This window comes from Carlito syrichta, unplaced genomic scaffold, assembly GCF_000164805.1.
Source record: "Carlito syrichta isolate Samal-C Ts95f unplaced genomic scaffold, Tarsius_syrichta-2.0.1 Scaffold289046, whole genome shotgun sequence".
Lineage (NCBI taxonomy): Eukaryota > Metazoa > Chordata > Mammalia > Primates > Tarsiidae > Carlito > Carlito syrichta.
In genome coordinates, this window is record NW_007233142.1 from 1 (window position 1) to 50,566 (window position 50,566).

At 37.9% G+C, this 50,566-nt stretch overlaps 1 protein-coding gene across 1 annotated transcript; it reads left to right on the forward strand.

The window, feature by feature from the left end:
• The first annotated feature begins 5,548 nt into the window (after window positions 1-5,548).
• LOC103256201 (ribonuclease 3-like) lies at window positions 5,549-48,276 on the forward strand. The gene is made up of 10 exons (XM_021710455.1): window positions 5,549-5,631; window positions 8,129-8,215; window positions 13,634-13,705; window positions 15,256-15,337; window positions 17,040-17,114; window positions 28,791-28,960; window positions 33,390-33,514; window positions 35,152-35,251; window positions 37,090-37,197; window positions 48,119-48,276. Exons 1-10 carry the CDS (start codon window positions 5,566-5,568, stop codon window positions 48,122-48,124), a joined length of 891 nt encoding a protein of 296 aa, XP_021566130.1. The 5' UTR covers window positions 5,549-5,565; the 3' UTR covers window positions 48,125-48,276.
• Window positions 48,277-50,566: the final 2,290 nt, after the last annotated feature.

The following is a 50,566-nucleotide window of genomic DNA, read 5'->3' on the forward strand; positions in this document are numbered from 1 at the left end:
TGATGATTCAGATACGTGTCTAACACTCCTTGAACTGTCTGGGTATTTTCCCAGTGTCTTTTTGCCAGGTAAATGGTCATAGGCCCCGTTGGGGAAGGACAGGGTTGTCAAGACTGTTTTTGCTTGTTATTTTGTTACAGGATCCTTCCTTCTGGGATCTGGCCATCTCTTCAGTCAGTGGATTTCAGTCCATAAAACTTGATCAGTTCTGGAACTGGGCAAGGGATAGTGTGACTATTGAAGTGACCTGCCTTTAGCCTTTTGGTTATCCATTCTTGATTTCTTATGTTTGCACAAACTAAGTAGTACTCTTGTTGGTTACTCATTTATTTTGTACCCAAGACACCATGTTCTATTACCTATTTCCATAACTCTTTGTGGGCCGTACCCCCTTGGCTACCACTTTGATTCTCCTGGTCATAATTATAATAATTTTGTGACTTGGCTTCTAGCACTTAAGCCCCATCACCTGTCTTCTCTTCTTTGGGGATTCTGTCATCCTTGTTGCCATTGGCAAGCTCTGCTATCTGACCACTTCTCCTGCAGTCAGCCCTGGTCTGCAGAGGAAGCCACTGCTGATTTTCCTTTTGATGCTGGTGCTCCTTTCACCAGCACTTTCCTTCTGGTGTGTCTTCTGGGCCTTCCTGTGGGACATGATTATTTGGTGTAGCTTCTAGCCATAGATACTATATCAGTTTTAATGAGTCCATTTCCTTTAGTCTTTGAATTCCTTCCTCCACTGTCTGCCATGGCAATTCCGGTATTTCAACTTCGCTTAGCTTGGGCCATTGCTTTTCCATGCTTTTAGGAGCCATGCTTGTAGGGGGTTCTCAGTACACCCTGGTACCCTGGTGTCTTTGGATCCTGAGTGCTCCCAAATCAACACACTCTTCCCCAGACAATTTTACGTTCTCATCCCGTTGATCAAGCACTCTCAGCATCTGGTCCTCAGCAGACTTCTCTTGACTACTGGCACATGCTGGTTAGTTCTTGCAACTCCTTTAGGGTATAATCTCTTTTCATCCAGTACCTCTCTAGTTGGGTCATGCTGTGAAATGACCCTAATTATAGGTATTGGCTAGGAGGGGAGATTAGTTGAGGGACGTGTGTGTGGCAGGGGGCACTGCTGCCTTGCAGGATCTTCCGTTGTCTTCTGGCAAAAGTGAGTGATTGCTTTTTCAGGGAAGCCTGTGCCGCCTTTGCAGAGTCAGAAGGTTTAGAGGATTCTGGGGCGTTAAAACCATTTTGGGTTTCCAGGGCCCTGACCTTGATATAACAGTATTACCTTAGTTGGCTGTTGTTTGAATTTCAGCTACTCTCACAGGTAAGCCCTGGGGTTGGTCCTGGCTTGCTCTGAACTCTCACTAAAGGTGATGAGAGTTTCTTTGTATTCCTACAAGAAGCCCTCTGGCTTTCACATCTGACTTCCAATTGCCTTTCCTCCTCTGCTGTTACTTTCCCACAGAGCAGTGGCTCTCTTCAGAGTAGTATCAGCTTCACCTGTGAACCTGTTATAAATGCAGATTCTCAACCCACCTCAGTTACTGAATCAGAAACTGGGAGTAGGGAACAAGCATTCTGAGATTAGCAAGCCCTCCAGGTGATTTCTGGGCAGACAGGTTTAGGAACTATGGTAGAGCATCAGTGGTGCTTAGCAATAGCCATCCATCCTAAGGATGATAGCCAGTATCTTTATAGCTATTGTTTTCTTCATAGTCTTAAATACCTGGGACATTCTACCTGTTTGTCCTGCTGCAGCCTCCTACTTCATCATCTTTGAAAGTTTAGTTGACTTACCATCTGGTGTCAAGGGCTGCCTGTCCTCCATCTACCATCAGTGATGGGGTCATCATTGCTATCTGGGTGGTAAGTGATTCATCTCCAAAGCACCATCTTATTTCATCAATTGCCACATATTAGGTTCTCTAGAAGCAGATACTAAGATGGATTTTGGTGAGCTGCATGATGTTTATTAGCAATCAACACCTGTGAAAGGAAGAGGGTGTAAGCAGGATTGGCTAGAGGGACTCACTGAACTACGAGTGAGGTCCAGCAAAGCCCCAGTAAACCTGGGGGTGATGTATGGAATGAGTACCGCCCATTGGAGTTGGGCTGAAATGACTGACCCTTAGTACCTCTGCTTCTCTCAAAACCTGATCATCAGGGGAGGGAGCTCTGCAGTGGAGGGATCCTGAAGGAGCCAGCAGCTGGACGCTCTCTGCTGTCTGTGCTCTGCACATCCCTATGCCTGTCACAGTATACCCAGTGATACCACTGATGCTTTTTTTTACTTGCTTTTTCTTTTCCCGTCTTAAGCTCCATGCATATTCTTTTCTTTTCTCCTACCTCTCATGCTTCCTTCATTTCTAACCCCTTCATCTATTTTTACTCAGCATATTTAGTTCATTTTTACTTCTATTTTATTCAATCTATTTTATTCAGCATATTTACTCCTTTCACTGTTTTTATTTCCTATTAAAACACATGCTGGCCGGGTTCGGTGGCTCAGTCTGTAGTCCCGTGCCTTTGGGAGGCTGAGGTAGTCCCGTGCCTTTGGATTGCCTCAGCCCGTGGGTTCGAGACCCACCTGGGCAGCGAGACCTCATCTCTACAATAAATCAAAAAATCAGCCGGGCGTGGTAGCGCATGCCTGTAATTCCGGCTACTCGGAAGGCTGAGGCGGAAGGATCACCGGAGCCCAGCGGTCGAGGCTGCGGTGGCCGGTAGCGGCCACTGCACTCCAGGGCGACAGTGAGACTCCAACTCAAAAACAAACAAACAAACAAACAAAACACATGCTGTTAATTTTGAGATTAGCTTTTCCACTTTTTTTTAGTTAATTCATAAGTTTAGCCAAAGATCAATTATTTTGCAAGTAAAAGGAAGATGGTCATAGGCATTTAGATCTAGAAAGATCCTTAGATCCTGTGGTCTGAACCTCTTCTGTAGTATGCTATAAGAGACACATCATGGCTACAAGCTTAAGGGGAACCATAGGTTCACTCAAGTGTCTCTCAGGGCCACTGTCAGCAGTATATGAAAACCAAGCCTGGGGATTTCTAGGAGACAAGGCCACCTACGCACAGATACAGCTTATATAACAAACCTTAAAGAAAAGCTTACCCTTACAGTATTTCCTTTATGAAAAAGCACTGGTAACTGACCTGGACTAAATACAGGTATAAGAAAGGGAGCAGATCCCCCAAACTCTGATAATGGTCTCTGGTTGAAGAACTTCCTGGTAAGTTGGTCATCTGACCTCCTCCTGTGTCAGGCCTGCTCCTGCTATCTGTCTTGTAAGAGAATAAGCAAGATAAACTTGTAAGCAGAATAAACTGCTTGAGCATCCTGTGGTGACTAAGACTCATCAGACAGAAGAGAAGTCGCCCCTGGGGAGCTGGTTGATTAGGCATACTGGAAACAACCCTCCTTCCCAATACACAATTGGTGATTAGGATGGGATTTGCATAAGCAAGTTGGTAATAACACCCATTTCTATGGGAGAGTCAGGAGAGTGAATGGGGACTAGCTTTGACCCAGCAATTGGGTAAGCTCTGTGGGACACTCCAGAGGTTCACTCTAGTGGCCTAGAGGTTTTTTATTCTGCTTTCTGGCCAGTTGCTGCCTTCTACAAGCAATTTGTGCCTCTGTTGTGGAAATTGTCAGCAGGCAAAACCTGCCAAAATTATTCTTAAGATTACTCTAGCTCCCTAGTAGGTGGGTAGGCTCTTGGGAGAAGGATAGTCCAAATTAGAATATCCTGATAGATCCCTGGACTCCTGCTGCTAGCAAGTCCACACAATCACTGGAGGGTGCATCACTGCCATTTCGTCTCTCTGTGCACTCCTAATGAGACAGTGCAGCTTCATCTGTGATGTGCTCCGCCCTCAGATACCTGCTGGGTACTGCTGGCAGCAGCCCTTGAGCAACACACTGCAGTCACACAGGCTTATTTCAGAGTCACATCACTCGTGCTGGCCAGTCTGGAGTCCTGAGAGCTGTGGAATGATGATCCTGAGTGCCCGGGTCACAGTGTAGGCATTACCAGTCACCACCCATCACATGGTTAAGACAGCAGTTGCTGCCTTCACAACTGGCTGGGATGAGGAATGTGCCCAGACACCATGGAAATCCTCAATGAGTTTACCCCTTGACATGATCTGAGATTCCAACCCTACTCAAAGACCTGAAGCAGAGACCAAGTGAGAAAGGTGCTGCTGGTATACTGTATGCAACTGCTAGGAAGTGGTATGCAACTTAAGGCCAAAAACTGTAATAGCTGGCAGCTGTCACCAAAGACAGTAAGATTGTTTCATTTGTTCAAGACCCTGTCACATTTATCTGGGAAGCACAACTAGATGGGGCCATGGCTGCAAAGCAGAGACATAAGCTGTCCCTGCACTCTGCTGCAATGGCTGTTTTCAGGAAGGAAGATTGGTACCGCGGCATTTCAGTGTGTTCCAGTGGGTTTATGCAGCTGCCACCCCCATGGAATAGGCCACCTTCCACCCAGATGCCTTTACAGTCATTTGTGTTTTTTGGGTTTTGGTTTTTTTGAGTTGGGGTCTGTCACCCGGGCTGGAGTGCAGGGACACAATGATTATGAATCACTGCATCCTTAATCTCCTGAGCTCAGGTGGACCTTCTGCCTCAGCCTCCTGAATAGCTTCGGCTATAGGCATGCAGCACAACGCTTGGCTAATTTTTTTTTTAGAGACAGGGTCTTACTGTGTTGCCTAGGCTGATCTTGAACTCTTGGACTCAAGTGCTAGGATTACAGGCTTGAGCCACCATATAGGCTTGAACCTGCTTTATACTTGTTTTTAAGGGGAGCCCCACCACAGACCAACCCAACACTTCTGACTCTGATGGACACAGCCCCCGAGCTTAATCCAGCTCTTCAGGCCCTTCCTACCCTGGAGAATGTCAAGGCACAACCATCCAACAAAATGTTCTTAGCAGCAGCCGCGCCTCCGCATCTCCCCCACTTGGTGCTTTGTAGCCAGAGGTCTACACTGGCAGTGCTCTCCTGGGCCCTCTGCAATAAGAGCAGAACAGCCTCTACAGCAGCAATGCCAAAGTGGCTTTATCTCTGGCAAGCTTCCTGAATTTCTGCAGATCCCTCTTGAAGCTGATATGGTCTGCTCTCCCACCGACCCAGGTGGAAGAGCACAGACCTTCAATGGCAAGCGCCCCATGTGTGATGGGATTCAGTGAACATACTCTAGGGACCCCCATGGATGGTAATTGCCCATCCCAAGCTCATGGTATTTTGGGGACTCCAAAACCCACAGACATTTATGGTCTTATTGGACATCCCTGCATCCTCAGCACATGAGGAAATGGCTAAGAACTGGTGACCGGCCAGCCCTTTTTTATTAACTTAGTTAATGGTAAAATGAATATTGTTCTTTCCTACCAGTCTGTGAAGGAACACACATAAAGCCTCTTTTGTTAGAAGTGAATCTAGAAAACACAGTCTGTTTTTGAATAAAAATATTCTGCTGCTTACTTGGAAACTCATTTTTATTTTTTCCCTCTCAGGCCATCAAGCCCTGCCGTCCTATGACCAACAATGCTGGCAGACTTTTCCACTACCGGATTACAGTCTCCCCCCCTACAAACTTTTTGGTAAGTTTTAAACAAGATTAGATTTCCTATAATTTAAAATGTAAATGAATCGAAATGTGACTAGGCTAACTTACTGTGTCACTTCTTAGATGTTCTTTTAAAAATATTTTTATTTGTTAAAATTGGGCTTTACCAGGATGATGTTTATTTCAGCTTCCTCTCACTATACTACTGTATTTTTTTTTTGGTTTATATTATTTGTGCCACATAATAGCCGCATTCATAATAGCCAGTGAATTACAGAGCTATTCATTGGAGCTAAGGAATGGAAGGAATGTTTTTATTTATATATTTATTTATATACTTATTGTCTAGGAACCCAAACAAGAAAATCTGTTGTGTGTTTATGACAGTAAAAATGATACCTAATATTTGTTGAGCAGGTAGTATGTTCTAGGCTCTATTCTGAGTGTTTGAAATATATTAACTTATGTAATTCTCACAACAAACCTATGAAGAAGTTTTTTTTGTTTTTTGGTTTTTTTTATAGTTGGAGTCTCCCTCTGTCGCCCAGGCTGGAGTGTAGTGACACACTCACGGCCACTGCAACCTCAGTCTGCTGGGTCAGGCGATCCTTCTGTCTCAGCCTTCCAAGTAGTTGGAACTATAGGCACATGCCACCATGCCCGGCTAATTTTTGATTTATTGTAGAGATGAGGGCTCAACAAGTTGCCTAGGCTGGTCTCGAACCAGCCGACTCAGGCAGTCCTCTCACCTCAGCCTCTCAAAGTGCTGGGATTATAGGCTTGAGCCACTGGGCCTGGCCTTGAAAGAAGTTATTAACCCCTCTATCAGGTGGGGCAGTAGTCCATGTTTTACAGATAAGCTTAAGTAACTTGCTCAAGATTACTCAGGTAGTAAATGACAGGACATTTATTTGAATCCAGGGAGTCAGTACCAGTGTATCAGCCTATATGCTATTCTACTATACTGTATTACTTTTCACCGAACTAAACTGATTAACTGTGGTGACTTGTATTGTCAAGAGATTTCAATTTCAAAGTTAGATTATTCATACTTATGTATTTTAACAATTTTATTGAGACATTATTTATATACCTCACAGTTTACCCATTTAAAGTGTATAGTTTATGATTTTTAGTCCATTTGCAACTTGTGATATCTCCATATTCTAACTTGGAAACATTTTCCTCATCTCAAAAGACACCCTGTACCCATTAGCAGTCAATTTTTTTCCATCCTCCCAACCTTATGCAGCTACTAAGATGCTGTTTCTACAGAGCTGCCTATTGAGATACTTCATAGGGATGGGCTCGTACAATATATGGTCTTTTGTGTCTGGCTTCTTTCATCTAGCATGATTTTTTTCAAGATTTGTCCATGCTGTAGCATGCATCAGCACTTCATTTATTTTTATGGCCAAATAATATTGCACTATGTGAATACTATATTTTATCCGTTCATAAGATGATGAACATTTGGGTTGTTACTTTCTGGCTATTTTCAATCATGCTACTGTGAACATATGTGTACAGTTATTTGTGTGGATATATGTTTTCATTTTCCTTGGGTATATACCTAGGACTGGAAGTGCTGGATCATGTGTTAACTCTGGTGAATCCTCAAAATATTACGCATTATTTATCAGAAGTCATTTTTATGTTTAAGTTGGACCAATTTTGTTGTTTCTCAAATAGGAAGTAATAATAACATTGGTAAAACAAATAATTTATATTTAGATATTCTTTAGTTCCCCCCTGCCCAAGGTGTTCTTATATATGTGATATTTAAAAGAATGATATTTAATAACTATGTAAGAAATGTGTCTTCTGGATTATCAGTCTTGATAATTACCTCCATATTTAGCCTTTAAGATTAAAAATGGTGGACTGTAAGAATGGTGTAAGGAAGATTGTCCCTCATGCTTAAATTGACATCTGTATTATCTAATTACAGATTTAATTTTCAGGTGATTAAGATCTTTGACCTTGTAAAGGAATTGATTTGTTGCAGTGTTTGGTTGGTTGACTTCTCCTCAGAGATTCTGGGAATGGAATTATAAAGGACTGAGCTTCTGGTATCTGGGGGCCTTTCAGAGCCTTCCAGGCTGTTGCTAGTCTTGACCATATTGATGCTGAGTCTATTTTCACTTTGTATTTGAGTCAACTGTGTTATTACCTTGTTCCTGTCAGGACTTTTGTTAGTTCAGAAATAGAGTTTAGTAGGAACAGAACTGGTAGTATTGTGTGATTAAATAAAAGAAGTTGCTAGAAAATGAAGCTACATATATATACCAGGTTTTTTCTTTATAGCACCTATAATAAACTTCACTGATTGTCTCAGTACATAAATACCATATTCAATATGTGAAACCAAAATATTCCACCTAAAATTAAACTTTGTATTAAGTTCTCTCTGGTGTCTGGAAGGATGTCCCTGCATTTCTCCTATTGGTTATTTTCTGTCCTGTTGGATTTCTGCAAATGCAAATTGTGTCATTTATTTAATTTGGGCTTGTGTTTCTGTTTGCTTTTAGACTGATAGACCAACTGTTATAGAATATGATGATCATGAGTATATCTTTGAAGGATTTTCTATGTTTGCACACGCCCCCCTGACCAATGTAAGTATGTACCAGTTGGCTGCCTTTCTCTTTCCTTGTACCTCTTTCCTCCCCTGCCTTCCCTTCATCATTTCTTTCCAAAAATCAAAATAGAATTCCATCATCTGACTCCTAAGTAACATTTACTCTGTGTCCCTCTGTACTAGCTGCAGGAAGTCTGTGGCAGTGTGCATCAGGTGGCATCTGTGCTAATGAGTCACAGGCTTGGTCCACATTAAATTGTGTAAGTAAACATGTCAGAATAACATTTTGAGCGTGTGAAAGATGGAAAAAAGGAGGATAAACTGTGGAGTAATGTGTTAAAGCTATTTTGGGCTGGTTGTACTTTAGAAGAAAGTTGGAAAGTTTTAAGGAAAAGCCACCATTTAGTCTCTGAGTGATAGAGAAGTGGAGCTTGTTCAGAACATTTGGACCTTGAATTCACTACATAGTTTTCTGCTTTAGAATTTCAGAAATATATCTTCTTTAAGAAATTTTGAGATGGATTCATGATATTTTCATATAGGTATTAGGGCTACTTAGTTGGTAAGCTGTTCAAATGGAAGTGCTGTTATCTGTGAGTCAAAATCTTTCCATATTCAAGCTAGCAGCCCTGGGAATTGTCTTATTCTATATTCCAGATGGACATAGAATGAATTGACCAGCAGCAGTGCAGAGAAAGATATAGCTGGTTTCTTGACCCAGTCTAGGCACTGTTGTAGGACTTACTGAATTTTAGCTATGGTGTATCCATAGCAAAATAGAATGTGTTTTAATCTTTTCTGGTTTGATTATATGAAATTATATCTGCAATTTGAAAATTATTTTGTACTGTTTGTTTAACACATTAAATTCTGTTTCAGTGGAGAGTAAGATGCAAATCTTTGCCTTATGTTGGCTCTTTCTGTCACTTTAAGTAAATGTGATTCCATCATAGTAATGCTAATTTAAAGCAAATTGTTTTCCTAATTAGATTTTTTTCATTCTACAGTATATTTTATCCTAGAACATATTCTTTGAGAAGATGATTACAATGTAAATGTAAAAATAAACTCATTTGATAATACATACTATATTTATCTCCAGGGCGGACCATCTGTTCACTAATATAAAAAAGGCAGTAATATTGGACCATTCTTAAATAATCTTTATTAAAAGATACTAGGAAGTCTTTGAATTTTGGTGATTTCTTTGCTGTTTTTTTAAGTGTCTTGGACACTTAAACCCTTTTATACACCAAATCTCATAGTCTTAGAGTTGACACTGCCCCCCACCTAATGGCTTTTTCTCTTTTTTCTCTGGAGAGTTTGCAAATACACATGATTTAGTTAGCATGAAATACTTAAAATTATTTATCATATTATCTTTTGATTCCTCAGAAGTAATATAGATCTTATTTTGACTTTTAGGATCTCCTTAATGAAAGAAGGAAAGCAGTGTGGCTTCATAAAGCCCCGGGTTTAAATATTAGTGACTTACTAGCTGTGTGATTTGACATTGTAATCTTTATAAGCCTTGGTTTTGTCATCTGTAAGATAGGGGTATTAGTTGTAGCAATCTCCTCAGCTTTTGTGAAAAATAATTGAGATGACACATGAAAAGTTTATCATGGTGTTTGGCCCATAATAAATACTGTCACTTGTTTTAGAAAAGATGTCAAACAGAGCTGGCTTTGAATCTTTCTTCGAATTCTTTGTTCTCCCCTCCCCCATTGGACAAGTGATTCTTTTAGCTTCATTGATGGTAGTAGTTTATGAGATTTTAGTGAGAAATCAGGTGTAATTTTTTAAAAATAGGCTTTGCATTTTAGAGCGGTCTGGGGTTCACAATAAAAGCAAGTGGAATACATAATTTTTAAAAACTCCCTCAGCACATGGTTTGACATTTAGAGGTCACTAGTACTAAGTTAATCACAGTTGTTACTGTCATTATAAAATAAAAGATAGCACAGAAAAGTTCCTGACTTTATCACATATTTTATGTAAGTATTCAAATTCTCAAACTTGAGAAATTTACTCTGCATTTAAAAGCTCCATCATATATCTTAGACATGTTGATAAAATAAATTGAGTTTTAAACTGAGTGTTGTACAGTTCATAGGAATTAGATCTATCAAAGGCCTCTTAAATTTGAAATAGCCTTAGAAAAATAATTTTTAAATCACTTTACTGATCTGATTCATTTTCTTGCTAGAGAGAGAACATCAGCAAAAAGAGCATGCAAATGATGGTAATGATAGAATCTCCACCAAATCTAGGCCGACAAGTTCTCTTAAGGTCTTCTTGAGTTGAAGTAGATTAAAAGTCTTGGTGGCTAAATATAGAGCATTCCAGGAGAATTTTATCCCTTTATATAGTATGTTTGTTATTACCTATTAATACCTGGTGTTAAGGACTTCGGCAACTGTAGTTATAAGGATAGATGTATTAGTTATACAATATCTTATTACATTCTCAAAAGCACAGGAAAACCTCTTGATCATTTCCCTCCCACATTAGTTGGCTTTCATTTCCAGTGGCTTTGCTGACCTCTGGGTTTGATTATTCAGTGTGTGGAAGTAATAGAATTAGAATGTAAAGGTTTGGGGAAGATTTTTGGGGTTTTTTGGTGTGTTTTTTTGCTAGGATGAGATAGGCGTTTGTGTCAGTCAGCATATAATTCTTTACTTTTAAGTATTTAAATATGTTTTAAGAAGTGATAGTAGACATTATTTGAAGGCATTGATTGCAAGTTGTTTTGGTAATCTTTGCAGCTACACAGTTTCTTGGTTGACCACTGTGTAGTAAAATGACAAAGAGATCAGGTTTTGAACAGATAAGGAGAACCTGCCTTTCCAAATTTGTGTGTCTGAGAAGGACTTTGGTGGTATAGATGGACATCTAGAAGAAAATAAACTGTATATAAGGAGAAGAGGTTAGAGAAGGAATTCCACTAAGTGATTTTAGTTAAAATAAGTTGGGAAAGGACTGTACTTGCATACATCATCCAGCAGTGCTTTTTCACATGAAAGCAAAGTTTACACCTTTGCTTTTTCTTTGCTTGCCTCTTGAGTATTCCCTAGGACTCTGGTCCTTTTCTCCCCTCTGCCTTCTCTCTCCAAGTAATTCAGTTCTACCCATGGTTTCTCTTCCCATGCATATTCTGATCTCCACCAGCTTGATATTTATAGCTCCACGCTTCACATTTCATATTGCCTTTGAAATGCCCTGCTTGATGTTCCGTCGGGCAGGTACCTTACCTTCAACCTGTATGAAACTAGACTCATTCGTCATCTTCCCCGCGCATTGAGTTTGAGGTACTGGGGGGCATCTTCATGAATTTCTGCTTTTGTATTCATGCCATCATGACCTATCACAACCAGGAAATTATCCTCAATTCTTTCTTTGCCTTCACTCCCCCATCAGAATGGTCACAGTGTATTTTAGTAATATCTCCTATTTAAAAACGTGACCTCCCTTTCCAGTCTTTCTTTCATTTGGCTCCTGGCATTAGACTTCAGGCTGGTCTTCTGGTCTTCCTTGCTCTCCTACAAGCCATTCCCATACAGTTTCCACAGTGATTTATCTAAAATGTTAACAATGGTAGTATCTCATTTAAAGTGCTTGAGTGATCACTCCTTGCCGTACCGCCAGAAGCCCTGACGGTCACATGGCTTATAAGGGCTCCATGATTCAGAGCTCACACTTTCTGCTCACCTGGTGTCTCTCTCTCCATGTACTTCTCTCTGAACTGATAAATGATGTTCTCTTCCCCAGGTCCCTTTTCTCTGTCTTGCTAGAAGTTAAATACCTGCTCTGCCTCAACTTTATTTTTCTAGGTGACCTGAGAAATCCCTCCCCATTTTTGAAGACAATTCAGATGTTATTTCCTCTTTGTTTCTTTTTTTTTTTAATGTATACTTTATTTGGCTGCTTGTTTGTTTTTTAATTGCACTTAAAATTGCATGGTCTTATTTCTATTTGTATTTGTTTACATGCCTCTCTTCTTCTGTATCTTTACCTTTTAAGGTAGGACCTGTGGCTTATTTTAGAGTAACTATGAACCTAACATAATTGTTAGCAAAGAATAGATATTTTGAAAATAGGTTGAGTCATGCAAAAATTTGTAACTCTTCAATACTGTAAAATGATAAAAAATAGTAGTGACCTTAGCATGTTGCTTTGGTTGGTTTAGAATTCATCATAAGAAGGTTGAAATGGATCTTTTGTTAAAGTTATTTATGAATTTCATTCAAATTAACTATTGTCTTTTACAAAAAAGAAAAAGCACCAAGAACTAAACTTCATTTCTGAAAAAAAGTGGATCCAGTAGATGGCATTATAAGACTATTTTTTTTGTTTGTTTTCTTTGCCATCCCTTTTGCTGATAGAATTAAAATTTATTTCTTTATGATTGCTGTGGTTTGTAAAAAACGATTACATCTATATAAAATCATCTTTTGGACAGATTAAGCAGTCAGAAAAGCTCACTTAACACATCTCTCGGGCTTCTGAGTCTGTAATTTTCCCCAGCTAGCCAGCCAGTCCTCTACGGTAACCTCCCTCCTCATCCAAAAATATGTTTATTTACAGAAAACCTATTATGTATAGGCAGTAGACAAAGTTTCTGATGATACACTGGTAAAATAAGACAGATGTGGATTTATCATACTGAACCTTCTTTCATTTTCACACATATCCTGAGTATTAGAACAGGTAATGTGAGGTATATACTCTAGTGACTAAGAGCTAAGGTCTAGAGGAAGACTTCCTAATTCACCAGCTACCTGTTACCTTAGGCAAGGTACCTGATCACTCTTGCCTTACTTTCTTCTACCATATAATGGGCATGGTAGTCAAACCTGTCTCACAGAGATGTGGTGATGATACATGAGTGACTATTATGAAGCAATTAGGACACTGCCTGGCTCAATAAGTGTTAGCTACTATTATTTTTATTATAACTTCTTATTACTATATTTATTACCATAATTGCTTAGCTCAAGAGTTAAATAGGCAGCTAGACTATGTACTCTTCAATGACTTATGAATCCTTAATTGATAATTTATTGCTCTACTTACCTGGTCTGCCCAAAGAGCCAAAAATTCTAAAATATTTTTAAAAACCTGAAAAAAAGAAATGTTTATTATTATGGTTTTATTAATTCTTTAGAGGTGATATGTTTGGTTTCCATGGATTGTTACCGTGTTTGTGTTGCTGCTGCTAATACTGTTAATTATGCACCACATTATGCAGGCTTCTTGGAGAGGCCAGGCCAGCTGGGTTCTTGTCATTAAAATCCAGCAGTTGTGGTCAAGCTTCATGTGCAGTGTTAGCAGCTTAGATGAAGGTGACACCTTCTCATCTGGTTCATGACCTTCTGGGTCAGGTAGCAAACGTGTGTATTATGAGCCTGCAGGGAGGTATTGAGGAACTGAATTTCACTTCTTCTTATTGCAGATTCCACTGTGTAAAGTAATTAGATTCAACATAGACTACACGATTCATTTCATTGAAGAGATGATGCCGGAGGTAAGGGAAAAGATTATTTAACAGTTTAATGTTGTATGCTCTTTCATTTATTCCACACTTACATTTTAAAGCATTGAACTTGGCCAGCTCTAGCTTTTGTCATAGGTATACCCCTAAAGTATCATGTTCAGTATTGAAAGGATCAGTGAAATGCAGCTGTAGGATCAAGGTTAAAATTCGGGTCATTTTTCAACTCATTGACCTATTTTTGAACTCATTTCTCCTTGTGTTGCATCTGCTGATATTAACTTTACATCTGTTTCTAATTTGTTTTGCGTAGGGGACAGATTTTGGTTACTGGCCATTATCAGAGAGGAAATTGGAGTAGTGAAACTGAATCTGATAGCTGTTATAATAATCTTATTCGTTATCTCCAAAGACAAGATCAATGCTTGGCTCATTTTTCTTCCCATATATTTACATATTTTTCCTAATTGTTTTTCATTGTGATGCTCAGCAGCAGATTTATCTAAATATATGCAAGAGATTTAAAATTCCAAAGAAAGATTAATGTGAATCTCAGAATGATTCATAGCCTGATCTTGAATACAGTAGTGTCAACAAATCACACCAAGAAATAACAACTAGACAGCAGACAAGCTTGTGTACTTAACATTGTGTTGGAGTCAGGGTCGATTTCCAGAGCCCCTGGCTCTTCTTACAAACCATGCTTAATGGGACAGCTCTGTGGTGGGCATGGAGCATGGAAGGGGAATTGATGGGCATGACGTGCATGCCTACTTGGCACCCATTTAATTCTGAGCAAATCTTGTTCATTCTACCCGCCTTTCAAAAAGAATTAAAGAAAAAGAACTACCCCTTCATTCTTCTGCTTAGAAGGGTTTTTCTGCTTCCTTTGGATTTTTAAGGGCATAAGACTTCATTTGCTATTGTAAAAGTTTATGATTTCTGGTGTGATCTCATGCAGGGTGATTTATGAATCCCAAGCAAAACAAGTAGGAGGAAGAATTATGAGACAAGTCGCACTTGCAAATATCATCTGTTTAGCTTGCTTACGGTAGAAATTTTGGTACAGAGTTTTATAGTTTTTCTTAGTCCTTCATTTGCCTTCATGAAGCTTTTTAACTTTTTGGGTACAAAGAAACTCTGTTTTTTGGTAATTCTATGCAGTGATTCTGGATGAATAGGGTGGGGGTTGAGGACAAGCGTATCAGAGCCTGCATGTGTGTATATGTAATTTTAATTAACAAAAAACTCCAAGAGGTTTTGATACAGTTTATAATTGGATTGGAAAAATATGATATAAGTGAGACTTGACATTTAGATTTCACATAATTTTATTTGTACACTGAGAAGGGCTAAGTTGACACTTGTAGAATTTGTAGTAACATTATTGTCGACTTCATTTCTGTGTGAAATTTGTGAGCTGTTGTAAGACAGTGGCCAAACTTTCTAGGAAATTGTATGGTTTTGGTATAGTTTTAGCAGACACTTTTTAAGATATGTGACTAGAACAGGATGAGCCTTCAGTTAATACATATTTACCAACCTTTACCAACCTAATAATTTGGTTTTGGTTTATGTTTCAGAATTTTTGTGTGAAAGGACTTGAACTCTTCTCACTGTTTCTATTCAGAGATATTTTGGAATTATATGACTGGAATCTTAAAGGTAAATGATAGAATTTAAAGAAAAGAGTAACGCTTATAGAAGAATGTTATGGTATGTATGAAAACTCTGATAAAAGTGTTGGGGACGTAGTTGAAATTCCTCTTATTTTTTAAATACCCAGGGAAAAGTGTTATTCGTAAGAATGCTTGCTGTCATTTGACATGAATATGTTTTTATGGATTTTACTTTATATAATTTCACAGCACCTGTTATTAGCTGGTACTAATGTGGAGATTGTACCAGTTATGAGTAACTACCTTGATTTAGGTGTATTAGGAAAAATATCATTAGTTAATTTTTTGAATCTAGTGAACTTACTGTAATAAATTTTCTTAAGTGGCAGTTTATTAAAACAGAAAACTTCAATTAGTTATTAAAACACACATATGCACACATACATGCCACACACAACGTGAGCTAGATAGATTCAAAGACTTGATGCCTGACTCTTGGATAGTAGTTTACTCTTTTGGAAGTATCTGTATTCCAGCAAACAGTTACTTACTTATTTATTTTATGTGTTTTTGAGTTGGAAATCTCACTCTGTTGCTCAGACTGGAGTGCAGTGGCACGCTTACAGGTACCACAGCCATAGCCTGCTAGGATCAGGTGATGCTTCTGCCTCAACTTTCCAAGTGGCTGGAATTGCAGGCATGTGCCACCACACCCAGCTAATTTCTTGATTTATTGTAGAGATGAGGTCTCGCCAAGTTTCCCAGGCTGGTCACCAACCTGTGGGCTCAGGCAGTCTTCTTACCTCGGCCTCCCAAAGTGCTGGAAGTATAGGCATGAACCACTGCGCCCAGCCTACTTATTTATTGTATTCATTTTTTAAAGTTGGAGTCTCACTCTGTTGCCCAGGCTGGAGTGCAGTGGCAGGCTCAGGCCACCCCAGTGTCGACCTGCTGGGCTCTGGGGATCCTTCCACCTCCGCCTTCCAAGTAGCGGGAACTACAGGTGTGTGCTACCACGCCCGGCTAGCTTTTTTTAAAAAATCATTGTAGAGACGCGGTCTCACCACTTTGCCCGGGCTGGTCTCGAACCCGCGACTCAGGCAATCCACTCGCCTCGGCCTCCCAAGGTGCTGGGATTACAGGCTAAGACACTGAGCCTGGCTTATTTGTTTTTAAAGTAGTGTATTTTTTTTTTTTGAGTTGGAGTCTCACTCCGTTGCCCAGATTGGAGTGTAGTGGCCGCTCCCGGCCACCGCAGCCTCGACCTGCTGGACTCTGGCAATCCTTCCGCCTCAGCCTTCCAAGTAGCCGGAATTACAGGCATGTGCTACTACACCCGGCTGATTTTTTGATTTATTATAGAGATGAGGTCTCGCTGCCCAGGCGGGTCTCGAACCCACGGGCTCACGCAATCCACTCACCTCAGCCTCCCAAAGGCACGGGATTACAGGCTGAGCCACCGAGCCCAGCTAATTTTACCATATATATTTGTTCCTTGGGGCTTTCATTCTCCTCTTGACTTCCTGTAGTCTCCTCCTTGCAGTCTTCCTTGGGTGCTTGTGGCAGTTACCAATGATTGATTTAGCCACTGAGAGGAAGAGTAGGAGAAGGCAGTGGTATTTTTTATGTCTCTACTTCTGGTAGTAGTTTTTGTGGTTATCATAAATCTTAGAAATTAAGTTGCAGTGTGTGCTTTTTAAAGCTGTTTGATTTCTTTTTTTTCCCCCCTTTTCATTTGTTTGCTTTAGGTCCTTTGTTTGAAGACAGTCCTCCCTGCTGCCCAAGATTTCATTTCATGCCACGTTTTGTAAGATTTCTTCCAGGTAAATCTTTTGGCTTGTCAGTGACCTGGTGAGATAGTGCATCTGAAAATAAACTTACTATTCTCCTTTCAGTCTTTAGAAAGGACAACTTTTCCACTTTAGATACTGTTAATTCTCTACTTCTCAGGTAGGGCATGGAAATATAAAATCATACACACTGATTTATATCCCTGCATAATGTGTGGTAGCCCCAAATTAGATGAGTAATGGAGGAATTGATTTATAAATTTTGGAAATCTGCTTGATAAAATATCATGCAAGTGTTAAAATTAACATGGAAAAATGCACGTGACTTAAAAAATGCATATGGCTAATGGAAAACAATTATTGTAATATTTTATGTACAATATGATTATAACAATAAAAATTATTACATGGTTGTATTAAGATAGTAGGATTATAGTGATTTTTTTCTATTTTTTTGACTTGTCTTAATTCACATTTTAGTGAAAAATTTACTCTCCCACTAAATGAGAATATATAAGGCAGTATATATCTCAGTTTTTTTAAAGCAGAATTTTAACTGTTTTCTAATTGTTTTCAGTTATGTAGCTGTAAGATATGGCATTATATTTAGTGTTTTTAAGAATGGTTGGAGCCGACTGCAGTGGCTCATACCTGTAGTCCCACTACTTAGGAGGCCGAGGAGAGAAGATTACTTGAGTGCAGGAGTTCGAGACCAGCCTGGGCAATGTAGTGAGACACTGTTTCTTTAAACAAAAATTAAATTAAAAAATAATAATACCTTTTTTAAATGGTTGGGTTTTATTGAAATCTTTTGATGGCTTTTTGTTTGTGAAATCTTTTCCTCTGAGGCTTCTGCCACCCTATTTCCACTCTCCCTTTTTCATGATTTCCTAGTCAAACTACCTGCTTTATTAGCGCTGTGAAACCTGGCTTACTACATCCTTGTTTAACAAAGTTCTGTTATCAGCTTAGTGAACTTCACTCACCATTCTACCCTGAGCTGTACAATAATTTGATTTTTTTCCACTGTAATGATTGTCACAACTCAGCTGCCTAATCCCCAGGTAAAACTTGGTACCATGTCACCACCCTAAATGAGTTTATCCTTAGAACCTGCCTTTAATATCTCACTTTCTGGTGACATCCTTTATTCCTTCCAGCCTCTCATGCCCTTATTTCTTTGCTTTTACTAGAATATTTTTTATTTGTGTGCAGTCACTTTGCTTTGCCTTCTCAGCTAAGTCCTGTGCTCTAACTTTTTATCTATCAGCTCTGGCTGCCTCAGCCCCTTATACAACCACCACTTTTCATGTAAATCCAACTGTCAATTCAGCCACTTGCCTTTTCTTCTTGTGTATGTGAGCCACTAGTAATAATACTGGAGAAAAAAATATAGCTGCTATAAATCTGCAGTTTGCAATCTTGGCTGGGGAGTTTTTATTCGTGTAACCTTTCAGCCCAAGTCTATGTATAAATTCTGTGTATCAGCAGTTTAAGAAATTTAGTCCTTTGTTCATACTCTTCTCCTTACCTCTTGTCCTCCTGATGTAGAAGGCCTTGCCATCTCATGCTTGAGAACTCGCCTTTGAACCCATCAGACTTTGGCTTCCTCAAGTGCTCCAATCCATTCCCAGCCAAGCTTTGCTTCACTGCTAGACCCCTTTAACCCTGTCCCCAGCCCAGCGCAGCAGCTGATACCAAAGACAACCTGCTAAAGACCAAGTCCAGAGGATGCGCTTCAATGTTAGCCTTTTCCTTAGTTTGGTACCTTGGCTCTTGACTTTGTCTTACTTCTGGACTCTCCTTACTTTCCTTCTAGCTCTTTGATTCTGCCTGTAGGGCTTTAGTTTCCTGTCTACTCAGTCTAGTTTAGATTTTTGTCAATAGTCTATCCCTAATACTCTTTCCTTAGTCCAGAGAGGCACAGTGGCTTATTTTTATTTTAGGTGAGTATTACTCACATTTTTCATGTTATTGTTAACTTTTATTTTGTTTAGAAATACATTCAAAAGCTTTTCTCCTTTTTATATCTGGTTTGATTTTATTGAGATGCCCTTTTTTCTTTTCAAGCGAATGCCTCTTTGATTTTATAATGGAGCTTTAGCAGTAAACTTATTAGAAAATGGTGTTAGAGTGAGTTTGTTGAAAAGCCGTTGCTTTTCATATCTATTTGGCTCTAGGCATTTTATGACCAAACAAATCTCTAAGAGAAAGCAGGCAGTTTTAAAATCATGTTACAGAAAAATCTTATGTCGGATATTTACTTCCTGGGATTTCAACTCTCACAGAATGTTTCTCATAACTATGTAGGGATAACATTCAGGTTGTCATAAAGAAAAAAGTCTGTTGATTTATTTTTAAACAGAATTTACTTTTTCATTACAGTTCCCTTTGGAAGTATACATATTAAGAAGACCCTGAAGGACACAGAAAAATACCTAATGTATAAAATGCATTTTGATATTAGGTAGCAAATTATGGTTGATTTGTTTTCACACTATAACCTTGTTAAAGATCTTTTAGAAAATAGTGAGTTCAATTAATAACCTTGTGCACTTGATTTAGTTTTTGTAGATGTATCCTCTGGGTAACTTCCAATAAAAGAGATTACTGGATCAAATGATAAATGCATATGAGCATATAAGTTTGTTAAATATTGTCAACTTTTCTCTCTGTCATGTTTGTTTGGAGTCAGGGTCTCATTCTGTCACCTAGGCCGGAGTACAGTGGCATGTCCATGGCTCAGGACAGCCTCAGCCTCCTGGCTTATTTTTTGAATTTTTGTAGCTGTGTTTGTTCCATTTTGTACTTCCAACAACAATGTAATGGAGTACTTATTTTCCTTACAGCTTTATTAATATAGTAGGTTGCCACCTTTTGAATGTTTGTTAATCAATGAATGACAAATAGTATCTCAGTGTAGTTTTCATTTCATTATGTTTTGAATAAAGTTGAACATCTTTTGATATGTTTTAAAAAAAAAAAGAAAATAGTGAGTTAAACACGTTTTGATGTATATATTTTTTCTGTGCATAAGGGTTTTTTTTTTTTACATAGTTGTCATTTACTAGTATATGATTTGCCTCTTATTTTTTAATAATTCATTGAGCAGATGGATATTCTTAAAGATTAGGATATGTAGTGCCAAATTTCTTGTCAAAAGAATAATATCAGTTTATGCAACCATGAAAAATGCATTATTACTGATTTTTAGCATTTTAGGCCCACCCACCTTCCTTTTCTCCTTTTATCTTTCCCTCCTTGTTTTCTTCCTTTTTAAAAATGTCAGCACTGAGCTCCATGAGGCTGAAAAGGAAACACTGTCTTGTTGTCTCAACAGTGCTAACATACATCATGCAACTAGCAGGGACTCAATAAATACTTGTTTACTGATTTTATTTAGTTGACCATAATAATGCCTTGTTTAAGTATTCATGCTTCTGGCTACTAATGAATCAGTTTTTAAACATTTTTTGGTATTATTTACCATTTTTTAAATAAAACTTTTTTTTTTTTTTTTGAGTTGGAGTCTCACTCTGTCACCCAGGCTGGAGTGCAGTGGCATGCTCATGACCACTGCAACCTGGACCTGCTGAGCTCAGGGGGTCCTTCCGCCTCAGCCTTTCAAATAGCTGGAACTACAGGCACACACCACCATGCCTGGTTAATTTTTAAAATTTACTGTAGAGATGAGGCCCCGCCAAGTTGCCCAGGCTGCTCTCAAACCCCTGAGCTCAGGCAATCCTCTCACCTCGGCCTCTCAAAGTGTGGTATTATAGACGTGAGTCACCGTGCCCGGTCTTAAGTAAACTTTTATTGAACTATATGTAATACTCACAAGTGTACATATTGTGAATATAGGACTCAATGAATTTTTACCAAGTGAATATGACCATGTACTCTACCCAGATCAAGATTACTAGCATCTAAGAACCCCCTTTCAACCCCTTTCTAGTTACTACCCAGTCCCTGAAGGTTAACCACTATTCTGAAACACCATGTATTAGTTTCACCTGTTTTTGAGCTATAAAAACTATAATTATGTATTCTTTTTTGCTTCTGTATTAGTTTTACTTGTTTTTGAACTATAAAAACTAGAACCATATATTCTCTTTTTCTTCTGTCTTTGATTGAATGTGTTTCAGAGATATCTGTTGTTGCAGTTAACTGTAGTTGGCTCATGCTCATTATTGTATAGTTTTATATGGCAGGGCTAAACTAAAATAAAAATGTCTATAATTAATGGACATTTGATATTTTCATGTGTGTGTGTGTGTGTGTGTGTGTGTGTGTGTGTGTGTATTTGAATAGCATATATATGTTCACCAAGGACCTATATATGTCTTTTGGTGAGCACATACAGATATATATATATATATATATATAAATTCATACTTTCTTTTGCATATTTTGCATATTTTCCTTTCCTAGGAGTAGAAATTCTGAGTGTGTTTGTATTAAGCTTTGTAAGATACTCTTAGACAAATTTCTAAAGTGACTGTATATTTTACCTTCCCACCAGCAGCGTATGAGAGTTCAAGTTTAGTGTACATTCTCATTACTTGACATTTATTTTTTTCTTTTTCAGTTTATCCTGATGAGTGTTTAGAAGTATCACATTATGGTTTTAATTTGTATTTCCCAAGTGACTATGAAGTAGAGTCATTTCATGTGTTTATTGACTATATATTATCTTTTGAAGTACCTGTTCAAATCTTTTGCCCATTTTTGTGTTGAATAATACCTGCTTTTTTCTCTTTGATTTGTAGGTTTTAGAAAACATAGTTATATGAGTTCCTTGCCAGAGATTATATATATATATATATATATATATATATATATATATATAGAGAGAGAGAGAGAGAGAGAGAGAGAGAGAGAGAGAGAGAGAGAGAGAGACTCAATACCTTCTCTGTAGATTGCTATTTGATCCTCTTGTTCCTCTTAATGGTGATTCTTAATTATTAGAAATTCTTTTTTTAAAAAATTATTTATTTATTTATTGTAGAGATGTGGTCTCACCAAGTTGCCCAGGCGGCTCTTGAACCCGCGGGCTCAGGCAATCCATTCACCTCAGCTTCCCAAAGCGCAGGATTACAGGCTGAGCCACCGAGCCCAGCTAGAAATTCTTAATTTTATTGTCATCCAATCTGCATTCTACTTTTTTTTTTCTTTGTGGTTAGAGTTTTTGTATCTTTTTGATGAAATGTTTGTCAATCCTAAGGTCATTAAGATACTTTACTATATTTTCTTTACCTGTTGGTCTATAATCTATCTTTAATTTGTTTTTATGATTGGTATGATTCAAAACTCATTCTTTTCTTTTTTTTATAATATTTTTTATTATGATATTGGGGGTACAGTTAAGCGTTAGGTACACAAATATGCTTTGTTCAGGCACCCTTGTTGATAAGAGGTGTTTCCCTATCCCCAGACAGATATTTACTACCGTTAATCCCATCTCCCTTTTCCTTCCCACTCCCATAGTTTCCCACCACTGTCAGTCATTTTCTTATAGTATTTCGTTGGATGTTCAAGGTCAACTATATGAGTGAGAACATGTGATACTCAGATCTTTGTTTCTGTGAGAGGTCGCTCCGTATTATAGACAATAGTTCCATCCAGGTTGCTGCGAAATTCATGATGTTTTTCTTTTTTATGGCTGCGTAGTATTCCATCGTGTATATGTACCACATTTTTTTTTAATCCAGTTCTCTTTTGATGGACAGAATGGTTGCTTCCAGGTTCTTGCTATTGTGAACAATGCTGCAATAAACATATGTGTGCAGGTATCTTTTTTATAGAGTGATTTGAGTTCTTCAGGGTATATTCCCAGTAGGGGAGTTGTGGGGTCATATAGGAGGTCAGTATGTAGAGCTTTTAGGAATCGCCATACTGTTTTCCACAGAGGTTGCACTAGTTTGCGCTCCCACCAACAGTGTGGAAGTGTTCCCTTTACACCACACCCTCTCCAGCAACTGTATTTTTTTGAGTTATTGAAAATTGCCATTCTGACTGGAGTTAGGTGGTGTCTCAGTGTGGTTTTGATTTGCATCTCCCTGATGATTAGTGAGGTTGAACATTTCTTCATGTGTCTGTTGGCTGCTCGGATATCTTCCTTTGAGAAGTGTCTGTTCATATCTTTTGTCCATTTTATAATGGGGTTGTTTGTTTTTTTCTTTTCAGCACATTTGAGTTCCTTGTAGATCCAAGATGTTAAGCTTTTGTCAGACCTGGTGTTGGCAAATACTTTTTCCCAGTCTGTAGGCTGTTTCCCTGCTCTCTTGATGGTTTCTTTGGCTTTGCAGAAGCTTGTCAGTTTAATGAGGTCCCACTTGTCTATCTTATCTCTTATGGCCTGTGGGTTTTGGGTTTTGTTCATTATTTTCAATATGAATGTCCAATTGACCCAGCATCATTTATTGAAAAGACCATTTTTTACAGAGTTGAAATGTTACCTTTGCTGTTAATTGGGTTGACTGTGTGTGTGTACGTGTGTGTGTGTATACAAAAAATACAAAAGTATATAAAGTAAAAAAAAGTGAGCACTTTCTTCTGAATGTGTGAAAATGAGTAAATACTGTAAATGGCTTTATTTGTATTTGTTTTAAACTATATAAGGAAAATTGTGCAATTTTCTTCAAGTAGGATGACACTAAACATGTTACGCAGCTTGTTTTTCTTTCCTCAAATGCTTCATACATCTCTGTGTAAATACTTTGCCTCCTTTGATATGTACATAGCATTTTATAGTATGGATGGACATGAATCTTTTTTTACAATTCTTCTAGTGATTAATATTTTGATGGTCTCTACTTTCAACTCATTCCATGTAAGTACTGCAGGAACAGTCTTGCTCATTTATCCTTTTACATTTGAGTAAGTGTTTCCATGAGGTAGAATTCTAGAAGTGGTATTATTTTTTAAGACAGTATGAACATTTTAAATTTGGAAATATGTTGGCCAGCTTCTTTCTGGAAAGGACATACCAATTTGTATTTCTGACCAACAGTTTTTGAAAGTACCTTTTTGTATACTTGCCAACCCTGGATGTTACTAGTCTTGTATAGTTTTATTTATCTGATAAGCAAAAAGTAATCTCATTGTTATTATTTGCATTTTTTTGAACTTCTGTGAGAGTGAGCAACTTTTCATATATTTTCATTATTTTCTAGTCTTATTTTTACTTGATTTATATTTATATCAGTTCATTATAATATTAAACTGAAAGTTTGAGTTTTATCAGTCATCATAATTTCTCCAATTTCACAGTTTATTCATTTCAGAGATAGCTGTCTCATTTGCTCTATGCAAATTTACCCAAAATTAAGCCTGATGGTTTATTTCATTTTATTTTTTATTTTTCAGAAAGCAGGATTTATTAAGAGGACAGAAGAACTCCCACAGTGGGAGGGGACCCAAAGGGGTTGTCCAAACCTGACAGTTTAAACCAAGGATTTTTCAAGGCAGGCCAGTTTGCTGGAAACCAAATCACAGAGTAACCAGTTTATTAAGATTTAAATAATTTTCTGAAATTTTTTTAACCTTGCTATTTCACTCTCAACCTTTGGTTGCAAAATAGCTGACATGACTTAGACCCTGTTTAAGGTTTTATTCTGATTATAACTGGGGCTGTATGACATAATGTAAGATATTAAGATCACACTTAGGGGAAAGCCTGTTCATTGTTTACTGTCACCACTGTAGTAAAGCTTTGAAAATCCTGAATCAGTTTTGCAAATTGTCTAGCAAATTGATTTTTGGAAATTGCCCCATCTGGAGCACCACTTCTCAGGTATGGCTGGCAGGGAGCCAGGGGTTGAGAGAGTATCTCAAAATTTCCAGGAGGCAAGTGTAGTTTGAAAAAATGATTGGTATGGCATCTTGATATAACTTTATATTTGGAGCATTTAGAAAATACTTGTTAATACAAATTTTAGAAAATAAGATTGTATGAAGGTATCTTAGTAGGAATATGTAGAAGATATAATAATACGGTTATATGGTTAGTATAGAGAAAGGGGAAGATGTTTTTATATTTCTTAAAATTGAGTATTACACAATTGAGAAATACCCTTTTAAGCAGCCATATACTTAACACAAATTCCCTAACAAATCGTCCCCCTCTCCCAAATAGCCATATAAATAATCAAGCAATATAAACTGAGAGAATTGGGTCTCTAAGAGACAGTTTATAAAGTCTGTCAGTTCATTAATGACTGTCCAGATTCATTCCCTGAAACACAAACTCCAGTTCTTTGCGAATAATGAGCCGTTGTCACAGTTCCAGTCCCAGAGTTGGCAGAATTCCTGCTAACCTTAGCTTACCCACTCTCATTTCTCATTTATATCATGTCCTATTTATTTCAGCCAACAAGATAAAAATTACTTCCTAGCCCTCAGTGACATGACTCTATAAATTCCCATCATAAACATGTGGCAAAGCAGACAAACCAAAAGAGCCAATTCATTAACATTAGTAAATTCATGGTAGTCTGAGAGCAAGTAGCCAAGCTATTTGTCTGTTTCGGAAAGTCATTCCACAAATGTTTATGGAGTGTCTTTTTTGCCAGGCTGGGTGTGAAGGAGACAGCCCTTGTCCCATGGGCTCTGGCAGGACTCATTTTGTGAACCTCCTCTTTTATCCCTGTAAAGATTGAACCCCAATACCAGCCAAGGAGAAATATTTCCCCCAAGTTCATCTGTCTTGAGTTTCTTCTTTTCTGCAGTGGTAAATAATAATCTTTTAAAGATTTAGTTGCCATTTAAGATATTTGGCAATTTCAACATGGATTTGTAGTTACCTCCTTCAGTGTTACCAACTTTGTACTTGATGTATATGTGTATATATATCCTTATAGTCCCCAGTACTCTTAAGTAATCTCACCAAATATAGGCATTATAATCAAATACTGTGTCACTCTTTCCTTAGTTTCTGGTGAATCTATTTAGTGTGGCAGTCCTCTCAAGGCTCTGCAGGTTTCCTTTGTTCCTGCTATTCTGTATATATGTACATGAAGTGTACAGGCAACATACTCTGGCTTTAGAATTTTTCTTGTCCACCTCTTTATCTTAGTCTCCCTGGAAGATTAGAGATTATCATGGATTTAGACTGAGAGACAGGCAGTATGAGTTTGCTGGTCTCCTTAGCAAAGGGGGGCGCATTATTGATTGAGGAATACATGTCACATGCAGGTAGATTGGAATGTGTTCTGAGACTGACTCTGAGGGATCCCAACTATATGTCTTAAGTTTGGACTATACTACCCAAACCTCCATAGGTTGGTGGCTTAAACAACAAACAATCATTTCCCCCAGTTCTGGAGGCTGGTAGTCTGAGATCAGGGTGCCAGCATGGTTGGGTTGTTGGTGAAGGCCCTCTTCCTGGTTTACAGACAACCATTTTCCAGTATCCATACATGGCAGAGAGCAGAGAGAAGCGGCAAGTTCTCTTGTGTCTCTTCTTTTAAGAGTATCATTCCTTTTCATGAAGGCTGTATCCTCATGACCTAATTACTTCCAAAGGTCCATCCCCTAATACTATTACTGGGGATCACAAACACGGAGTTCATAATTCCATTGAAATTTGCTAATCAACGGTGACTTTTGAGTTTGCTGCAACTGCTTTGTCATGAGGCATAAAAAATTTTCACTGCTGTGAACAATGAATCAGTAGATACAACATTTATTTGTGTGGCTTGATGAATTTTGTGCTTTTGTTACTTCTTAGACAATGTTTTAGAGGCTCAGCGCTATTAAGAGAATATTTTTTTCAGAATGTTATCTACAAAGATTCCTCTAGGAGACATGATCAATCATTAGTAGCCTATGTACTTCTTGAGGGCCTGGAGCTCGTGTTGTTTTTTCCCCAGTGATGGTGACATGGGACCTTGGACAGTGCTTGGCGCATATGGTGAAAAGCACACTTCCATCTAGAATAAACTCCAGAGTTCTTACTGGAAAACTCTGTAAAGCTTTGCAAGATTTGACTTCCTGCTGCCTCTCTTACATTCTCACGTCACATCATCCACACTGGCCTCTTTGTGGTTCCTGGACACTCCAGTCCCATTCTTCCTTAGGGCTTCTGCTGTTTCTTCTCCCTAAGACACTCCTCACCCAGAGAGCTGCGTGGTGGGCTCTCTTACTCCTTTCAAGTTGTGCTTACATGACACCTCTTCAAAGATACCTTTATTGACCATTCTATTGATCTCTTGCCCAGTTTGATTCTTCTTCATAGCACTCATCTCAACCTGATCTGTTATGTAGCTGTTTTTTAAAGTGTCTTTTTTTCTCTACTGGAATACAAGCTTCTGCCCTCACAGGCTTCTGCCCTCAAGAAGTACATAGACTACTAATGATTGATCATAATGTCTCCAGGCAAGCCTTTGGCAGTTTGGATCACTGCTGTATTCCCAGGGCCCAGAACAGTGCCTGTTACATAATAAGTGCTCAGTAAATATTTGTTGATTGAGTGAATATTTGGATGAATGCATGCATGCCTACATATATAGTGGTTGTATAGCAACAATGTCTTCCAGTTCCAGAGTCGTATCTGAGATGGAGAAATACAGCTCAAAAGGAAATGTTGATCTTTACTCTCTTTTCTCTTAGATGTGCAGGCTTGTTCAAGTTCTTAGCCCATAGCAACTATATTAAAATATTTTATCCCCTTCTGTTTTTTCATACCTCAAACTCCTTGGTGCACTAATTCCTCTGACCTAATAGGATAGTCTCTTTTGTGCTGTCCTGTTGCTGCCATCTTGTGCTCTTGGTCCCCTTATTTCATGAAGTGTTTGTCCTGGATTACTGTTCTTAGCATATCTCATGACCTGAGGGAGAATAGTAATTGTCATGTAAACCTTCAGTGCTCTTGTCCTTCCTTTGGGTGGGAGTAGGCAAAGAAAAGTAGTACAAGGTGGTTGCCCATGTTGGTCAAGAAGCTAAGCCCAATGAGAAGGCAGAAGCCTGTGAACCCCACATTAATGCCCTCATTAATGGATGTCTTTGGCTCATCAAGTACCAGATTAATTGGCTTTTTTCAAGGCACTTTAATGTTGTCCTTTGTTTTTTTTTATCCCCTGTATTTGGTGATATATGTGTCTGTAAGCCTCAGAGCACTTGGTATTTTTTCCGTGTACTAACTCCATAATGATCTTCCGTGATATTAGAACAGCCTCTTTAGCTCTATTCATCACGGCAGGTGCAGCACATTAGCACCAAAAATTAGACCATAATGCAACAATAGCTTATTGAGAACATCCATAAATATCTCCTAAAAGCTTAGAATTTCTTTAAGACAGTAACATCACTTCTAAAGGGCTTTCATCTGTTACCCCAGAAAGAATGATAAAATATTTAAGACATAACATGGTTTTGTATATTATAAACGGTGGTTCTTTATGCTAGGTGGCTTTAAATTTATGTAGGTAGGCACCTTTTTTATATTCATACCTCGCAAATGGAGCCTTTTATCATTTATAATGTTGTTGTTGCCAATTTAGTAAATGAGATGGTTTATGAGCACTGTTCATCAATGAAACAAATGGCTTTCATATTATTTGGCACCTGGTTAAGCAGTGTACATTTTAAATCACCTTTTTATACATGCTCTTTCCCCCCATTGTCTTATTTTATCTTATTCAGTTGTTGATTTGCTGTGAATTGAGTAAACAGCCTTATTTTTTCCCTCTCTCCCCACTCCCACACAAGATGGAGGAAAGGAAGTGCTGTCCATGCACCAGATTCTCCTCTACTTGCTCCGGTGCAGCAAAGCTCTGGTGCCTGAGGAAGAGATTGCCAACATGCTTCAGTGGGAGGAGCTGGAGTGGCAGAAGTATGCAGAGGAATGCAAAGGCATGATTGTTACCAACCCCGGAACGGTATGTTCTGGTGTCGATGTATTCTTTTCCAGATGTGAATGTTTCACAAAATAGTAACAGCACATTTCAAAAGCTTCAGGTGTTCATTGCTTCTTATCCTTTGAGTAATTTTTCCTTTAAATATTTAGTTAACAAGGAAAATACTACTATTTAGACATACTTAGTAACAAATTCACCTGATTCAGTAAATTTACTCTACCTGAAGATACGTACATTTTTAAGACTTTTGATGAATATTGGAAATTGTCTTCCAGAAGGATTGTAAAATTTGTACTCTGACCAGGAATGTATGAGAGCATCCATTTCTTTATCCTGGTTATACTAAATTAAATGGAAAAACTTTGCCAGTTTGATGGGGGAAAGATTCTTAGTTCTTGCCTGATTTCCTTTTGTGGGTATTGTTCTTTTTTTATTGACCCTTTGCATAATTATTACAAATATTTTTCGCTTCTTTTGTTCTTAGGTTTTTTTTTACAAATTAGCTTCTAATGTTAATTTTGAAATAAAATTTAAAAGCAGAGAATTAAAAGATAACTAGTTCTCTTATGTAAAACATAGCATTTTCTTTGTATCACATATTTTCCCACAAAATATGTTATTGTTTCATAAAATAGTTATATATTGGCATCTTATCAGGGTAAAAATTTTCAGAAATAGAGAGTTAAAATATTTTCATGTAAAGAAACAGAATGATCTATTTAAACAAAGCTGTTTTTTTTTTTTTAAAACCTGCCAATTGTTTAATAGCCTTGATTCATAAACTAAGAACTCTGGATCAACTTTTTTGGGCATGACAGTAACATCTACACAAACAAAATGTTGCTATTTGCAAATGAAACCGTCCAGCTAGTATGGATTATTTAGAACAAATCCAGAAAGTGACATTGTATAATCAAAATATGTTTGAACATAAAACTTGTTAAAACCAAAAAATCATATAGTTCTTTTATACTGTCAAGCCACATAACTACTAAAGTAACTTTAAAAGAAATATGTAATTAATAACACTATGAGAGTAAGATGGTGGATTTTATTTTCCTTCTTAAAACAGTTGCATATGTTTATATTACCTCTGTCAGTTTTAGAGCTGGATCAGAGGATGGGTGATGTGGTAGGAGACAAGCATTTTCCACTTGAAGAGTTTCATGTTCTCCAGGTGATACTCTGGGAGCATGTTCACTCTGGGCTTCCTTCATGGCATAGTTAAGTTTTCCAGAAATCTTGGAGTAAGTTCGAGAGTGTTTAAGAAAACCTAAGCTGTTCTGATTGACCTTTTCCTATATGCTCCAGGCAATGGAGCCCAGGAATCTGTAGTTTTTTTTTTTTAATTGTAGGGTACAATTAAGGGTTAGGTATACAAATATTCATTGTGCTGGTGATGAGGTGTGGCCCTCCCCCCCTTCCCCAGACAGATATCGACAACCGTTAATCCCACCTCCCTGCCCTCCCCCACAGTTTCCCATTACTGTCAATTCTTTTCTTTTAGTATTACGGTAGTTGTGAATCTGTAGTTTTAAAAAAAATCTCCATGTGTTTCGATTCACCTATTGCTTGCGTTTGAGCCAGTGGCATAGATTAAGTTTACTGTCACCATAACCATCAGTTACCTAATTTGTGGAGGGACCACTAGGTGAGCCAGATGCTAGTGAAGTTAGATATGATGCTCGCCTGAGTGAAAACTCAAGGCATCTACATATCAAAGTAGTCTGTGATGAATTGTTGGGCCAATGGACGCATCAGAAAAACCTGTAGTTTTAGGAGAAGTCACTGGACCAGGCTTGTCAGGGATGCTTCATAAACACTACAGTAAGATCTCTGAAAAATCAAGAAATTGTGTAAGTTGTTGGCATGATTAAATGTACATACATGAGATGGTGTAAAGCTGGTTTTGAAGATAGGAAATCAGACTAATCAGGTTGAAAGGTTTATTGAAAAATGATCAGAAATAAATTAGGAGAGATAAGTTTGAGTGTCAGGCTTAGGAACATATTTATTTTTTAGTATTTATCTGAAGATATGTTTAAAGGAGGAAAAGTCCCCAAACTCAGTATTATGAAAATTTTTTTTATTACATCCTTTTGAGAAGTATGTAAGTGACTCATATGACAAGATAGACATGACCCTACGTTTCATCCTCTGCAGTACCTGCTTTGAAAGGTTACCTAATGGCAAGGATATTGGGACATTTATTCATTTTTTTAAGCTATTATGGTCACATTAAATACTTTGTTGCTGCAGAACTTAAAATAATTAATCTTCCTTCCTAAGCACTTTGCCCTCTGCCAGAGAATACCTTGATCATCAGCAAGAATGTTTTTTATTCTTACACAAAGATGTTGTGATAAATGTTATAGGGTGTGGCCAAAGTCTAGAACATGCTTTATTCTCTCTCCCCTCCCACAAATTTGTAGATACTATAAATATTTTAAGTTACTGTTTTCCTCTGTTTGTACCATAACATGGTATTAAAATTACAGAAACATGAGTAATTGAATTGCGTTCTTTTGTTACACAATTCCTCTTTTAAAAATGTATCCTTTTTTCACACATAAAATAATAAAAGCAATTCTGAGGCCAAAGTAACATGTTGCTATTGTTGATAGGCATTTAAATAATTTTATATTAGGTTACATGTGAGCAAAATATTTTCCACTTTTATTTTTATTTTTGAGTCTGGGGTCTTACTCTGTTGCCCAGGCTGGAGTGCAGTGGCAGAATATGGTTCACTGCACCCTCGACCTCCTGGGCCCAGGAGATCCTTCCTCTTCGTCCACCCAAGTAGCTGGGACTCTAGGTGCATGCCATCATGCCCAGCTAATTTTTTTTTTTTTCATTTTTTGGAGACATGAGGTCTTGTTATATTACCATGTTAGTCTTGAACTCCTGGGCTCAAGCAATCTTCTCGCCTCAGCCTTTTAAAGTGTTGGGATTATAGGCGTGAACCACTGCACCTGGCTCCATTTTTAAATTTTGAGACCAGAGACCAACTTAAGGTACTTGTGAAATTTTTATTATTAAGTGATGTTGAAATAGTCTCTTTCTCTCTCTTTTTTTTTTTTTTTTTTTGCGTTGGAGTCTCACTCTGTCACCCAGACTGGAGTGCAGTGGCATGCTCACAGCCACCCCAACCTTATCCTGCTGGGCACAGGCAATCCTTCTGCTTCAGCCTTCCAGGCAACTGAGACTACAGGCATGCACTACTGTGCCTGGCTAATCTTTTTTTTTTTTTGATTGTAGAGATGAGGTCTCACCATGTTGCCCATGCCGGTCTCGAACCTGTTTACTCAGACAATCCTCTTGCCTCTGCCTTCCAAGTGCTGGGATTACAGGCATGAGCCACTGCCCCTACTGAAATATTCTTTTAAAACTTCAGTTTGAGTTGTTTTTTAACGCATATGGATGAATTCATACAAATGTAACCTCTCTGTCACTAGTTGGATTTGTCAAATGGCTGACTGGGACTACAGTAGTAGATAGGGTGACCAGCTTGTCCCCGTTGCTGGGATCTTTTCTGGTTTTAGCATTGAAACCCCTCTATCCTGAACAAACCAGGCCACCAGCCAGATGCAAGTTGTTGGGCATCGTTGTAGGACAGAATGCAGCTTATTGACTTCAGCCCTTAACCTCCAAAGCAGTGGCGCCAAAGATCACACAATCTGCTAGTAAGAATTGAGTCTCTAACCAGGAACTTCTCTGAGAGTTGATTATGAGCAAGGAAGTTGCTAGAACATATTCTCCATGATTTTGCCATCTTTTCATAAATTTAAGCTTTTAGGATAAAAGGCATTTTACTAATAATCCAGAAGGAACGAACCATTCACTTCTTCCTTTATTAGACGTTAAAAAAAAATTAGTGCTCTATTAAAATACAAAAATATCCTACATGGACATAATGAGAGAACCTTAACTGTTTGGCCTTTGTACCACCATACTTTCCAATTTAAAGGTGTAGAATTAAAAGAATACACAAGGTACACTGAGAACAAAAGGGGGAAAAAAATTTAAATAGAAATATCTGTCTGTGCATCCTGAATAGAAATAAGCTATTCATGTGAAATTAAAGCAGAACAAACCAGCACATCTCTTCCTGTGATGTGGAATCCTTCCCCTGTGCTTTTAGAGGTTATGGAAAAGTTATATCTGACTGGGTGTCCTTTTAAAAGTTTAATTTTTAAAGGTTTCTATGTGGACTGCAAAAAAGGACAAAATCATTGTTCATTATGCCAAATGGCATAGACTCATTTACAGGGATGACATTATAGTTTTTAGATAGTATAGCTGCTATGATTAAAGGGTTTTAAATGACCTTTTCCCTTTGGGGACAAGGCTTTCCTAGAAAAAAAACCCGATTACTTCTTTCACTACTTAGGTTAAAGTCAATACGTAAAGACTTCTTGTGGGAATAAATGGCTTTGATTTTTCTCTCTAGAAACCAAGCTCTGTCCGTATCGATCAACTGGATCGTGAACAGTTCAACCCCGATGTGATTACTTTTCCGATTATCGTCCACTTTGGGATACGCCCTGCACAGTTGAGTTATGCAGGAGACCCACAGTAAGATATTTCTCGGTGTTTGTCTTAGCCAATTTCACCTTCTACTAACAGCTGAATTAGCAGAGGAATCCCCTTTAGTGGATATTTTCCTTTTGAAAAATTAAGACCTGACATGAACTATGCTTCCAAATTTCGGTTACCAAATGAAACAGTTTTGGTAGCTCCTGAAGAATTATTTTCTCTATATATTAGACTGCAAGAAGTTATTATTCAATACAATATCCTTGGCAATCTTGGTCAACATTAGTCTTGTATGTCTTAAGGAACTTTTCCTTTACTTGTCATTATAATAATTATTGTTACTATTTTTTATTTTTTCAGTGCCCTCTAGAGGAAAGTAGCACCATATGGGTTCCTAGCACTGCCGAATTTATGCAGAATTTTATTTTTGGGGGCCTCTTAGGAAGAGCTCAAGATCCCATGCATAGTCATGGGTTGTGTTGGAAGTAGGAGCCGTGACCTCTGAATCTTAGACTTGATGTTACTTTCCACATTTGGATTTTTCCAACTGGCATGTTAGTATTTTCTGGGAGAAGATGAGAATGTGTGGCAATGGAGATAGTATCATTATATATTCTTCAGGACTGTTTGGATTTCCTACCTTGCTGTACAAACAGTTTCCTGACTTAATTTTTTTAAAAAGATACATAATGGGAGAAAAGGGCATGGGAGATTTTCAGTTCATAAATACAGTTCTGGCTGACATATATTAGAAGAGGCTAAAGGGTTTTGTTCTTTTTTTTCCCCCTTTGGATAAAAGTATGAAGCAGTGAACCAGGCACTGTGTAAGTACTTCTTTCTTTCCTCCATTCTCTAAAAAAATGTTATCAAAAAAGGAGAGGCCCAGCTAAGCCCAAGAAAGGAGCAGTTTTAATATGACAGAAAATCTTTTGAAAATCCCTTCTTGTCAGAAAAATGTTAGTAGAATGTGATTAGGCTCTCGTGGACTCAGATGGCAGGACTGTGAGTTGACAAGGGATTGAATATTCTCTTCATTTTCAGGACGCTCTAACAGTATCCTTTAGAAACTGATCCAGGTTATCACATATTTGGCAACAGCAAATAAGCTTATTTTTGTCATGGTAAATACAAATTGGTATACACCATTTGTCTTTTCCCCTCCAGTGGAAAAACAGATACAACTTGTAGTTTGGGTATTGGCCTAAATGGATTATCTGTTCTAATATTCATTAACTTTTACTTTTGGTGTAGGCAGTTCAGAGACCAACAGTTTCCCTATTAAGGAAGGGATCTTTCTTTCAACAAATATCAGAAAATACATATCTGTCACTTTCCAAGTAGTAATGATTAGAAATGGGACTTGTGTTTCCATTGGTTAAAGTGTTTTTATGTGTCTCCTTTGAAATTCTTTCTGGATATTTATTTGTATAGTCATACCTCATGTTCAATCCAAAGAAGCAATAATCAAGTTAATCACCAGATTCCAGTTGACTCTTGGCTATCCTGCCCCTCGACCCCCAGATCACATCCTTCCTTAGAATGATGGTCTCCTGCCATTAAGGATATTCAAAAGAATGTAATTTGTGGTTGAGCAGGCCTCTTAAAATGAACTGGTTTTATTGCACTTTAGATTCACTTTCTCTTTGTCTGAGATGTTTGTCTGTCCTTTTCCTTAGGTACCAGAAACTGTGGAAGAGTTATGTGAAACTTCGCCACCTTCTAGCAAATAGTCCCAAAGTTAAACAAACTGACAAACAGAAGCTGGCACAGAGGGAGGTCGGTATCGAACCCCATTCCTTGATGTATTCAATGATGTGCTTCAGGTTTTTTTCAAGATTGTTGCATTACACTATACTTCTAGAATAAGATGGAAAAATACTTTTTAAAAAAGTCATACTTTACTCTTTTCCCCACATTATCTACTGATTGATTTAAAACACATTTTTTTTTTTAGCTGGGCATAGTGGCTCACACCTGTAATCCCAGCACTTTGGGAGGCCAAGGCGGGAGGATTGCTTGAGCCCAGTAGTTCAAAACCGGCCTGGGCAACATAGTGAAATCTCATCTCTACAAAAAAAATTAAAAATTAGCTAGGTGTGGTGGCGTGTGCCTTTAGGCCCTGCTACTCAAGAGGCTGAGGTGGAAGGATCACCTGAGCCCAGGAGTTTAGCCATGATTGTCATGATCATGCCACTACACACCAACCTGGACCACACAGTGAGACCCTGACTCAAAAAAAAAAAATTTTTTTTTAGTATTTAAGGGAGCATTCTTACCCATAAAAAAGCTAGTTTCTTAGTGGATTACTACTATTGGGAATCAAATATATACTTTATAGAAATTAAAGTATAAAATTTGCTGAATTAGACTTTTATCTTTAATTAGTTTACACATTATGCAACACTGGGTCTTACTCAAATTTTTGAGTCTTAAAGTTGTAAAAGTTTGTCTTCTATAAGTCTGCCAGTTTAGTAGGGTGAACTTCCTTTGTAAGGTTTCATATCTCAAGTTCCATATTTCCTTACTAATTGGTAGTATTATCCCTGCATTCCAAGATCGCTTAGTTTTATTTCATTTTATTTTTAATTTTAAGAATAAATGGATTCAATATCAACATAGATTTTGTCTCAGGGAGGTTTTATTCTGGTGTGATAGTGTAGGAGCAGGGCTTTGAAGATGGGAAAAGCATTTGAATTCTGGCTTTGTCACTGTGACTTGAACCAGTGAGCCTCTTTGTAAAGAAGGCAACTAAGGGTGAGAGGCTGACTGAAATGTCCCTCTGTTGGTGCACTCAAGCTCTATCCTTTGAACTCACATGCTTGTTTTGTAAAAGAGATACTTTGACAGTCATACAAGAAGACTCCTGAAGTGTATAGACTTTTTAGACTGATGACTCAAATTTGTGTGGACTTCTGAAATACTCTATTTAACATTTTTCCCATGATGTTTGACCTGCGGTAGGAACTTAGTCATGGTAAAGGTGATGGTGGAGATGGTGGTGGTTCCTGTTGTTATTATAAATTTCTATGGAATTTTGACTGAATTGCGTGCAAACAAGTATAAAATTGTTTTTATAATTAATTACATGAAGGGCAATGAAAGGGAACAATTAAAGCCTGATTATCTCATGGGTGAAGTGTTGAATCGTTTTTTAAAAAATAAGATGTGCCCTTTTGTAAGGGGTTTGCAAATTAGAAGGCAACTTTTAGAATTATGTGATTTGCAGGTTAATTTACTGATTGTCTTTCTTAAATGTGAATGCTAAATGTGAGACTTGATATTAGTATAATTTTTACATGCTGGCTTCAAATCCCACACACCACGTTTTGCTTCTTTTATCAGTGAAAGGTCATATTTTGTTTTTACATGCCAGAAAGTAGATTTGATTTAGATTTTTTCTTATCTAGTTACCAGGAGAGACTGTGTTGTATCCCAGGTTTTGAGCATCCTGGCCTTCATTTTAAGGAAAATATTGTAATTTTGTATGAAGAGAATTGAGTACCTGAATGTAAGGGTACTATTAAATGAATCCTACTTATTTTCTGATGCTTGATGTTTAGCTTAATATTGCTTTTTAGCTTTCATATTACTCATCATAATGAATTCTTTTCTAGGAAGCACTCCAAAAAATACGACAGAAGAATACAATGAGGCGAGAAGTAACAGTAGAACTGAGTAGCCAAGGATTCTGGAAAACTGGCATCCGTTCTGATGTCTGTCAGGTGATGACACTTCTGAGAACATAATTGTGCCCATATATCTCTTCCTTTAAAAGGCATTGAGGTTTTCCTAATTAAGAGACTACTAGAGAACATACTACCTTGAGTCTAAATGGAACACCAACCACACATGGTATTTTATAATTTGGGTTTTGCTTTTTTTTTTGTCTTTTGGTGCATGTGTGTGTGGCCGGGGCGGGGGGGTGTTGGTGGGTGTTGGGGGAGGATCTTATTTAGTAACATTAAATTCATAATTCATTCTCTTCACTTTGGATGAACCCAGGTCTATCCTTTGAATTCACCTGCCTGTTTGCACACACATGTAGGTGCTTGTTTTGCAAAAGAGATATTTTGGCAGTCGTATAAGAAGACTCCTGAAGTGTACAAACTTTTTAGACTGATGACTCAAATTTCTGTTGCAATTTAGATTGCAGAGAGCTGAAGACATTAAAGAACAGACTTAGCATATATTTCATATTTGAACCAAATGACAATATATTTTTGTTGAGTGAATTCAGTAGAGAAACATTTTGGCTATGGGTAGCTGACTTACTAATAAACATTTTTGTTTTTCCTGTGGGTGGAATTCATACAGATTAAAGATCCCCCAAACCAACATATTCTTTGGTTCTTCATTGATTGTTTTGTCACAATTGGATGCATTCTATGGGAATACAGTAAAGGAGATGAGTAGTTAGCTGTGTTCATCGTTTGGGAAGAATACTTCCAGGTTTCCACTTATCTATTTCAGTGGTAGCATGTGTTGTAGTAAGGTCGGGCAACTTACTCTTAGGTGTTCACTTTTTCATAATGAAATTAAAAAGAAAAATCAGTATTGGCATTTAATTATATTGAGCAGTGGGGTTTAATCCGATAATTAAAAGTATCGCTTCACAATTTATTTACTAAGTGACGTCCAGAGCTAACTATATTTGTGTTAGGATAAACTGCTATTGATGCAATATTGCTAAATAGTTTGAGGATAATCATCTACAGTGGTATTCAGTCTGCAGTTATTTTGCCAGTTGACCAATACCAATATATTATTACTGTCAGTACTTTCAGATGTGAGTCTTTTACTTCTATTGATTTTTTTCTCAGGGTCATTTGAAGCTGCATCACCCAGTTTTTCTGTTTTCTGGTGTTTCCCCAAAACCAGCATAATGTCATCCTTAGGTAGACATCATAAGAACAAAGAGCAGAATGTTAGACAATCTGCTTAAAGTCTGGTGATCTCAGATAAGTCAGTTTTGATTGTTTTAGAGATCATAAAATTGTGGAGCATTAAGAACTGGAAGACACCTTAGAGACCTCTGGTTCAGTGGTTTCTTTTTTTTTAATTTTTATTTTAAAAATGGGTATAATTCAGGGTTAGGTATACAAATGGTCATTGTACAGGTGAAGTTTAGGCCTCACTTTGGTTTCCACTTCACTTGGTTTGAGATCAAGTGCCCGTGTTGATGAAGTGTGCCCCCATTCCCTCCCTTTACTGCCAATCCCTTTCTTATAGATTATGATAATTGTTCAGGGTCCACTTATGTGTGAGAACATGTGGTACTCAGTTCTTTGTTTCTGTGATAAATCACTGAGTATTATAGCCAGTAATTTTTTTATTTTTTTTTGAGTTGGAGTCTCACTCAGTCGCCCAGACTGAGTGGAGTGCAGTGGCCGCTCCCGGCCACCGCAGCCTCGACCTGCTGGGCTCCAGCGATCCTTCCACCTCGGCCTTCCAAGTAGCCAGAATTACAGGCGCGCGCTACCACACATGACTGATTTTTTGATTTATTGTAGAGATGAGGTCTCACTGCCCAGGCAGGTCTCGAACCCGCGGGCTCAGGCAATCCACTCACCTCAGCCTCCCAAAGGCACGGGATTACAGGCTGAGCCACCGAGCCTGGCTATAGCCAGTAATTTCACATTGCTGTGAGGTTCATAATTTTGTCCTTCTTTATGGCTACATAATATTTCATTGTGTGTGTGTACCACATTTTTTAAATCCAGTCCACTTTTGATAGGCAACATGGTTGGTTCCATGTTTTTGCTATTGTGAATAAAGCTGCAGTAAACGTGCATGTGCAGGTATCTTTTTCATAGTGATTTAAGTTCTTCTGGGTATATTCCCATAAGGGGGATTGCTAGGTCATATGGAAGGTCAATTTTTAGAGTTTTTAGGAATTGCCCCACTATTTTCCACAGAGGTTGTACTAGTTTACACTCCCTTTTCCCTGCATCTTCTCCAGCATTTGTTGTTTTTTGAGTTATTGATAATGGCCATCCTGACTGAAGTTAGGTGGTATCTTAGTGTGATTTTAATTTGCCTTTTTTTGATGATTAGTGAAGCTAAGCATTTTCTCATGTATCTGTTGTCTGCTCATATGTCTTCTTTTGAAAACTATCTATTCATATCTTTTACCCACTTTTTAATAGGGCTATTTGTTTTTTTCTTCTCGACACATTTGAGTTCCTTATAGATACTGGATATTAGGCTTTTGTCAGATATACAGTTGGCAAATATTTTTTATCATTCTGTAGGCTGTCTCTCCGCTCTTTTGAGTGGTTTCTTTTGCTTTGCAGAAGCTTTTCAGATTGATGAGGTCCCATTTGTCCGTCTTCTCTCTTGTGGCATGGGCAGTTGAGGTTTTGATCAGGAATTGATTGCCAGTTCCAATTTCCATAAGGGTGTCTCCTTCATTTTCTAGGGTTCTTATAGTTTGAGGTTTTATGTTTAGGTCTTTGACCCATTTAGAGTTGATTTTTATGTATGGTGATAGGTAGGGGTCTTGTTTTAATTTTCTGCATATGGTCAGCCAATTTTCCCAGCACTATTTACTGAATAAGTTCTCCTCTCCCTAGTGGTTGTTAGTGGAGGCTTTGTTGAAGATGAATTGGTTGAAAAATTGAGGTTTTGCTTCTGGAATCTCTATTCTGTTCCATTGGTCTAGATGCCTGTTCTTGTACCAATACCAACCTGTTTTGATTATTATAGCCTTAGATTAAAGTTTAAAGTCTGGAAGTGTGATACCTCCCACTTTGTTTCTTTTGCTGAGGATTGTTTTGGCTATTCATGATTGTTTATAACGGTTTCCGAATGAATTTCTGTATTGTTGTTTCCAGGTCTGAGAAAAATGATACAAATAATTTAATGAGCACTGCATTAAACTTGTAGATTGCTTGGATAGGATGGACATCTTAATAATGTTTATTCTTCCAATCCATGAGCATGGAATATTCTTCCATTTGTTTGTGTCATCTTTGATTTCCTTGAGCAGTGTTTTGTCGTTTTGTTGTAAAGGTCTTTCACTTCTCTGGTTAGGAAGATGCCAAGGTATTTTATCATTTTTGTTGCTATCATGAATGGGATTGTGCTTTTTATTTGGTTCTCTGCCTGTTTGATGTCAGTGTATAAGAATGCGGCCGTCTTTTGCACATTTATTTTATACCCTAAGACTGCCAAAGTCCTTTATCAGTGCAAGAAGATTTTTACAGATTCTTTTAGATGTTCAAGGTATGAATATCATCAGCAAAGAGGGATAACTTGACTTCCTCTTTTCCTATTTGGTTATCTCTGATTTCCTTCTCTTGTCTAATTGCTCTAGCTAGGACTTTCAACACTATATTGAACAGGAAGGGTGAAAGTGGGCAGCCTTGTCTTCTGGTTTTCAGGGAAAATGCTTCCAATTTCTGTCTCTTTAGCATTATGTTGTCTGTGGTTTTATCATAGATGACATTTACTATTTTGATGTATGTTTCCTCTATGCCTAGGTATTCAAGGGTTTTTATCAAGAAGAGATGTTGGATTTTATTGAAAGCTTTTTCTGTGTCTAAAGATATAATCATGAGATTTCTATTTTTATATCTGTTGATGTATTTAAATTACATTTATGATCTTGCAGATGTTGAACCAGCCCTGCATTCCAGGAATGATGCCTTTTGGTCATGGTGAATGATTTTTAAAGTGTGTTGTTGGATCTGATTTGCTAGAATCTTTTTGAATATTTTTGCATCTATGCTCACCAGGGATACTGGCCTGTTGTTCAGTTTCTTTGTTGGATCTTTACAGTTTTGGTATCAGTGTGATGTTAGCTTCATAAAATGATTTGAGGAGAGTTTTGTCTTTCTTGATTGCTTGGAATACTTTCAGTAGGATTGGTATCAGCTCCTCCTTGTATGTTTTGTAGAACTCCACTGGAGAGCCATCTGGTCCAGGACTTTTTTTGTGGGTAGTTTTCTTATGATGGAGTTGATTTTCTGGGTTGTTTTTGGTCTATTTAATGTCTCAATTTCTTTTTGTTTCAAACTTGGGAAGCTGTATGATGTCAGAAAGTCCTCTATTTAATTTAGGTTTTTGAGTTTGTTTCCATACAGGTGTGCATAGTAACTCTGATAATTTTTTTGTATTTCTTTAGAGTTCATTGTGATTTGATCTTTTGCATTTCTGATTGTGTTTATTTGGGCTTTTTCTCTCTTTTTTTCTTGGTCAGTCTGGCTAGGGGTCCATCAGTCCTTGTTTATCCTTTATCTTTCAAAAGAACCAGCTTTTTGTTTTGTTGATATTTTTCTATGATATTTTTGTTATCTATGTCCTGTATTTGGGCTTTTACTTTGGTAATCTGGATTCTTCTGCTGAAATTAGGATTTTGGTGATCTTGTCTTTCCAGCTTCCCTTGGTGACTTATTAGGCTATTAACTCGTGAGCCTCTCATTTTTTGGATGTGTATTCCTAAATAAATGAATTCCCCTCTCAGTACTGATTTCATGGCCTCCCAGAAGTTTTGGTAAGATGTGTCTTTATTTTCATTTGTTTCCAGAAATCTTTTAATTTGTGCTTTGATTTCCATGTTCACCCAGGAGTTGTTCTGCATCATGTTGTTTAGTGTCCATGTCTTTGTGGGTTTGGGGGTAGCTTTGTTGGTTTGATATTTATTTTCATTCTACTGTGGTCTGAGAAGGTGTATGGTAGTATTTCAATCTTATGAAATTTGTTTATGTTTGATTTATGGTCAAGTATGTGATTGATCTTGGAGTATGTTCCATGTAGTAATGAACAGAATGTATTTTCTGTGATTTTTGGGTGGAGTATTCTGTAGATATCTATTAAGTCCATTTAGTCAAGTGTCAAGTTGAAGTTCCAGATCTCCTAGTTGATTTTTTGTCTTGATGATCTATCTAGGATTGATAGTAGGGCATTTAAGTCCTCAGCTATGATAGTGTTAGAGTCAGTATCCTTTTTAGTTTACCTGGAGGCTGCTTTATAAAGGTTGGTGCTCCTATATTGGGTGCATATATGTTTAGGATGGGTATCTCATGTTGATGGAATGAACCTTTTATTATTATGTAGTGACCTTCCATATCTTTTCACATTTTTGATAGCTTAAAGGATATTTTGTCAATATTAAGATCACAACTCCTACTTTCTTTTGTGTTCCTTTCACTTGAAAATTTGTTTCCCATCCTCTTAAGTCTGTGGGTGTCCATTCTGTTGAGCTCAGGCTCCTGGAGACAGCATATTGTTGCATCATGTTTTTTTAATCCAATGTGCCATTCTATGTCTTTTTAGTGGTACATTTAGTCCATTCATGTTTAAGCTAATTATTGACATGTAGGGTTTATCTGTATCATAAGGTCCTTATAGGGTTTGTTGTTGTTGTTTGTTTGTTGGTTGGTTGGTTTTCTTTTGATTTTGGGGTTGATATATGTGTATGTGTTCAGTGTTTTCCCTGCATGCTTGGGGAAAGTGTGGCCATTCTTTTTTTTTCTTCTGTGTTTAATACTTTTTAAAAGTGTTTCTTGTAGAGCTGGTCTGGAGGTAGCATAAACTCTTAGAGATTGAATATCTGGGAAGGATTTGAATTCTCTATCGCTGGTGAAGCTTAGCTTAGCTGGGCAGGAAATTCTTGGCTGGAATTTTTTATCTTTAAGAACTTTGAAGATTGGACTCCAGTCTCTTCTAGCCTGTAGTGTTTCTGTAGCTAAGTCTGCTACTATTTTAATTGTTCTTCCCCAGTAAGTAGTCTGACCTTTCTCTCTTGCTGCCCTTAGGATTTTTTCTTTTATACCTACTTTGTGTCAGCAAATTACTATGTGTCTAGGAGTTGGTCTTCTCATTCGACCTTTTGCAGGAGTTCTTTGAATCTCTTGTGTGTGAATGGTCATGTCTCTGATGAGATGAGGTAAGTTTTCTTGGATAATTTCATGGAATGTTTGTTCTGGGGTGGTCTCTGTATCTCTTTCTGCCTTAGGAATACCAATTAATCATAGGTTCGGCCTCTTGATATAGTTGCATATCTCTTGGAGAATTTGTTACATATTTTTAGGCTTCTTTTCTATGTTTTTAACAGTTTGAGTTTGTTCCATATTTTGGTCCTCAAGTACTGGGATTCTTCTGCTTGGTTAATTCTGCTTTCCATTTTATTATTTACTTTGTTTACTATATTCTTTATTGCTGCCATTTCAGATATTAACTCCTATATTCTTTCTTCTTATCTCTCCTCATTTCTATTCACTCTCTCTTAATATCTTGATGTCTGGGTTTGTGGTTTGAGACCAGTCATTCTGGGGGCTCTTCATTGTTTGAGTTCCGAAGTCTATATTCTCAGGTGCTGTCTTCCCAGGAATCTGTATGAGACCTGTGTTCTTCCTTTGATTCTTCATTTGTGATGGTTTTCCTCCCCCCTTTTCCCTGCTTCTTTAATTCCATTGCTCAGTGATGGGGGGTTAGTTTTCAATTCTGTTTGCTCAATCCCCTGTTCTTCCTCATGTAGATCTTCTGGATTTGTTCAGTTTTGAAGCTGGACTGAGGATATGTTTTGCTATGCTATGCTTTTTGCAGTTTTGAGGTTTGATTAAGGTAGGATGGGGGAGCTGTGGCTCAGAGGCTCTCTGCAGATCATAGTATCCGCTGATAGGTGTGTGGACCGCGGGAAGCCACTGCCTTACAATCTGTCCATGCAATGGGGGTGTATGTATGCACCCTGAAAGCAAATAAGATAAGAAAAAGGAAAAGAATGGAAAGACGAAGAAAGGAGACAAAAGGAAGATGAAGAGAGGGAGAAGGAGAAGGAAAACAGGCATACCAACTAACAAACAAAGAAACAAACAAAAACATACAAACAAGCATACAAACAAAAAAAAATCCCTGATGATGCACTTGCTCTCAAAAATACCCATATGCAGAGGGACTAAAAAACACCCAAACAAAGCAAAACCAAAGCAAGTACTAAAACATAAACAAAAAAAGAGGAAAAAAAAAGGGAGAAAAGCGCTTTCTCTGTGGCGGTTTCTGGAACTTCAGGTTCCTTTCCCAAGTACTGCCACCACTTTTGGCTGCGTGGTAGGGAGTGGGCTCCGGTCTCCAGACCTTCCCCTCCTCTCTTGGCACAGGCTGATCAGGTTGCTCTTAGTGTGGGTCATTTGCCATGTGGACTGCTATGGGAGGAGGGCAAATCAGATCCAGACTCACCCAATTTGTCTGCTGCTACTGCTGCTGCCACTGCAAAGTCCCCCACTCAGATAAGATGTGTTTGTGTCTGGACTGGCATGGGGATGGGGTATTCATCTCTCCAGTCTGCTCCTGAAGTTTCCTCTCTGGATCAGCAATGGTCAATCCCAGAGGGGTGCAGAGATTGCATCTGGGTCCCAGGCTGGGGGGTGAATAGAGCTGGGCAAGCCAATGCAGGTCTCTGCCTGGTCCAGGACAGAGAAAATGACAACAGTCAGTGTCTCCTTTTTGGTTGCAGGGCTTAGCTCCAGATTTCCTTGTCATGCCCTCTCCGTGGTTTCCACTGCTAATGCCTGGCCTGCTGCTGCAGGGGGTGGCATGGACCAGGTTCCAAGTGCTGAGGAGCAGCTGACCTCTGCTACCTCCTCCTGAGAGACAGCTGACAATCCTGCACTCAGGGGGCTCTGATCTCAGGGTAGTAGTGTGTTGCAGCCAACTCTAGGGGGGAGCCCTGGGCGCTTTATCCCGAGTCTTCCTGCAGACAGACTTTCACTCACTCAGCTGCACTCACTCACTCATGCAGACTGTCTTTATGGACACTTGCACCTACTCACACTTTCATGCTCCCACCTCTTGTCACCATCTTGCCTCCTCCAAGTGGTTTCCAAACTAGTGTTTTTGGTTACCCTCAAAGTTTCTTTTCTTTTCTTTTTTAAATGTGAAACCCTGGTGGAGCCCTAATTTGTAAAAAGATAAAAAATTACTGTCTGATTAACTGGTGGGTAATGGGAGTGGAAGGAGTGTTCTGTTTTGCTTGATTTCTCCCTCACCCCATGTAGCAGTCCCTAAAGTAATTTTGTTCCACTGAATGCAGTTTTTAAAATTTAAGCATTGATCCCTCTTCCACCTTTTTTTTTTTTTTTTTTTTTTGGTGAAACAAATAGTAGTGCTGAATAATCTGTTCCGGTACAGTTTTGCATTCTTCAGCTATATCACAAATGCCTTCCTCTGTTCTTCAGCTAGATTAGAAGCAGCTTGAAGACTAAGTTATCTTGTCTTTTTCTGTACTGTACGTTTTATTCTATATGGAGGTTGGTAGGAAAAGAATGCAAGTTGACTCCCTTGCCTAACTGGTGGCAGAAAAGGGATTCTGATTAAAATCCTGCAAAGGTAAATACTTTATGATCTAATATAATTGTTCTCTTTCTCTATGAACTCTCACTCGTCTCAAGAGAACTGCCACTTGTTTAGAATCCATGCCTTTATTCTCTGGTTCTCCTAATGGAAGTATTTTTAAGATTTTAGTAAAAGTACCCTCACATGTAAATGGCTTGATAAAGAATGTAAATTTCTGCCTGTGAGTTCATATAGTGAGTATAGAAAGAATTGCTTTATGGTTTGTAAAGAAATACATCTGCATGTAAATGAATGAAAATGAGCCAGTTAGCTACCTCAGAAGAATATAGAAGTGGATGAGTAAGAAATCTTAGCACAATGGCAATGCAGGGACTGAGGGTGGACTATTAAAAACAAAAACAAAACAACAAAGTCCCTGCGCTTTGGTGAAATTGTTGCTTACACACCAAAATCACATTATCCTGGAGGTATCTGTAACACTTAACCTTAGGTGAGCAGGTAAAGTATCTGTTTATCTTGACCTATTAAATATTGCTTCACCATCAATAAATATTCTTGTGGTTGTGAAAGTAAATTGTTACCTGCACTGAAGTTAAAACATCAACTAATGGAAATGCTAGCTTGAGAGAATTTGGAGATATTACTCATCAACTCATTCATTACACAGTAGCAACATCCTTCAAATTTTAAATGTAAAACCTAGTAAGGCAAAAATGATTAAGGGGGAAATGGCAAGAGTAAATGAACTTAGTTGATTTTGAACTTAAAAGGAGTATTTTTTTGCAATTAATATTTTTATTATACTTCTCCTGGTTTTTAAGTGGCAATTCTTTTTATTAATGTCGGAGTAAATACTTTGCGTGACTTGGCACTTGTGGGCTCCATGGGCTTCTTCAGTGCTAGTCATCTGAAACTCCGATGACTTTTCTCTTTAGCTTTCTCCTGGGCTGTCTTATAATATCAAAGGTCAAAAAGTCTTCCTTTCTACTAATACATCTTACATGATACCTTTGATAAATATAGAACTTTCAGGTGCATTTTAGCTAAGCGTTTTTGCCACAGAGAATACTTTATCTCTTCCTAGAATTTTTATGTTTTAAAATTCTCACATATTTTATGTGCATCACACAAAGGTTCCAAACAACAGTGGCCCTTAAATTATCGATGTTCACCATACTTTTTGTTTTTAAACCTTGAAATTCCTTAGGTAAACAGGACAGCAAAGCCATTCTCTTTAGTTTTTTTTTTTTGTAAAGAAATTAAATTAAATGTCCTGCCTTATAGTATTAATAACTAAACCTCTATGAATATATTTTGAAGACTTCTTTAGGACTTTTTATATCCTTAATAAGTGTATAATCCAGTGCATGGGTGTCTACCCACAAATCATAGATGTTAACATTTTTTTACTCTTTTCTTGGCCTTTACCTTGCTCTTAATATAAAAATTTTAATGATGTTTAATACAATTTATAGCTTCTAAAGACAGACACAAATATTGTTTTTGGTTGTTTTTCACAAGTGAGATTGACTGTGGCTTACAATATTTAATTTCTTAGCTTAGGATAAATGTAGTTTTTTTTGGTGCTGTTCTTCAAATAATTGGGTGACATATCATAATGAAGTTAAAACATTCAAAATGAATGCATTTAGTATTTTTGATAATGAAGAATAGGAATCTGACTGGGAAGTAGCAGTAAAGTGAATTAATACACTGAATACTTTAAATAATCCTATGATTATTCAGAATCTATGTGCAAAGACACTTATATTTAATTTTTAGGGAAAAAATGGCTGAGTGCTTCTCTAAAATCTTTGAGAATTTTTCTTTGTATTTCTAGTTCATTGTATGGAACTTAACTGTTTATTAGCAATAATTGCTAGTAGGTTGCAGCAAAAGCCTTGCGATATTATCTGGCTGCTTCAGGAGATAAAACTGGTATGATAAATCTAAGGTAGAATGACCTAAGTACCAGCATTTCCCTCTAGAAGTATATTTTTCACAACCAGAGAAGTTACCAAGGATTGTCAGGAGCTTAGAAAATACTGCCTAGTTCCCCAGCCAGTGTTAAGAGAAATAAAAACCTCTTACAATGGGAGCTGTGACCTGTAAATATATGTGAACTGAATGCAGACTTGTCGTTTGGAGAGAAATTGTTGAAGGATTTTCTCTGTGTTGCTTCTTGTTAAAGTGAATTCTGGGTAATGTGAAAGAAAAAACAGGAAATAAACCTGAATCTGTGGCTAAAAAATTCAACATGGTGACTCAGAAGAGGAGGAAAAGCAACCTGCTGGATCTGTATTTTAAGAATAGTGTTTTGTATGCTGACGTTGAATTTGTATCTTTAAGAGATAGGTGTCTGGACCCTATGCTGTACTGAGGAGGTGGTCCACAGTAATCAATAAACAGAATCATAATACATCAAAAAGGGAGCAAGGAATCTGCTCTAGCACAATTATATGACCAGTGTGAGCCTCATGCCAAGTGGGAGGACATTGTCATTTATTGAGAGGAAAAAAAAAAAAGGAAGCACAGGTGTCTGGAGAACTGCTGGCCTTGAGGAGAGCTGAGTATTGATGGTTGGTATTTATATTGAGTGGACAGAGAGCTGTATTTAGACTCATTAATGAATGTGCTGTCTTCCTAGAGTGACTATCTGGAAAGGGATGGAAGGCCGCCATGCACTGTGAAACGAGCTGATACTCTTGCCCAGTGATTTATCAGGAAATGACTGAACAGTGAAAAGTAACATCTCTAGGGATTAAGAGGCTTCAGACAGCAAGTTGAAGGAATTATTTTCTAAGTTGGAACTTGTGTGGTGGGGGGGGAAGGAGGAGCATCTGGGAGGCAAATGGTTTCACAGTTATTATTAAAGGAATTTGAGTTTTGGTTTATGTGAGATTCTTGATTTTTAAAATGGGAGACATGGTACTGTTTGTAAAGGGAGGAAGAAGATTTTGTTTGAAGAATAACTGATCTGATGGAGAATTAATAGTATTTATTTTATTTTGTAGAAATGCATTCTCACTATGTTGCCCAGGATGGAGTGCGATGACTGTTTGTAGGTGTTATCCTAGTGCACTGAAGCCTCAAACTACTAGGCCAAGCACCCTCCTGCTTCAGCCTCCTGAGTAGTTGGGACTACACATGTGTGCCACTATGCCTGGCTAGTATTATATTTTATTAAGAAAAATTTTAAACGTACATGATGAGAGTGAAAAGCATAATGAACTCTGTGAACTTACCACTCAGCTTCAACAGTTATGGACAGCATTTCTGTATTATCATCAAATATCTAGTCCGTGTGGATATTGTCTGTCAAATATTTTCTCACCTTACTTTTCTTATTGTCTATTATATTTATTTTAGCCTGTTTGAACTAGGGTCGAAACAAGATTCATACATTGTGATTAGTTGATGTCTTTTTAATCCATAGGTTGAAGAACCTTAATCATGTTTCCTGGAGTTCCCATGGTCTGGTCTGGAATTTTTTTATATCTTTTTTTGAGTTTTCTTACTCCTTTTCAAATCTCCCGTTCCTCTGATTATCACATTTCTGGATTTATGTAGTATTTATTTGCAGCTTGCATTTATGGATCCTATTTGTTTGATTTCTTTTAGCTTATTTTTATTATTAGGGGTATTCTGCTCTTCCTGTTTTTTCATATAAAATCTTGGATAGGATTTGATCATGATTCTTTTCTGTTGTTCTCTAAGTTAAATAAAGTAAGTAAAATAAATGAAATATTTTAGGATGGCTGTACAAGCCAGGATGGCTTTCCCTGGTTCTTAAGCTCCTCTTCCAGTTGTTCTGGCAAAGTGATCGAAAATATGGCCTCACACTAACTAAGATCTGCCTCTCTGCTTCTCTCCGCTACTCTCATCGGAACCTCCTCTTTCCTCTGCCTTGCTTGTCCCTCTCCTGCCAGATTTGACTTTTACTTCCAGTACTTTTCTTCTTGTTGTAGGGCTTCACTTCGGAAGGGAGCTTCCATTTTTATTTTCTTTTTTGTGTTTTGAGTGTTTGTAGGTCCCAAATTTCTTCTGCACAGTTAGACTGCTCTCTTGTACTTATTCAGTGAGTTAGATTTTACAGAACCCTCTCCAGGTTTGGTCACATTTCAGTGAATACATGTTGCTAATTTTGAGTTCCTTCCTTTCTCAGGGACATGAGAAGTCCTGTTACTCTTTCTCTTCTCACACAAAAGCTCTTTTTCTCCATCCATTCTTATTTAGGGCTTTATGAGAGCACTTTATCATTTAGTTTTTAGGTAGATACTGTTCAGAGGTCTTTCGTTTTGCTTAGTTTAGTTGCTCTATCTTTTTTTTTTTAATTAATCAGTATTTTTATTATAGTTTTGTGGGGTACAGTTAAGGGTTAGGTGTACAATTACGTTTCATTCAGACACCCTGTTGATAAGAGGTGTTTTCCCAGCCCCAGACAGATATTTGCTACTGTTAATCCCATCTCCCTCCCCCCCAAAGTTTCCTAGTACCGTCAGTCATTTTCTTATAGTATTACATTGGATGTTCAAGGTCCATTATATGAGTGAGAACATGTGATATTCTGATCTTTGTTTCTGTGTGAGGTCACTCAGTATTATAGACTCTAGTTCCATCCAGGTTGCTGCGAAATTCATGATTTTGTTCTTTTTAATGGCTGCGTAGTATTCCATCGTGTATATGTACCCACATTTTTTTTAATCCAGTCCTCTTTTGATGGACACATGGGTTGTTTCCAGGTTCTTGCTATTGTGAACAATGCTGCGATAACATACGTGTGCAGGTATCTTTTTT

Bases quoted from the DNA above. Each gene is read 5' to 3' on its own strand.
- LOC103256201 (XM_021710455.1), top strand. From the start codon at position 5,566: ATGACCAACAATGCTGGCAGACTTTTCCACTACCGGATTACAGTCTCC. The intron at 13,706-15,255 runs GTAAGGGAAAAG...TTTATGTTTCAG, and splicing joins TTGAAGAGATGATGCCGGAG to AATTTTTGTGTGAAAGGACT. The intron at 28,961-33,389 runs GTATGTTCTGGT...TTTTCTCTCTAG, and splicing joins TTGTTACCAACCCCGGAACG to AAACCAAGCTCTGTCCGTAT.